We start from the raw sequence: 72,089 nt of genomic DNA on the forward strand, positions 1-72,089 counted from the left end.
TTATTAATTTATATTTTTATTTATTATATATATGTAAATTAAAAAAATTATCAAAAGAAAATAATTTTATTATTTAATTTCAGAATTTCAATATTTTGCCATGCAATAATGTAGTAGTGTCAATCACAATATTACCTTAACCTAGCCTTTTTCTTTTAAGCTCTATTAAACAATATTATCTGTTTAAATAGCTATTAGTTGTTTTTATTAGCGGTTAGTTGTTAGATATTTATTGATAGTAATTAGTTATTTATATAGTGATTTTAAAATAGAAATGTTCGATAAAAATAACTATTAAATTAGCTGTTAAACGTAAAAATAGTATATATATATATATATATATATATATATATATATATATATATATATATATATATATATATATAATGAAAATTTAAATGAATAAATGAGTTTGTTAATAAATTTAATAAAATAATAATGCATGATATTAAATAATTAATTTAATAATAAATAAATTTAATGAAAGAGAATAAGAGAAGGGAAAGATAAAGAAAGAGAAGAAAGAGAGGGAGGTGAAAACTTGCAATAGGAAGTAAGAGTTATTTTTTCTCAGATAAAATTAAATTTAAAAGATTTTATTTTATTAAATTAAAATTAAATGACTAAAATGAAAGGACAATCGATGCGGTTGACCCTTTTATACAAAATAATTTTACAATGATTTTCCTTTTATCTAAGGGAACCATGGAGATCTTTTTTTTTTTTTTAATAGAATTAATAAATTATTATATAATCATTGTGTCATGAGATTGATATTAAGGAGAAAATTTGAAGTAGAATATATATATATATATATATATCTTTTTTTTTTTCTTGGGAAAATTTACATTCAAGCTTATGAATTTTATCTATTGAATTTCTGTGCTGCATATATTGAATCCATAAACATACTTATTTAATTAGATTAAGAATTTATTTAATGTTATAAATACCAAAAAGAGAAATTCATTGATATTTATTTTAAAAAATTAAAAATAATAAAGAGTTTTTGTTCTTCCCTTGAGAAGGGATGTATTGAAGAGTTAATAGTTAGGGCCTTTTATTAAAAAAAAAAATAGTTAGGGCCTTTTTGTAAAAATAAAAGTTAGAAAGGAAAAGTGAATGGAATTATAAATAAAGTAAAAGGAAAAGTGAATGGAATTATAAATAAAGTAAAATTTTTATGTAAAGGAAAATTATTATTTTCTTCATAATTTTTTTTTATAGGAAAAGTAAAGAAAAGCAAGTGATTTGTTTATTTTTTATGTTTTGATAAAAAAAAAATGAGGAGAAAAAAATTATTATATTGCAACTGAATCAATTAAGTGAGTAATATATTTTTAATCACTCGACTAAATCAGGTTAGGCAAAACTTATAGAGTAATAATTAAGTGTGTTTGGGATGTAAGAAAGTTGAATAAGAGTATCAACAAGGAATAAATGCCAACATACCCCTTGAATTTGGCAGCAAAATTAAAACTAAACAAAAAGCAAAAGTTGTGTGCTTTTTTTTTTTAGTTTTTTTTTTTTCTCAAAGGTAGAAAAAATTCATTGAGAATATGCTTTCAATACATAAAAGGGCACCCCAAGCCTAAAAAATGGCACCTAGCAAGAACCCAACATATATGAGAACAAAGTCTATAGCTCACCGAACAACCTAGCAAGCTTACAATAGTAAAAGGCTTCAACCCCATCAGAAAAACCTAGCCAGCAAGCCAGAAAACTGACCCAGATCTACAAAAGCTCCTTCATGCAGGAGTGCAATGTCGTTCACACGATAACCATGGGTAGGCTTCAAAAGCTCCAAGAAGCTCAACTGGAACATGCATGGCAAAATAGAAGTTACAAAACTAGTCTTTCATCCCCTAGCACATTAAAAGCAAGCCAAAAACCAACAAAACCAGGAGAAGCCAGAAGCCATGGGACACACTCTATCACGACCCAACCTATGGGCTAGATCGGCACTATGACCTGGGCCGACCTAAAGTCCCCGAGGCCCGTAGTAAGCCTAACTATTCTTTAATCCAATCCTAAAGCCCATTTTAGGCCTAATTCAAGAATTCAAGTGGACAGAGTCCAGCCATAATATGGACCATACAATGGGGAGTTTTTGACTCGCACGACCTGTAAATACAATATATAACAATTTAGAGAGCTCAGCTCACCCTCCACATACTCATAATGTCATAAAAATTAAATGGGAGCTCGGCTCCCTCATCCAGTCCAATCATACATGTATTTAATAAGTTTACAGGTCCAACATATCAATTATAATATAGACCCAAATCAAATAAGTATTTCTAACACATGTGGAATTCTAGAGTTAATAAAATTATACAAAACATTACAGACATTAATAGATGACCTGCGAGGGAGAGAGGCAGGTTAGAACTCAACAAGAAATCTCCTGTATCCTGGAAAAATAAGGTGAATAGGAGTGAGCGTTTGACTCAGAGAGTAAAACACCGATTTTAACTACAATTTCTATAGCTATCTAAAGCTAATACATCCTAAAGAGTGGAATACAACATCATCAAAATTTTCATACCAAGCACATAATAACAACAAAAAGGTAATCTGGAGCACTCACACACCCATATATTATTCAAACAGTAAATATATGGGAGCTGATCCCCTATACATCCCTCTTAATTTAACATCTGCCAGCGAGTGTCTCTCAAGCCAAACTTTCGCTTAATAAACTAAATGCGGGGGCTAGCGAGATCATCTTGAGCCGTGCCTACCCCGACTTATCCATAAAAGATCGGGTCCCAGCGAGTCAAGCTCCAGCCGCGTCTACCCGTCTTATCCATACCCAATACCACACACTACACGCACGCCAACGCATGTACGCACGCTGCTTCAAATTACTATAAAACAACATCCATAGCATATCTGTCACACCCTACCCCTCTATAAGGTATGACATAATCCCGTAGTATATCTAATAAATTATCAAACTTCGTCTATTGATAATCTATTAAATATACTACGAGGGATTTTAACAAAATAAATGTATTTTCAAATTTAGTATGGTGATAAAAAATTTATCTTGAATGTTTTCATCTCAAGGATGTGTCATAAAACTTATTTAGTAATAATTTGGCATTTTTAAAATTTTTGCGAAAAATTCGCGTGGTTACGGCTAAAAATGGGTGAAAACAATTCTTTAATTTACGAGCAAAAACAATTTACAAAAATCTCCCAATCCAATCTCAACAATTAATAAATCCTTTCCAGCAATCAACTCAATTCCTTTTTAACAAAACTCATCATAAAGGAAGTAATTCATTAATTACAAAATTCAGAAAGAAATTTAAGTACTGCATTCATTGGGGTAATAAAATTTATTTTACAAAAATATACAGGTAATTAAAATTTCCAGATAATATTACAATAATCTATATTTGATTGCATACCAAAATAATATTACAAGAGTTTTTGTACAACTGCTTAAACGTACTTATATACACATAATTATATACTTACATCAAAATCTAATGTCTAATGGTATACCTACAATATACTCAAAATTAATCCCAATCTGTCTTCAAGGCATGCTTCAAGTGATCTCACTCAGTTGCTCTATCATTCTTTTCACCTGCGATAGCATACAATGCTATCACTGAGCGGTGAACTCAGTGGTGCACAATTAATAATTTCAAATGTAATACACTATACATTGACCAAATCATAGCAAAGAATTTGGAAATATTTAATTTCATCATAATTCATAAAATAAAAATCAATTCTTCCAATAATGTAAATTATTTGTTTAAATGACATTGATCAATAATTACAATTTAACAAATCATAAATTGATATTTGAAATATTCCCATCAATTTATGGAAATAAATATTCAATTTCACTAAATAGGGAAAAACATAATAAAATATAAACCAACTAAAATAACTAATCTCTTTTAAATTATTTGTGTATAAGATATCACTTGAAAAACACGATTGCTCACTTTCAAATCCATTCTTCTTCTCACTAACTTAATGCAAGACTAATCCATAAGGGCCATCTTCGAAGTTATTCTCACTCCCTATGATAGGGGAGATCGAATCGTGCACATTTCATCCTTAATACCATAACAAATTAAATTCCGAAAGGGTCATCTTCAACTTAGATCTAACCTCTTATATGAGGAAGATCAAATCATCAATGTACATGTACCATGGTAATCAAAATAAAGCTAACACCAGTGTCTCCTCAACAAATGAGGGACGGGTAATAATCATGTCGAGCATTAGTAGTGAGATATAAAATAACGTCATAAAATTTATTGCCCTTTTTGTGAGCATAAATCACAATATAAGTTCATTTCCATGCCAATATCAGTAATCAATATTTTTCATGCAAATCACAATTTAAATTACAATTTCCATTTTCCATGCAAATCCCATTTCAATCACAATTTCCCAAAATCAAAGTCATTTAACCCACAACAATATTCAATAAATGCTGGAATAAAATCATAACTTGATAAACATAAATCATGAAGAAATAAAATCATTTAATCATTCAAATTATGTAAAACATTTATAAATTAAAGACTAGTTGTGCACAAACCTCGTTTGTTGTCTTGATTTATTCCAATTTTTTCTTCTTCCTTGTATGGCTTCTTTCCAACTGAAACATATAATTTTAAAGTGTTTCAATATCCCTCCATACCATTTCTAATAATTAATCCCCTAATTAATCTTTGCATATTTAATTTTACCCATAAAATCTCCTAAGGTTGGGTTCTTTATATTTATGGCTATGATGGTTACTATTCATTTAACTAATTAGGTAAAATATTGATTTTTTCATACATAATAGGTATACTAGTTCCAATTATACCAATATACCACATTTTGGGTCTTACATTTATTGGCATTGGTTACCACTTGAAATTCAAAACTCCCTAAGAGAAATGCTAAAATTTCAGTTTTGGTCACTTAGGATTACTGTTCCATTGAACCTATCTACAGTAGAAATTTGGTCAACTTTTCTTCATCAAAGTTGTTCTTTACTATCTTAGCTTTAATTTCCTTTTTGAATCACTCCATTTGGAATTTTGTAGCTCAAGTTATGCCATTTTCATTAAGGCTGGCCGAATTGGTCATTTTCCAGAATTCTAGGCAAATTCTAGTTCTAGCAGTTTTGATGACCTAATTTGTACTAGCGATGTGGTTTGGTTAGAGTCAGATCTGGGTTATGTGTTCTTCATAAGAAATGTTCTACTATGTCTAAGCTTTCCAATGGCTTAAAAATCAAGTCATTTGGATCTCTCTACACAAAGTTATGACCATTTGAACATGTACTGTTCATATGATCAATTCTGTCCAGCAATAGGGTACCAAATCCGGATTCACCCTAATTTTAAACTAACTTATGGTCAGTTTTTGGGCAAGGTTTCTTCATAAAAAATGTAGCATTATGACCCTAATTTTATCTCCAATTAGCCTCATATCAATTGGAGACATACAATTCAACTTATAACCTCCTAAGTGGACAGAGGTCAGGCTGTCCAGAATTCAACAATTCCACATCCTCAACTCAACTCAATTCCAATCATCAATTCACAATTCAAAACACTCTAAATGATCAAAATTGGGCATCAAAACATCAATTGGTTACTAATTCTCAAAATTCCCAATTTCCAATTAAAACCCTAATTCTTGTCTTGCCAATTTCATACACCTATATAATTTCTATGCCATTTATCACCTATTTCATGTTCATAGTCTCATTTAAGCTAAATTACATGTTCAATTTCATCAAATCACCTCAAATTATACTTCCCCCATGGCTGGCTGAAATTCAACTTTAAGATTTATGCACAATTCTTCAATTTCCTGAGTTATTTTCTCATATCTAAATGCAAATTCATGCATACATATTTATTTAGGTTAGGGAGATAACATACCTTAATTTGTGAATTTCCTACTTCTTCAAATCTCCTTTCTTTCTTCTTCTTTTTGTTGCCAATAGCTCTACCAAGGTCTAAAATCAAGTTTTTGTTTTAGTAACTATGGGATTTGGGAAGAGAATTCAAGGTTTCAAATGCAACAATGGAGGGAGTGGGTTTATGGAAGTGAGCTGGCCATCTAAATGAAGAAGACAATCCTTTTTGTCTTCTTATTTTGATATTTATCTACAATTTTTGTGATTTAGAAATTAAAATTTTAATTTGATCATGATTACATCATCCTAGTGATGTCATAATCCATTATAATTTGAAATTTCCTTTCTTTCATTTTCTTTCTACTACACATCTCTACATTTTTAATCATTTTTCAATATTTTAATTTTCTACATTTTAACGGACATGTAGGTCAAAATTTACCTCTAAGAGTGAATTGACCAAAATGTCCCTTATCTGGTCTGATCAATTTTCTAATAGTACTAGATTGCTTCATGAACTCTAATTCAATTATTTGAGCTGGTTCTCTATTCTTTTCTATGGTTTTCATAATACCATTAGCTTCACAATAATACTTAGACCTGGGGTTCCATAGGGTCCCACTCCAAAATAGGGCAGCGACTGACCTCACAGTCACTTTCTGGTTCTATTACTCATCGTTGTGGCCTCGGCTCATTTAACCCATCATGCTTTATTTTTCTTATTTCCATTTCATCTTCATATAATTGCTATTAATTTTTGTTCATAGCTTTTCTAGATGACTTAAATATGGTTCTGAACATCCTGATTGTCCGGACAGACACTAGTCATTGGAATAGTGGAATGTACAGAACTAATGAATATAGGGGTGTTACAATATCATCAATTAAGAATGCAATATAAAACATGCCTAGTGTTTAACTACATAGATAAATAATTATATGTGATGCATGAGCATGCCTGAACATATAATAATATTGAAATTATAATTAAAATCAATATTTTACTCACAAACGTGAACTGAGGTCATTGTGGCGGCTGGGAGGAGAAGGAAGGCTGTCTCGGTTTACCTGATAATTTTATTACAATTATTTAATATGTTTGACTAATACAAGCTTAAAAAGAATCAAAGACACCCAAAGTCGTGCCGAAAATCCGACAGAGTCTCCCCTATACCTAAAACCTACCCAATCTGCAAAAGGGTTCAAAATGCACTTCTATATCCAAAAATCACACAATCACAACTCAATAACATTACATATCCCCTCCTGGGCCTATCCAAACAGTCAACCATCACAATTTGAAAAATTACAGTTTAGTCCCTATAACTAACCCTTTTGAAAAAACTACTCAAAGGAGCTCTAAAAATTTTAAAATTTTGTCTTGCAGTCCTTACCAATATTATTAAGCTAATGCAAAAGGAATTATAATTTTCTAACCTACCACGAATATTTTATAGATTTTTAATCGAAATCAGGCACTAGATAATTAAGAAAAATAAGGGTTCGGGTTTACCTATGTCAATTTCGACCTTGGGGACGCGTTCGAAACGTCTGAAAATGGTGGGTTTACCTATAATTTGGACCCAATTCTGAAGCTTTCCCTGTAGTCTGTCCGCCCGACTCGAAATTATAGACTGGAGCAACTATTGAATTTTGGTGAATTGATTGTACCTACGCGAAGCCCACAACACGGAGGTTAGTACATAATTTTTATGGAATTTATTAAGCTCATTTAGTACTCAGAAAAATACTGTGAAGTTTCGTAGGACCTTTCAAAAAATGGTGTCAAAAAAATTTGAAATGGGTATTGCCGCGAAGCTCTTGTCGAGGGGAGCACTCCGATACTTTCGGATTTTTCGTGGGGTTCATGGTTTGTGAGAAATTTAGCCCCAAAATCAAAATAGGCTAAAACTTCCTGAACAAAAATTGGACAAACCGCTTGATGGATTTTTGTATTCTTGGTGTCTATGGAAAGCTCTTAAGGTGTAGATGGGTTTTGTGACAAGACACGGTCCAATCGGTGGCTGGATCTACCGGATTTTGGCTGGGAAGACGAAGCAGCATGTTGCACGAACAGGAGTTTTGGGGCACGTTTTCCTGTGATTCTAGGCAGTGGCCGACAAGGGGGAGGGTACCAGGGTGGTCGTCGGTGTGAGGGAAAGGGCTGGGTGGCGGCACCCGGCAGTGGGGAGGAGAGAGGAGAGAGAAAACGGGAAGGGAAGAGAGGGAGTCGGGACGAACCAGGGAGAAGGAAAGAAAAAGAAAAGGGCTGGTTCGATTCGATCGGTCCAACCCGGTCCCGTTTGATTCAACCGGTTCGATTTAGAATACCCGAAATTGAATTTTTACTCCGTCTTGGGACTAAAAATGAGGCCCAAAAATTTCAAAAAATTTCAGAAAACTCAAAAAATTTTGTAGAGTCTAAATATATTTTTAGTTTTATCATGTGGTCTTTAAATTAATTTTTAAAAATCATCGAAGTTTTGCATTTTCGACAAATCAAATCCGATTTTTAAAATTTGGAAAATTTCAAATAATTTTTCAAATTTTAAATAAAATAAAATATTAATATTTATCTATAAAATAATTAATTTAAAAATTAGGGGTATTACACATTCGGTGCTGGTGCACCCTATCTCATCTTTTCTTATACTGTATTAATTTAAATTTCATTTATTTGTATTATCCCATGCGTTGAATTTTTTTTTTTTGTGTCACATTTCATTTTTATGGAGACCCGGACAAAGTCTACTCTGTTTTATTAGCGTATGACGGGTTTCACTATTCACCCGTTAAAACAGTTCATATCCATTTCATATTTCCATATGTCATACCATATCATCATATATCATCATAATTCTCATCACATCATTGCTCATAAAATTTTCAATAAAATATATTTCATTCATTCATGTAAAATTTATATACAATAATTTTACAAATTATTTACAATCTCAAAATGATTTACATCATTTACTTATATACAAAGAACAAAATATAAAATCTAAACAAACATGGGCCCTACCAAATATGGACTGTTGAGGTGATGTCCACACTATAGCAGATCTGATAAAAATCCTATCTAAGCCTTATTGTTGCTGCTGGTGGTCTCCTGTATCTACACGTGGTAAAACCAACGCGCTAAGCAAATTGCTTAGTAGCGCATATATTGAAGTAAAAATAACTAAATAATTAAAGTAATTATTTCATGTATAATTTTATAAATTTTTAGTCATTTACATATTTATTTAACTTTGGGAGCTAATAAATATATCGGGATCTTTTCTGCTCATTTATCTCATATTCAGTCTTATTAAATTCATATCAGTGCCCAAGTAACCTATAACAGACTGGATACATAGGAGTATACTAATTAGACATCCATATATCTATCATGTATACATCGGTCATGTCAGGCACAAGGCCAATGGGCAAGCATAAAGCCAGAAATTATAATAGGCACAAGGGCCAACGGGCAAATATAAAGCCTGTTGAGTACCCATATCAGACATATGTTGTCTGTCAATGATCATTAATGTAAGCAGTACCGCAATCTGTAGTCCCTAATTGGTATACCAATCGATCCATGCTATATACATAAGTCTAGGTATACTTTAGGCAAATTAGAAAATTTTAAGCACTTATAGTTTCATTATTTCATGTTATACACTATTTGTGTTTCATAGCATTTTCATGTTACTTGTAATTGGAACATAAGTCCCAAATACATAATGACATCACATATGTGTTCATCAACCCACGTAGGGTGAATAACATTTACAACTTAAGTTATTTTGTAAAGGATTTCATGAATCCAAAATAGGTATCTTAATTTCATCTAGCAATTTGATCAAGTTATACACTCTGTTTGGCCACACTTCCTTCATAGAAGTTGTTCCTCTATGTCTTATCTTTGTTTTCCTTTTTGAATCATGTCATTTGGAGTTTTAGAACTCAACTTATGGTAAGATTAACAAAACTGGTTCATTGCCTCTTTCTGGTTCCAGAACCATGCAGATTCTGGAGTCCACCTTTATCTAGTCATTTAGGCATGCTACAGTCAATTTTAGGCCTAATGTTCTTCATATGAATTATTACCCTATGTCTTAGGGTCACTCAAGTTCAATAATCATAATTTTTTAGGTTATGTAGAGTGAGTTATATCCAATTAATTGACCTGAACTCCTGAACCCTGTGCCTTCAGGATTTCAGGATCAGGTCAATGTTTTTTATTCCCATTTTAGGGTCCTAACATTCAAAATTTGAGGAAGGTTCCTGAATCTAAGTTAGATCCCTATTTCTTAGGTTTCCAGAACAGTTTGACTCATCCCAATTGGAGTTTCCTAATGGGAGATATGATAAAAATACTATTTTGGGGTCAAGTGGCTATTTAGTTCAATTTCAGGATTTGGCATATTGATTTGTCCTAGCCAACTGACCAAGTTCCATTAGGTTCTGGGTTTTAGTCAAAATACCAAAATTGTAGTTCTAGGTCTTATAAAATTTTTTGCTTTAGTTTCACTACATTTACAGTTTTGTGGACCAAGTTATGGCATTTTTACCAAAACTGGTCAGGCAGGTCCAAGTCTAGAATTTCAGGGCAATTTTAGTTATGGTCAGAATTGTTGACCTAATTTTTTCTAGCAATTTGGTTGGGTTAGAGGCAGAATTGGGCTCTGTGTTCTGCATGAAAAATGTGCTCCTATGTCCAACCTTTCCAATGGTTTAAGAATCAGGTCATTTTGACCTTCCTAGCATAAGTTATGGCCATTTGAATATTTACTGTTCATATGATCATTTTTCCAGGTTCAGCCTATAGTTACCCGGATTCAAGCCAACTTTAGGTCATTTTAGGTTCAATTTCTGGGCAGGGTCTCCACATGAAAAATATAGCTTTATGTCCTAGGTTTCATCTCTAATTGGACTCACACTAATTGGAGCAATGTGACTCTACTTATGGCTATACAACCTTGCTGGACTCATATGTCCAGAATCTTGCACAAGAAATCAACACTCCCAATATTAATTTCACCCAACTCCTAGACTTCATCAAATTCATTGCACTTCAAATAGTCAATAATCAACTTCAACAGCATCAATTACGCATCAATTCACAAAACCCTAATTTTTGGATCAAAACCCTTACTTCAAATTCTCAATTCATGCATAACACATGTAAATCAATTTCTACCACATGTAAACTCATCAAGGACACTACTAGACAAGTTAATTCCATAAAAAATCATAAATTCCCAAGTTTTCTCATGGCTGCCAAAAATTCAATTCCTCACATACTCATCATTTTCTTTAATTTTCATGTTATACTAACTCATTTCCTCATGCTTACAACACTTAAAGAAAGAAGATAGCTTATATAGTGCACTAACCTTACTAGGTGATTTTTGCAAGCTTTAAATTTCACTTTTCCTTCAATTTCTTGGCTGCCAAATACTTCCTCAAGGTGTAGGAGTAATTTTTAGTGAAGGGAAGTATTGATTTTGGTGTGAAAAAGGGAGGGAAATCAAGCTAGAAGAAAGAAAAATGGTGAAAGCTCTCTAAGGGAATGGTTCGGCCATGGGCTTCCAAGGGAAGAAGATGATCATTTCTTTCTTTTTTTTCCATTACTTGATTTTATCTCTATTTATATGTAGTTGTCTAAATTTAATTGGTTATAATTTTAATGATGTTATTTTGACATCATGCTTATGTCATTATTCATTTATATTTATATTTTTTTCTTTTCTCCTCTTTCCCTTTTCCATTACACAAATTCATGATTTTAATTTATTTTTAAGGTTTTATTCTCTTTCATTTTGATTGAGTTTAGGTCAAGATTCAATACTGAAGGTGAAATAACCAAAATACCCTTCGTTGTATTCATTGAGTTATAATTGTCTTTATTTCCTTGGATTCCTTTGACATTTTTATTATCATTTAAACCTCATAAATCCTTCAATTAAGACCCAAATAATTATTTCACAGGGTTTCCCCATGAGTCTGGGGTTGGCAACTGCATTTACAGTGGCTTCCCATTAAGATTACCCATCGCCGGGACTTCGGCTCCTTTAACCTATTTACACTTCATTTCTTTTATTTATCCTTAATTTTACTTGGTCTTTATTCAGTCAATTTATGTCTCCTCACCCTAGTTTAAGTATAGTTTCAAATATCCTGACTGTCAGAATAGACGTTAGTCATCGAAACAGTAGAATGTACGGATTCAAGCTAGTGTCGTTGAACCCCTCCCTTGTAAGCCTACCATAAAGGAAGAAGAATCTCGTCCTCTACCCTATCCCCTTCCTAATGAAGGACCCACAAAAATCTATCTCATTGCTAGTTAAGCCATACCACTTGACCCAATCTACTACTATGAAGCCACCTTTTTTATATTGGGACACTCCCTAGACATGTGTCCCTCCTGACCACACCTGTAGCTTTGGGAGGTTCCAAACTTGCAAACTCCTTGATGAGACTTCCCACATCTAACACAACCAGAGGTATCTGATCCCAAACCAGATTGGCTTCCCACCCCAAGGTCTGACTTGATTATACTCTAGAACTTATTCTTCTTCTACTTCTTGCCAAACTTTCTTCCTTTATCTTTCTTGGTTTCGAATGAGAAAATAGTTTTAGTTAAGTAACTGAACCTCCCTACATTAGTAGCCTTACGGATTGATTGACTTTTGTACTTTTTAATTCTAGACTCGCTTCAATGATAGCCTTAGCTTCCATCTTTCTTGCAACATCTATGATAAAATGGAAATTATGGATTTCTGCAGCCAAAATCAATAAGGAATATCTGGAGTGCAACCTCTGGGTATACCTCTTTGCTTTCTTCTTATCCATATCATAATCCTGCCCCGCATACCACAAAAGATTAATAAAGTTATCTGTATACTCATCAACACTCATATTAGTAGTTTGTCTCAACTACTCAAACTTCACCACTTTCAGTTCCCTAGAGCTTTCTAAGAAAGCCTAATTGGTAAACTTTACCATAAATTGAGACTAGGTCATATTGTCAACCCTGTCAACAACATAAGACTTGTACCATTCCTTTACCTTCTTACATCTCAAAATAAAGGTGGCCATCTGAATGGCCCTACTATCACTGGAGTCCAATTCATCGGCTATCATTTGACCCCCTTAATATACTTGAAAGGATCATTTCCTTCCTTATACTTAGGAACATCTAGCTTTAAGTAGTCTATTATCTTTGCTTTATTTTGACTACTTATCCTAGTCTCTTGTGTGGAAACTATAGGAATTGTAGGAGGTGGTGGTGGTACTTGTTCTCTTATAACTCCCTCCATGGAATTTTGAGTTCTCATGATGGTTAAAGAACTTTGGGGGTACTATTCTGGAGGGTACATGAGATATGGGTTAAATGGTGGGAAATAAAGTGGGTAGGACATTAAAGAGGGATATTGGGGATAGCCCGTAAACCCAGGGTTTCCAAAACTTCCCTACTGAGTATATTGATACCCAAACCCATACTCTGGTCCTGACTGTGGAGGAGATACAAACTCTGACTCATCTCTTCCTTCCATAAAACTATCTTCTTTCACTCTTCCCATGTCTACAGACTTCAAAGGACCTTCTAGGACCTTTTGAAGATTCTTTCCTTTCATTTATGCTTACTCTATCCCAGACAATAGGGTTAGAGGGTGAAGCGTTGGTCAACCTAGCGAACCATCTTGAAATTTCTAAAAATAAAGAAGAAGTGTTGAGCACATAAAAAGTTCATATGGAGTCACATGAACACACAACATGTCATCAATCATAGCATACATATAACATACAATATGTAATCATACAAAGACTCAACCCTAAGGGATATGTATTTCCCTAACTGTGCTAGTTAACATACTTCTTTTTACCTCTATTCTAAACTTTTACTAGCATTTAGGTCTGCTCATCTAACCTAAAGCTCTGATACCAACTTTGTAGTAAACCAGCCAGGGGCCGTTATCAGTGCTAGGGATTAGGGCAGCTTAAGGCTGCTGGAACCCGTAGCAAGCCTAAAACCTGTAAATATACTTGTACATCTGTACTATCAACATTCATACATATAATCAAACCATTACACTTCAGTCTTTTCATCCATACATAAATGTCTTTAACATAAAAGTGATTCCTAATTAGAACCTTAACATACATAGAAAATAACAAAAGCGTAATGATTTAGCATATAAACTCCCAAAAGAGTTAACATAACCATAAACATCATTATACTTAAAAATACATAACTCCATTTTTCTTTAATTACCAGTACAATACTATCCATTCACATTTTATATGTCCATCTACCCATACATCATACATAAAGGAAAAGGCTAAAGCTATCCCTGAGGCTCTCTTTTCAAAGAACTCTTATGTTCTGCAGCCCTGTATCTGGTGGTTGATCGGCTAAAAGAGGTAAGTAATTATAATCTTAATAAATGTAAACTTTTAAATTTAATTATCCTCAGATCCTTAACCCTCCAAGTCCTTCAAGCCCAATCCTACAAAATCATATCCTAGAGAGTTATATAAGGTTCTAAAAGTCTATTCACATATTAAATATATTATTTTACGCCCTTAGAAACCATGAAATTGGGTTTTGGAATGTTGAAATTAAAGGAAAAATAAAATGGGTAGAACTAAGTTTGGCTGCCGGAGTCTTGGGCTTCGGCTACTGAACTTTGGAACATCAGGTGTCCATTTTGGGCAGTAGCCATTATGGCTACCAAAGTGTTAGATTTCGGCTACCGAACCTAGAAAATTTTTAGATTTTCTAAGAAATTGCATACTTTGGCTGTCAAACTTATAATTTTGGGCAATAGAACTTAGGAATTTCCAGAATTTCTAAGTCAAAAACTTGCAAAATCCCTCTCCCAAAAACCTCAAAACTCACTCCAAAGTTCCAAAACTCAAACCAAACACATATACACATCTCTAAGGCCTAAAACAACTTGAAATCATGTTTAATACCCATATACATTAACCAAAAACTCAAATCCTAGGTTTTCCCTAAACCCAAAATAACATAAACATGGATTTTACTCAATTCATCAAGGGGAACTAGCCATTTAAGGCCCATAACATTTAAACATAGCTATTCTAACTACAAAACATGCAATTTAAATACAAAATCACAAAACCCTAACCCTAACATTCATAAACTTCCTAAAACTCAACTTAAATACAATTTTTCATTAATTGAAGTTATAGAAACCTAATCTCTCATCAATTTTCTTAGATCTATCTATTATATCAAGAAGAAAAGAAGGTTGCTTATTTTCTTAGAGCTTGGAGGTAAGAGAATCAAAACTCCAAAATTTGAATCTACTATTCCAAACTTCTAAATGGAAGAATCCACCTACAGATCTTTAAAAAACTCAAAGAAATCTCTTCATGAGCTTTTTGTATGCCCCAATAGTTAAGAGAGAGAAGAAGAAGAAAAAACTTAAGTGTTTTTTTATAGTAAAATGAGATTTTGACTCTTCTTATACCCTCACTGTTAAGAGAATTTTGGCTGCCGTGCTAGAGTCTATTCTGTCCTAAAGAGTATTTGAACAAGAAAAGGAAGTTTGGCTACTGAAAATCTATCCTTCAGCTACCGAAATTCCTTCTTCCAAAAACATTTAAAAGCTTTTAGGAAATAAAACCTTTAAAATATTTTCATTTTTAAATACATTTTGAACATCTCAAAAACACATATATACATACATAAACATATTTTCACATCTTACCGTCACCCCCTTGTTAGTGAATTTTTAATTTTTTTTTTTCACCAGAATATTTTGTCAAGGACATATATTCCGACCTCAAAAAATGGTAGGTATTACAATTAGCCTTATTTTCAAATATTAAAATGATAATAATCTCCATTAAAGTGAGTAAATTAAGCCAAAATTGAAACCTTGGGAAACCACTGAAATTTCTTGAATTTTCTTAATTTTTATTATTTTATATAAAAATATATTTTTTTCTTGATGCCCCATTGAATTTTATTTAATCTCTCCAATGAAATTTATTTTCTTAATTTATAAAAATTTTGTTACATGAGACTTACTAAGCATTAGATCTAAAATATATCAAAAATTTTATAATTATTTAATTATTTATTGAAGAAATAAATTGAAATATTCTAATTAGTAATTATTTAACTGTAACGTATGAGCTAAAGTAAAAAATGTTCATATTTAATATGAATACATTTCTTATATATTTTAATTGATCGTTAATTATTAATATTTCACTAAAAAAATTGAATTAGTAATCAACCAAATCGGTTGTTGATTCAATAAAATTTGTTGCTAATTAATTTAGCAACCAATATAGTCAGTTATAATGAAACTGGTTGCAAATATCAACCTACAATTAATTGGTTGCTAAATTAATTAAATTTACAAAAAAAAAACTTTTGATAAAAAACTATCGGTTACTACTAGTAATTGATTTAGCAACCGATCGGTTGCAAAATATTTAGTGTATTAAATTTTATAATTTTGCAACTTGTTTGTAAATCAATTGCTTTTTTTTAACTAGTTTACCCACCAAAAAGTCAGTTGGAAATAAAAAAATTAAAATTTTCAAATAACAAATAAAAAATTCAAATAAATAAATTTTTCAAAAAATTACTAAAATAATAAATTATTAATGAAAAATTAGTACTAAAAATTAATATAAAAATATTATAAAAAATGACTAATAATAACTATTAACAAAACTATATATATATATATATTATAACAAAAAAATTACTAAAAATTAATAGTACTAAAAATTTATTAACAAAAAATATATTTGTAAACAAATTTTATTTTATGCTAAAGAAAAACAAATTAAATAAAAAGATAAGAAAGGAAAAAGATGATGAAGAAGAAAAAAATATAATAAAGAAAAAGATGATGAAGAAAATAGATGAGAAAGAAAAGATAACAAAGAAGAAAATATATGAGAAAAAAAAATGATGAAGAAAATAGATTATAAAGGAAAAGATGATAAACAAAATAGATGAGAATGAAAAACATGATGAAGAAAATGAGAAAAAAGAGAAGAAAGAGAAAAAAAAAAGTATTGGGGAAAGAAAATAAGTAGTAATTTATATAAGTAAATTAGCAATCAATTTTAACAAACCAATTGTTGGTTGCTAATTTCTTTTAAAAATTAGGTAAGATTTTTTAGGGAGAAAATTTTGTAACTACTTGCGAATCGATTGTAAAGTCAGTTGTTAATAGCAACCTATTTCAATCGATTGCAAAAATCAATTACTGTTAGCAACTGATTCACAAATCAGTTATGAATAAAAAAAAATGACGAGAATTTTTTGGGGGAAAATTTTGCAACCGATTTGTAATTGGATACAAAATAAATTGTTAATAGCAATCAATTTCAATCAACTGCTAAAATCGATTGCAAATAAAGAAAATGTAAAAAAATTGGGCGAAAATTTTTGGGAGAAATTTTGATTCCTGATCGGTTGTAAAATCAGTTGTTAATAGCAACTGATTTCATTTTGTTGCAAAAATGGATTGCAAAATTTGAAGCAAATTAAAATAATTATTTAATATAGCAACAGATCCCTAAATCAGTTGTAAATAGAAATCGATTACAAATCAGTTACAAAATTTTAAAATCAATTAAAATAATTTTTTATTTAAGCAATCAATCCCTAAATCGGTTGTTAATAGCAACAAATTTCTTAATCGAATGCTAATAACAATCGATACATTTTTAAAATTAACTATTTTACCAAAAAGTTAAAATCATAAATCAGTTACTAATAACAATATATTTCAATTAATTACAAAAACTGATTACAAAACGAATTATTTTATATATATATATATATATATATATATATATATATATATATATATATATATATATATATATATATATTAATTTTTCTCGAAACTATAGTAAATAATATAATTGAATAGGGTACGTTTCATTTTAAGGCAATATAATAAATTGAAATTTTAACATAATTATCTTTTAATAAAAGGTAGTATGTTTATTTATTTATTTGTTTATTTATTAATGGGTCAATATTTTATATAAAAGAAAATATAGTTTTTGTCAAAAAATAAATGCAAGAATATAAAATTTTTGTCCCAATGATTAAAAATTTTGGCTCTAGTGAGGTTAAGGGAGAGCAGATTTCGGTTTAAATCGAAAAACTGAACCGAGTCAATTTGGTTCAATCGGTTCAGTTTTAAAATTTAATCGGTTTGGTTCGGTTTATAATTTTTAATAATTTTGGTTAATAGGTTCGGTTCGGTTATTTTCATAAAAAATAAAAAAAAATCAAACCGAACCAAAATTACATATATATATATATATATATATATATATATATATATATATATATATATATATATATATCAAGGAAATCCTAAGATTTTTGAGTTTTGATTTCTAATTTTTTTGGTTTTTATGTTTTTGTTATTGAGATTTAATGTTGAAAATAAGAAATTTTATAAAATTCAGTTTGATCGGTTTAAAATCGAACCGAACCGATATTTATCAGTTTGGTTCATTTTGATTTTCTCTTAATAATCGGTTTGGTTCGATTTTTAAATTTTTTGATTTTTGATTTTATCAATTCGGTTCGATTCGAAACCGAACCGACCGTTTGCACACCCCTAAGTGAGCTACCATATTTGGCAATGGAAAAGACGATGTGAAGGGTGGTTTTATGATTTCTATCCTTACCAAATTCATATTTATATAGAGAGGGATAACATAATATATTTTGTAAAATTTCTCCTTATAATTATATATATTCATTAATTTATGCAATTAAATTTTAACATGTATTTTTCTTAAATGTATCCTAACTACATTTATAAGAATCTATTTGCTATTAATGTTTGATTTATTTTTAAGAAAAATGTTATTTGAAAAATTTTTATTAAAAATTTTTAAATTTTAATTTAAAATTAACATATTCTAATTAAAAAAATTTTAAAATAATAAATTTTTTTTATATCATCTTAAAAGTGTAGCCCTTTCAAATAGCCGAATGCATCATTTCATACTTAAATTTTATTAAAAAAATTTCATATTACTTATAACTTTTAAAACGTCCCATAATATATCTCAACTCTTATAAAGTAGAATTAAAATATCTTTAAGACCGAACGTAAATTACAATCACACTGGCATGATGATCTACTAACTAAAATCCAAAAGATGTCTTAGTTTTACTTTTACAAGCATTGAAATGTATCATAAGACATTTATAAGAATTAAGGTGTCTTGAAATGTTTTAAAAGTTTAAGGCATCAAGAGGATTTTTCTAGTAAAGTTCAAAACTAAATTTATATATTCAGCCTTTTTAAAGAATAATTTTTAATTAATTTTTTTATTTCAAACAAAGTCTTATATCTTACATGTAAGGGAAAAAAAAAAAAAAAAAAAAAGCAAGAGGTCTCCTCTTATTGTATTGAATGCATTTTCTTTTTCCTTCTAAGAAACAATATATACACAATGAAAGGTGTGTTTCATGCCCCTACACAAAAAAGGGGAAAAGGAAGGCTTGAGGATTTCAAATTCTGAAAATTAGAATTAAAAAAAATTAAATAGACAATATTGAAGTCGAGAAAAATTGAAATTGGTTAATTAATATAATATATCTAAGAATAACTAATGCTGATAATGGTCATACTAAGTTTAACACTCAAAATCTTTGAAAATCCAAAAGGTTTGAAATTTGCAGTTATTCTAAATTACAACTCAAATGAAATTAATTAGATACATATTTATATGAACTTGTAATTGTTATTCTTTAGATGTAAATTTTGTTGCAATTGATATGAATGAACAATTTATGAAATAAATACACTAAATTTACTCTATCATATAATTCAATGAATTTTTCTTGTATAAATCTGGTCAATTATGAATCTAAAATATAAAATATAATGAGATTCATTTATTAAATATATGAATCTCATGTATTTAAACAATAATTTTCCTGATTTAATATTGTCTAATTAATTATAAAATTAAGTCTTCATTGCATAAAATTAAATAGTTTCAACAAAAAAAAATTGGGTTAAAATTACAAATGATTTTGGAAAACCAAAATTGTAAAAAAGGCACATATAAATTTGTAAACCCTATGCTTATTTTATTGGAGATTAAACAAATCTTTTTTAAAAAAGAAAAGAATATTTACAATTAAATTAAATCTGTATCCTAAACCTCCTTGCAGCCGTTTTGTTCTCCTTGATAGAACGAAGAAGAAGAAGAAGAAGAAGAAGAAGAAGAAGAAGAAGAAGAAGAAGCACTAAAAGAAGGAGCAACAACAACAGAAGAATAAACTTTAGAACTGCCAAATGATAGCCCACAAAGCTCGTTATTCCCATCCAATTGATGATGATCTGAATATGAAGAACAAACTATAGTTTCTTCCACCATCGTCTCAAAATTTTGATCTAACCATGGAATTTTATTAGATGCTGCTACTGCTACTGCTGCTGCTGCTGAAGATGATCTTGCATGGTTCTTCATAACTGCATGTTGAAGAAGTTGATATAACTTTGGATTTTTTCCTAGTAACCTGCAATTTTCTTGGTGGGAATCGATGGTGTTTCCATGGTAAGGAAAGTTGGTCTTTGCGTTTCTTCCTCTTAGAAGCCTAGCTGCACTGTCATAAGCCATGGCAGCCTCTTCTGCTGCATCGAAAGTCCCTAACCATAGCCTCAGCTTCTGCGATGAGTCTTTGATTTCGGCAACCCATCTCCCTGATGGTCTTTGCCTAACTCCAAGATACCTTCTTACTTGCTTATTGATGACCATGCCTGATCTTGTTGATCTCTCATCTCCATTTTCAAGAGGTTGTACTGATGAGGTTGTTGGATTACAAGGTTTTTCTTGATGAGATGAAGGAGTTTTTGATGAGCTCTCTTCCTTGTCCATTGTTGCTAAGATGAGCTTTCGGGTTTGATTTAGCACTTGTTGAAGGGAGAGCCTCCAATCCATAGAATATATTTATTATTAAGTAATAATGACTGCAAGAATGATGACGAGGATAATGGCAGGTTACTTGTCTTATTTGGATTAATTACTCACTGCAAATCTGTCCACGATTACCCCATTAGTCTTTCTCTACTTTAAGGTGCAGGAAAGATTTTATATTCAAGTTTTTTTATCAACTTATTCTAAAATTATACAACTGTACATAATAAGAAAGAAAAGAATTATCTGTCACTGTATAGCCTATATCAATCTATTGTGCTCTTCCATTAAATTTTAAAAAGAAAATATTTCAAATTAATATTTAAATATCTCCATATGCTTTTTGAAAAAAAAATCTGAAAATGAATAACATTTCATAGTTATATGATATTGAAAGCAAATAATCAAATGTCTTTGTAAGTGAAATATTATTATTTTATATAATTAGATATAGGGATTCATTATATGGTAAAGAACCAATTTTTTTATTATATAATTTATTATATTTGATTTGTTTAGTATTTAAAATTATATTTATTTATTTTATCTAATAATGCATTTGATAATTTATTTAGTTTCTATAATTACTATGATATAGGAACTCACTACACTAATTATAAAGGATTTTGATTTTATATATGAGCATAGAAAGAAGTAAAATTCTTGTCTAGATTCGATCTATTATAGACTTAAGATATAAACATGTGAAACTTATATATTTAATAAGTAAATATCACCATACATTTTATATATTGAATCTATAATAAATTAAATTTAGGTAAGGTGCAAAACAGATATAGCCATATGAAATACTGTAATAGCAAGCCATCAAGCACTGTTTTTAAATGTATATAATATATTACCAGATAAATTTTGATAATTGTCATTGAACTTATCTAGTTGTAACATTACAGTCCCTTAACTTAAAAATATAATATAAAACCCCCCATTAACTTTTAAATTTTGCATAGTAAAATCCCTCTAACCTCAAATTACCAATTTTTTAGTTAGACGCTGACTTGGACAATTCCAACATAGAGCTTAGTCATTATTTATCTTTCTCTCTCAAGTCATGTATAAATTGAATCATTTTTCTTTCTATAGGCAGAATAATTTTTTATGCATAAAGAGAATTATTTTGCACTTTGCATAAGAAAGGAGAGAGAAATATTGACTAAGTGTCATGTGTGAGCTATTCATATCAGTTTCTAACTGAAAAATCAATAATTGAAAGTGAGAGAGATTTTACTATGCAAAAGTTAAAAGTTTAGGGGGTTTTATGTTACATTTTAAAATTAAAGGACTATAGTGTTATAACTATATAAGTTCAGGGGTAGTTGTTGAAATTTATCTATATATTACCAATTGACTATAGTTTGAAGGGACTTGAAAGAAGGAATATTAGGCATCATCAACTCTTTTGTATTTTGGTACCCTATTGTACTTGTATGGTAGATTGAAACCAAAAAAAAAAAAAATTAAAATTTGTATTTAAGACATCAGAAACTATGTAAAGAAGAAACAAACTTAGCATTCTCATTGATAATTAATTTGGCAAAAATAATTTGATATAAAAATTTTAAACTTAAACACTCATTATTATATGCATGGCAGATTAGTATCCAATGGAAAATATATTCAAGAAAAGTGTTTTCATAACACACACATATATATATATAATCTTACCAAAAAAAATTTATTTAGTAGACTTGATGTATCATATAACTAAGACACAAATATGTAAATTTCACTTGTTTAATATGTGAGTTCCAACATTCTCTTTTGTCTATATGCGATTCATTATGAATCTGAGATAAAAGATACATAATGAGATTCATCTATATAAGTCTTATATATTTATGTCTTAATTTTACGATCTATTAAATATATAAATTTCATATATTTATGTCATAATTTTATAATGTAAGAATTTTTTTTTTCCATATTATATGTTGAATTTACAGTGAATTGAATCTGGACAAAAAAATTTCTCACTCCACCATCCCTTGATGTTATATACCAGAGGAAATAATAGCTTAGGGTTAGGTGCTCATGGAAAATGGAAAAAGACAATTGTAGGTATTACTATACTATAAGGTGATGATCTGAGGTGGAACATTAGCTTAAGTAACTGCAGAAAATGCCAAGGCAATAAGCTGAGATGAGCAGCTTTTTTTTTAATTATGAATAATAATGCAACTATATTTAAAGCTAATGAATACACTGGATAGCATAAATCCAATAGCTTCCAAACAAAACTGACACCTCAAAAGTGCCAAAACATTCAAGAACACCTCCATGTTTCTTTCCTCCTGCAATTAGAAAAATTATAAAATAATAATAATAATAATAATAATAATAATAATAATAATAATAATGTTTGGGATTTGTCACCTAATGGGTGTCTTTTAGAAAATACCTTGTTCTCTTGCTTATCACTTCAATTCCTCTTGTGTACTGCAAATCTTCAGGAGTACCTTTTAGTTTTGTTGTTGGATATATTCCTCATGTACCATTCACATAGCCTTATTATGGACTCGTTTGGTTTAAAATTATCTAATTTTCAGGAAGTATACTTTCTGTAAAATCACTTGTAAGGAATTTATTTTTTAAAAAATATGGTTTGAATGTGTTTAATTGGTATATTAAATTTTCAGAAAGTAAAGTCTATTAGTAGGAAATGATAACGAAAATGACATAGATATCGTTACTCCAAATAAAAATATAATATTTGAGAAAGGATAAAGTAGGAAGTATTGCAATTTATGTTAAGAAACTTGGAATTACTTAGGTAGAGTTACTTTCTGGTAACTCTAAGTTCCCTAGCCAAATTACCCCAAGCAAACAAATATTTTCAAGTATTCGGTGATCAACTAGTTTCGACTATTTTCAGAGTCGAGCTACTGTTTTACCCATTAGGGGAAAGCTTTCTCAACGTGGATTGTTCTATTCACAAGGCTTGAAATCAAGTCCCTTCTACTCGACCCAATCTCCATTGACTACGCCTTAGCGCTTTTGCACTCATTCAACTGTAGATGCTTTTAATTATGTGTTAATCGATGTTTCAACCTAGTAATAAAATGAAAATTTTAGAAAATAATATCTAGATTTAAATTTCCTTAATAGAAAAATTCTTTTATTAAATAAATAAATAATTTCATTAAAAAAAAAACCTATAATTATGGCCCATGCAGGTCTCGAACCTGCGACCTTCGCGTTATTAGCACGACGCTCTAACCAACTGAGCTAATAGGCCTTTGCTTTTCAGTTTCAAAATTTTTATTAATAAATAATACAGAAAAAGGAAAAACAAAAAATAAATACGTTCAAAGAATTTATCTGATAACTTCCTATTTATATTTTTTTAAAGATTTTTGCATTTGATTATTAGTTTTTTTTTTAAATATAAATTCATTAATAAAATTAAAAACTTCAAAGCATTATAAATAATCATAAATCAGACAAAACCTCACCCTTATAGATCATATATAAATTTATGATATTAAATCTTTCTATTTGAAAATGATATTAACAATAGATATAAATCTTCTAAATAGCTATTAGTCATTTATTTGATTTAGCCATTAAAATAATCTCCTTAAAAAAATCCTAGATTGATTTTACAAGAATTTGCTGCATATGACGTATGCATATGAGTTCAAGCTATTATGCATCAGTGGAAGAATAAAACTGCACGACTAGACTCTATCAGTAGAAGACCCATCTCTGCAAACAAGATTTAAAATCTAATATTTATGAACCCCAGGGGTGTGGTTGAGTGGTTGGGGCTCATCCTCCCTTAAGCAACGTCCCGGGTTCGATCCGGGCGTTGTGTATGGAGCGCTTTAAAACACGAGGCATCCACGGATTAAAATGTAAAGGCCTGGGATACCTCCTTGGGAATGCACCAAAAAAAAAATCTAATATTTATGTCTTTTTATTTAAAATAAAACAAAAGATAATACTTTTATTAATTAACTAAAAAAAAACTTATATCGAGTCCTTACAAAAAGTAGGGATCACTGTAAAAATTGAGACAGAATATAATAATTTCGTTAAAGAAGAGACAAATAAACTCAAGATCTATTAATAAAAATATATCTGAGAATAAATTCTTAGAATCTATTTTAAAATGGTATAAATCTAAGAGTTATTGAAAGAAAATATAGAAAAATAAAAAATACAAAAATTAAAAAAAAAACATTGAGAAAAAAAAGCAGAAAAAATTATGAAAATAAAAAAACAAAGAGGAAGAAAATATTTAGAGGAAGGAAGAGTTGTCATAAATAAAAATTATCTTCTCCCTCAAATCAGATTGGAAGTTGAGTTTTTATAAAGTGAAAAATTTTAGAGAAAAGAATATTGGTTAATTTTTTTTTTTAAAAAAAAACTATTGGTTAATTATTTTAATTAAAATAAAGTTGTATTAAATTGTCAATTTGCTATTTCTACAAAAATAAATGATAATTTACAATAAGAAACTATTGTTTTTATATTAAGGAAAATAAAAAGAAGCTTAAAAAAATAGAAAATAAAACATGTAAATCATAAAGAAAGTAGGGAAGGTATTAAAATACCCACAAGAATGGCAATATATATATATATATATATATATATATATATATATATAGAGAGAGAGAGAGAGAGAGAGAGAGAGAGAGAGAGAGAGAGAGAGAGATAAGTGTGGGCGGCTTCAGTGAACCCTTCAGCTAGAAAAAGGAAAAAATTTAAATTTTTCCCTCAATTTTTTGAAATGTTCAAATAAGTCAAGTTTTTTTTTTTTTTTATCTAAATTAACTCACAACTTTTTAACTATATTCAAATAGGCATAATTTTTGGTAAAAAAATATATAAAAAATATTATTATCTCACATTTTTAAATAATTAAATATGAAATTTCATATTTTAAAATACTTGATATTATTTATCATTTCTAGAAAAATAATTAAATTTATTTTTTATCTTCATATGATAAATAATTTTAAGTATTTTAAAAAATGAAAATTCATATTTATTGCTAAAAATTATAAAAATAATATTTTAATCGGTAAAAAAATTAAAAATTTAACTAATAAATATTACTGAGGAGGATTTTAATTTGTAATTATATTTACTGACCAAAATAGATAATTTACTAATTAGATTGTAGGTATTTTTTTTAGCATTTAAAAATTTTAATTTTTTTATTTTTGGTTTAATTTACCTATTAAATTCATCTAGTCGATAACAATAACCATTCCTAGTGGCTGGTATATTTTTTATTTTTTATTTTTTGTTTAATTTTACTTACTAAACATATTATGATCGGTAATTACTAACAATTTCTAGTGGTTCGGTATAATTTTTTGGTATTCTAAAATTTTTTTTATTTTCTGTTTAATTTTACCTATTAAGTACATTATAATCAATTATTATTGACACAATATTTAATCGATATATTTTATCATTCATCGCTACATTTATGCCCAATTTTTGACCTACTAAATAATTTAGCTTATAAATTTTTTTCTTGGTGTTCAGTCAGTGTCTTAGTTGGTAAAAATTAATTTATATTTTAATTATCTTGATACCCTTTTTTATAAGTAAAGAGTCAGTAACTTTTATAATTTTTTTTTAATTTCCTGTAATAAATTTTTTGAAATTGAATCCGTTTGAATATAATCAAAAGAATACTTAGAAGTGCTTTTTAGCTTTTTAGTTGGATATTCTTCAAACCTTATTATTTTTATATTTTCAAGTTCAAATAATTGTTTAGTTGTGCCCTTACTAGCTATTGCTTTTCTCAATATAGAGAGAGTGTTTGTCTTAAGATTCCTTTGGCTCTCTTCTTCTAGCTTGGATAGGCTCTTTGATATATTTTATTCCTTCCTAGCTTTTTGGAATTTAGTCCTGTTTTATGCATAAGTAGAGCAATATTTATTTATAAACATTGAATTTGAAAGGCGTATTTCTTACTGATCGAGCTGGCACCAGGACTTGAACTAATATAAAACTTTCGAAATTTGTAGTAAGTCTTATTGCTTTTAGACTTATGATCACACTAAATTCAAGGCAAAAAAAGAATATAATAAAATAAAATAAAATAAAATATTATAAATTTATTTGAGCCAATTTAAATCGATATCTATCTAAAATTCACAGCTAAAGGAGTACAATTTAACCATGATACTCAACATGTACAGACTATATAATACTATTAATTAATACAATGTATTTATAAAATAGTATCACAATAGAGTTCTAAAAATAAAATAAATATTTAAATAAACTAATAAATAAATAAAAATTTCTAATTAATAATATTATACCCTACGAGAAAAAAATATAACTTAGACTCTGAAGAAAAATTGCTACTCTTGCAACCTGGAAAAAATTATTGAATAAGAATGAATGTTTAACTCAATGAGTTTAGATATTGATCATAAATGGAATTTCTACAACTATCTAAAACAAATACAATTTTATCATAAAATTTACATCCAACACATATAACAAACAATTCGCTCAATACTCGTAGGAGAAGATAATTTAGAACTACTCACGCACCTAGTGTATCATATCAATATATAAATATGGGAGTTGATCCCCTATACAGCTCTTTCAATCCAAATTTCGCCAGTGAGCTCAACTCAAGCAAGGCTTTTATTTAAATCCAAGTGCGGAGACTAGCGAGATCAACTCAAAGCAATGCCTTACCTCAATTTTTCATATCCATAAAGATCAAGTTTTAGCGAGACTAGTTCAAGCGGTGACTACTCGTCCAATTCATATTCATCATATACCATATATAATACACACAGCTCCATATTATCATCAGGATGGCAAACACAAGTAATTATCAATAAATAAATATGCAACAATAAAAATACTCTTAATTTATTTAACCACATGCCAAAACTATAAATAATATTAAAATTACAAAAATAATCAATATCTAACTCACAGACTAATCAACTCAATTGCAGCCGGTCTAACTAGAGAGAAGAAATGTTAGCCAAGAAAGGGTAGCCGACACTGATCATTTATACAGATACGTTGACTTCTATCGATTTACTAATAGAATTAACCAATTAATTTAATTAAAGAAGCAAGAATATACACACAGAACTCCATATCAGTTTACCCATCCAATTTATATATATTATATACAATATATAAAATATACATAGCCCCATATTATCCTCAAGGCGTTAAATACAAGTAATTATCAATAAAAAAATATGCAACAATAAAAATGCTCTAATTTATTTAACCAAATATGTAATTATATTTATAAAATATATGAACATGCCAAAACTATAAATAATATTAAAATTACAAAAATAATCAATATCCAACTCACAGAGTAGTTAACTCAATTGCAGCTGGTCTGGCTAGAGATAAGAAAGGTTAGTTGGCACTGGTCATTTATGCAGACACACTGACCTCTATCGGTTTCTAACAGAATTAATTAATTAATTTAATTAAAGAAGTAAGAATAATTCCTAAGGTCATATCAAAATTTAAATTAATTTCTCTATCGGTTTACTAACAGAATTAATCAATTAATTTAATTAAAGAAGTAAGAATAATTCCTAAGGTCTTATCAAAATTTTAGCAGAGTTTTTCCTATAATTGGACCTAAACCCCCTGCAAGAAAATATAATAACAGCAACATATCAAGCCTCAGGCCCACAATAACAATTATAATGTTCATCCGGGGCTCACAAAAAATCTAATCTAAGTTCAATCATGCAAACTATAGCTCAGGTCCCTCACTCCTCTATAATCCAAAATAATTATTTTCAGCACTTCAGAAATTATGAAAATATTCCTGAAAATCCTTTATATTATCTTTTTATTAATTAAACTCATTTTACTTAATTTAATAAGCCAATAATATTTTATAGATTTAACTAGCTAGCTTAATTAAGACACAAATGACACAACTTGAGTTAGGGACTACCTTTATAAATTTTGCTACCTGAAATACGTCCAGAATGTTTGAAAACACTGGGAATGACTACAAACACGATCACCTTCCAGGACACTCAGCCAAGCGTTGGACTGACCTGAAAACTCAGTCCTAAGTGTCAGTGAGCTATTGTCAATCCAATCGCACCTAAATAGAAACCCATAAATTATTAATAATTATCATACAATTATATTTAATGTATGGTCATTGACAAACTCAAAATCTCGCCGAGCGATCTGGACCACCTGATGATCATATTTTCTAAACTTTGTCTGATAAGAGCAAGGTTGGTCCCATTCCTAAGGTTTCATCGTGCTGAGTTCAAAGGCGGTCTTGGATCGCCAAGAAAGAGCCCCAAGACGCCACTACCCATCCATTTCTTTTCCTCTATGTTTCTCACTGGTTCCTTAATGGAATCAACCATTGGTGGTTGTTTTTGGTAGTCTGAATTGTCTAGAGTCCCCCCCATAAATTCGACGGTGGTTGGAAGTGAAGAACACCGACAAGTAGCTTGGAAGAGGGACGTTATTCTTTCCTTTCCTCTCCTCGCAACCAGCCTCGATGGCCATTGATTCACACTGCTGGTGGTGCTACCAGACTCATCGGACATTATCTGGGCTATAGTAAGCGTTGCCGGCATTAATGGAGGTTGACCGGAGAAGGGATGGATGAGGGGAGGAGGCTGGTTGTCGAGGCTTACGTGGTTCTCTTCCCTTGAGCGATCCTAGCTTCACCTCTCACTACTTGACGGCCTTATGTCCTCTACTGAACCTCTGGCATCGCAAGGTGACTAGCAACTGGTTATTGGTGGTGTTAGCTTGCCGAAGAAAGGGACAAAACATGGGAAAGGAGAATCAAGGAGAGAGAGGACGTGTGTAAGGGGTGGTAGGTGGAGAAAGCTTTCGATTGGTGGGTTAAATTGGTTCTTCCATTTGATTAGCTGCTGAATTTTGATTTAAATCCATGTTATTATTATTATTATATTTCCATTACTTTTCTTTTTTTTTCTCCTGTATTATATGTGTATAAAATAATTTAACTATAATGACTCTTACCTACCAATATACTCTATTTTTTTAGTCACTAATTTAGATAAATAAAATAAGCTTAATATTAGTAATAACATGCTCTAACAAAAATTTAATCAATTAGATAGAATAATAATTAATTTAAAATAATTTCTTAAATATAAATAATATAATATCATATAATAAAACAATTAAAAATTATGATATTTATTATTAAAAAAAACAAGTTGTCATTATCGAACAAAAAATATTTAATAAAACTCGAATTTAAGATATAAATATATAAAAGTTATATATTCAATAGTGTGTCTTACCATTAATCTTGTAGTTTAGACAAGAATTGATAATCATATTTGAATGTTAGTCAAATCTCAAAATCAATTTAAAAAATTTTGAATTTAATTAAAAAAAAAAACCAAATGAGAAAGTCATTTTGAAAACTATAAGATCATTACCAATGATTATGGCTCATGAGATCGGATAAAATTCACATAAGTCCATTAAAAAAAAAAGGTTTTATGCCAACCCAAAACATATCACTAAGAACAAGAAGATTATCATTCCCTTTTAATTATACGTTAATATGTGTTTTAACGTAAGTAATATGATGGAATTCTTAGAAATTAATATGAAAAATAAATAAATAAATAAATCGTTTCATTAGAAAAAAAAATTGTGAATTTTAATTTAATTATAAGATGAAATTCTTAGACATGAATATCTAGATTTATATCTCCATAACATAAATTTATTTTTTATTAAATAAATAAGCAATTTCTTTAGAAAATAAAAGAAAAAAAAATGAAATGGCATTATCATGGACCATGCAGGTCTCAAACCTGTTACCTTCGCGTTATTAATGCGTCACTCTAACCAACTGAGCTAATAAGCCGAGACTTAATTTCAAAATTAATTTTAATATAATTTATGTTATTTTCAATGGAATTTATCATATAACTTTCTATTTGTACTTTTTTAAAGACTTTTATTTTTTATTACTAGCTTATTTTTTAAGCATAAAACTTATAATATAAATTAAGCATAAAAGTTATAATATTGGTCTTTCTGTTTGAAAATGATTTTAACAGTAAATATAAATATTTGGAGTAGTAATTGATCTTTTCCTTGATTTTAAAGCTAAAATAATCTCTCTGAATTTTTTATATCTGGTTTAATTTCAAAAACTTATTGTGCATGACGTACACAAATAAATTAAAGCTACCATGCATTAGTGGAGAATATGATGCACTAGTAGACTCCATTGATAGAATCCACGTCTACAAATTAAGATATAAAATATTCAATTAATAAAAAAAACAAATTATGATTCTTTTATTTAGAAAAAGTAATTAGAAATCCTCATAAAAAGGACAGATCACCATAAAAATGAAGATAATAAAACAACTCCCTATAACACCCTTAATTTTTAAATTTATTATTTTGTGAGTAATATTAATATTTTATTTTATTTAAATTTTAGGAAATTATTTGAAATTTTTTGGATTTTAAAAATCGGGTTCGATTTTCTGAAAATATAAAACTTTGATGATTTTTAAAAATCTATTTAAAGAACACGTGACAAAACTAAAAATATATTTGGACTCTACAAAATTTTTCTAAGTTTTCTAGAATTTTTTCGAAATTTTTAGGCATCGTTTTCGGTCCCAATGCAAAGTAAAAATTTAAAATTTTGTATCCTGAATCGAACCGGCAGAATCGAACAGGTTGAATCGGACCGGCCTCTTTCTTCCTTTTCTTTCTTCCCCGCGCGCGTCCCGTCTTTCTTCCTCTCTCTCCCATTTTCTCTCTCCTCCCTCCTCCCCACGCCGGCCAGCCACCGCCTCAGCCTCCCCACCTCGCCGGCTCGCCGCCCCAGTGCTTCCCCATCGCCGATCGCCGCCTAGAACGCCGGGAAAACGTTCGCGAAGTCACGCGATGCGCAGCTTGACGCCTTGCCTTCCCGGCCGATCCGACCATCGATTGGGCCAGGTCTTGTGTCAAATACCATCTACACCTCGAGAATTTTCCATAGACACCAAGAACACCAAAATCCATTGAGTGGTTTGCCTAATTTTTATCCGAGAAGTTTTAGCTAATTTCGACTTTTGGGCTAGATTTCTCTCAAACCATGAACCCCACGAGAAAACCGAGAGTACTAGAGCTCTCCACTCGTCGAGAGCTTCGCGGCAATATAAATTTCAAAATTTTCCGACACCGTTTTTCGGTGAGTCCCACAAAACTTCGTAGTATTTTTCCGAGCATTAAATGAGCTTAGAAAATTCCGTAAAAATTATGTACTAACCCTCGTATTGTGGGCTTCGTGTAGGTACCTTCAATTCACGAAAATTAGACGGTTGCCCTGGTCTATGAATTTCTGGCCAAACAAACAAGCTACCAAAAAAGTATTGGAATTGGGTCGAAATTTTAGCTACCCTACCGTTATCTGACGTCCCGAGCGCGTCCCCAGAGTCGGAATTGACAGAGGTAAACTCGAACCTTACTTTTTCGTAATTTTCTAGTGCTTGAATTAGATTAAAAATTCATAAAATATTCGTGGTAGCTCAGAAAATTATAATTTCTTTTGCATTAGCTTAGTAATGATGCTAAGGACCGCAGGGCAAAGTTTTAGAATTTTTAGAACTCATTTGGGTAGTTTTTGGAAGAGGGGTAAATTATGAGGACTAAACTAAAATTTTACATGTTGTGATTGATGACTGTTTGAATGGGCTCAGAAGGGGTTGTATGATGTGATTGAGTTGTGGGTGTATGGGTTGTGGATATATTAGTGCGTTTTAAACCCATTTACAGGGTGGGTAGGTCCTAGGTATAGGGGAGACTCTGCCGGATTTTCGGCACGACTTAGGACATCTTTGGTCTTTTTCTTAGTTTGTATTGAGTCAAATGTACTAAATAATTGTAATAAAATTGTCAGGTGAGTCGGGACAGCCTTCCTCCTCCGCTCAGCCTCCATAGTGACTGCGGTTAAATCTGTGAGTAAAATATTAATTTTAATTATAATTTCGATATTATTATATGTTCAAGCATGCCCATGCATCACTTATAAATATGTATTTATGTAGTTAAACACTAGGCACGTTTTATGTTGCATTCATAATTGTTAAAGTACCATGAATGTTGTTGTGGTAATTTGGAGCAGTGTGCATAAGTTGGCGTGCGTGTGGTATGGTGTTGGCTATGGACAGGACGGGTAGACACGGCTTGAGATCTTCGTTGGGACCCGGTCCTTCGGGGTAGACACGACTTGAGTTTTTCGCTGGGACTCCGATTTGGTTTATTAAGCGAAAGTCCGGCTTGAGTTCTTCGCTGGCACAGGTTAGATTAAGAGGGCTGTATAGGGGATTAGCTCCCATATATGTATTGTTTGACGTTATCGGGTGTGTGAGTGCTCCAGATTATCTTTTTGCTGTTATGATGTGAAAATATTAACGTTGTTGCATTTCATTCCACAGGGTGCATTAGCTTTAGATAGCTATAGAGATTATTGTTAAAATTGATATTATACTCTCTGAGTCGAACGCTCACTCCTGTTTATTATTTTTCTAGGCTATAGGAGGATTATCGTTGTGGTTAACTTATTTTTCTTCTTCGCAGGTTGTTTATTAATGTTTGTGTAATTTTATTAACTCCTAGAATTTCCGCATGTATTAGAAATATTTATTTGATTTGGGTCTGTAATATAATTTGCCAGGTTGGACCTGTAAACTTATTATATGTATGTATGTTGGATTGGATGAGGGAGCTGAGCTCCCATTTGACTTTATGTTATTATGAGTATGTGGAGGGTGAACTGAGCTCCCCAATTAATTATATGTTGTGTTTACAGGTCGGGTGAGTCAAAAACTCCCCGTTAAAAGGTTCATTTTATGGCTGGACTCTGTCCGATTGAATTCTTGAAATTGGGTCCAAATGGGCCTTAGAGTTGGATTGATGAATAGTTAGGCTTACTACGGGCCTCGGAGGCTTTAGGTTGGCCCAGGTCCTAGTGCCGGTCCGACCCATAGGTTGGGTCTTGACACTCCCACTAAAGAGGAAATACATAAATTCAACATCTATCAATAAAAATGGATATAAGAACAAGTTCTTATAATTTATCTCAAAATAGCACAAATATGAGCCATTGACAAAAACACAAAAACCAAGAAAACACAAATAAAAAAAATAAAAAAAATCGTGAGAACAAAAAAAATAATAATAATAAAAAAAGAAGAACCAAATTGGTTGATAAAAGTTGATAGAACACTTAGCTACCTTTTTTATTAGCTCTATACAAGGTACTCTATCTTATATTCTCCCTCATGAACATGTTCATGCACTGCAAGCAGCGCGTTTGTTTTAATCTCTCTTAAATAAAAAAAATAAATAGAATTACGTTCTTTTATTTTTCTTATTTTTGCAAATTTTTTTATAACAGGAAAAGATAAAAGATTTATTTGATATTACTAAAATTCATTTTTCTTACTTTCAATTTACCACTCCAATTTCACTTTCCCAGTAATTTTTAATTTCTTTTTTTTAGATTATTTATTTTTTTTATTAGTTTCAATAATAAAATAAATGATACGATATGATAAATTAATAATTATATATTTATTTCAATAATAAATAAATTATATGATATGAAGCGGTCGTGAGCTTATAAAGACCATATCAGATGCCACATAAACCTACAAAAGAGAAAAAAAAGTGAGGTTTTTGACCAGGTACTCCAACGCTCAAGTTAAAAATTATTGATTGTGAGTGAGTGGATAACAATTGAGAGGTTCTATAGAAATTTATGCAGAATAAGTATGCATATTTAATGATTGTCTCTAATATTTATAAACAAAAGGCCAAATAGCCATTGTAACTATCTGCATGAGTTGTATGAATCTCGGATATCAGATGGATATTTCGATATTCTCTCTTAAAAATCCAGCCTTTTGATTAACTAGAGCTTTTATTGCTCAAGAGTGGTAATGCTCGGTTGGCTGGGCAAGCAATTTCCATTGCTCATCTTCCTTTAACTCTTCTTCTGCTTGGTCTGGGTTATCCGAGCGAGCTTCTGCTCAGTGATGAAAGCCTACCCGAATTGCTAAGGAAGGATATGTTAGGTTCGGCCAAGCATGAAGGATTTAATCCAGTAACCAAGATTAACTCCAGTAACTCAAACACACTTAAACATTACCAAACAAATCACAACATTAATTTAGAGAAGAGAAACCTAAAATATATTAACTAACAAAAATAGATTGCAAAGAGTCAAAACACTTGAAATAAAATATCAACTTGTGCCAAGTAATCTCAAGTATATGCTTAAGACAATACAAGTGACAAAACTTGTATTGAATCTAAGTTCTAGGTGGAACTTAGCAAAGAATATAACCTCACTTATGAGTATTTGAGCTTAAGCTCTTAGAAACTCTCTCTAATAGAGTTCTAAAAACATAAAACCTGATCTGAAAAATTTATAAAATAAATAACCAGGAGTTTATATGGCTGTTTGGCTAAGCATGGCAAATGCCTAATGGTCCATGCTTGGTTGGTTATTACACAATACCTTTTCTTAAATGTTTGAATGACTTAACTACAAAAAAAAGGCCTCCAAAGTTAGATTTTTTCCTCTAAAGTCTGTCATTATCTTGCAACCAGATTTGGAACATTAGCTTTTACTAAAAATGCAAAAAGGTTGGATAATGACATTTTTCACTCATCACTTGTACAATGGATAATGACTTGAACCAAAGTGATAGGTAAGTATGCCAACACATCATCCACATGTTCTGCCACCTAATCCAAGCTATCACGTTACCATCCATATGGCATGCCAGTAATCCTTCAAATAGCATCCTCCTAATTCGGCCAAGCTAGGATCACCTTGAATATGTAGTTGTAATATTATAAAGCACTCCAATTGACTCTCCATAGTGTTGGCCGAATGTGTTAGGGCTTCTTGCTCCATGATTAGTGCTTGCAAAGCTTTGGCTCTTGACCTTTTTATGGCTCCTTTGAATTGTGGTGCTTCAAGGTCCACCATGATGTCCTCATCATCCCCTCCTTCTCGAAAAGAATTTGACCTCGAATTTGGATCTACATCATGATAAGGAGACAAATCAGAAATATTGAAAGTATCACTAATAGCACCATACTTACCTTGGAGGTCAATTTTATAAGCATTATCATTAATCTTCTCCTCCAGTCTAAATGGTCCATCACACCTTGTCTATAATTTAGATTTCCTTTGGTTAGGAAACCTCTCTTTCCTTAAGTGTACCCATACAAGGTTACCCTTCTCAAAAGTGAGTGATTTCCAGCCCTTGTTTGCCCTACCAGCATATTTGGCATTTTGAGCCTCAATTTGGCTCCTAGCTTGTTCATGCATCCTCTTGACCATTTTGGCCTTCTTTATGTCATCTACACTATCAATCTCATCAATTGGTAAAAGCAACAAATCCAAAAGGGTTAGTGGGTTAAAGCCATACACTAATTCAAATAGTGAGAAACCACTAGATGAATGCACCATCCTATTATATACAAACTGAATGAATGGTATGCAATCCTCCCAGGATTTCAAATTTTACTTAATCATAGCTCTTTATAGTGAAGACAAAGTTCTGTTCACTGCCTCAGTTTGCCCATCCGTTTGAGGATGACAAGTAGCGGAGAACAAAAGCTTAGTTTCTAACTTTCCCCAAAGCACCTTCCAAAAATGACTTAAAAATTTTACATCCCTATCACTTACAATAGTTCTAGGAATGCCATGCAAGCACACTACCTCTCTAAAGAATAGGTTAGCTACATAAGATGCATCATCACATTTTCTACATAGTATAAAGTGTGCCATCTTAGAGAACCTATCCACTATCACAAAAATAGAGTCATGACCCCTCTGTGACCTAGGCAATCCTAATACAAAATCCAGAGAAATGTCAACCCACGGTGCCTTAGGCACGGGTAGGGGTATGTATAAGCCATTCGGCATCACCCTAGACTTGGCCTTCTTACACACCTCACACCTTGTACACACTATAACGCCCTCATTTTAGGTAGTCCGTACATTCTACTGTTCCAGTGACTAATGTCTGTCCGGACAGCTAGAATGTCTGAACCAGACTTAAAGTAAAGTGAGGAGCCATAAATAACCTAAATAAGGACTAAGAAAAATTGAGGAGGAATTAAAGAAATGAAATGCAAAGAGGTTAAATGAGCCAAGGCTTCGGCGATGGGTAACCTTAATAGGAAGCGACTGTGAATACAGTTGTTGACCCCAGACCCGTGGGAAAACCCTGTAAGATAAATATTTGGGGAATTAATTGAAGGATTAATGAGGTTTAGATGATAATAAAATGTCAAGAAATGCAAGAAATTTTAATGTCAATCGGTAAAGGTAATTAGGATATAATGAGCACTAAGAAGGGCATTTGGGTCATTTCACCCTTAGAGTTGATTTTTGACCAAATGTCAATTTAATTAAGTGAGATTTATATAATAAAATATGAAAAAATATTGATAAAAATTTAAATGGAAATGAGTATAAAAAAAAAAGAAGAGAAGAAAGGAAATAAAATGAAATGAAAATAAAACCTCATTAATGACATATGCATGATGTCATGATGATGCAATTAAAATCCTTAGCCAATCAAAATTAGACAAATACAATTAATGGATATAAAAGAAATTAAAAGAGACAAAAATTGATTCATCTTCTGTGACACCCCTTACCCGTCTACAGTATATCCGAGTAAGATATGTCACACGGTGTACCGGAATACTCTATTTTATCTTAATTAATTTTGATCATAGTTTTGAATATAACTTGTGAAATATAATTCATTTAAGTCTTTTATTGACATTATAATTTATTTGAGGTTCCGAAAATTTTATAGAAAATCCGGCAGAGTACCGGCTAAAAATGGAGAAAACAATTCTTCGGAACCTGTGAAAAACACTTCCAAAATCATTTCCAAACAATCCCAACTCCATTTTATCAACAAAGTCTTAATATGATTTTCAACAACCTTTCCATTACTCAAGCATTCATTTCTCATGATACTTATATACAAGCAATAAATAAATACTCAAATTTTACATTCATAACCACAATTTTCATTTTTTTTACATGGACATCAAAATACATTACATAAGGTCAATTACATATGAGAAAATAAAAAAATTAGTTACAAAATACCAAAATGAAACCTAGTGTCCTACCAATGCACTGAAGATGGTGAGGTGACACGGACACTATGCAGAGCTGCAGGATGGTCTCACCCAGTCTGCGGTCTACTGGGCTCTCGATCAGTATCTCCAGAACCTACACGTGGCAAAAGCAACGCGCTAAGCAAATATGCTTAGTGGTGCCAATAATAAAATAAAAAGAAATAACAGTAATAAATATGCATTGAATGTATCGATGTTTTACTTGTTTTGTACTCGTTATAATCATTTATTTCGTTAACTTTATCCACTTTCATTCTTTTGGTTGCCCAAGTAACCTATCTTTGAACGATCGACTGGATAAACGGGTAAACTGGCACTGGGTATCAAGTACCTCGGGCCGTCACACCATCGGTCACATATGTATCTCCCGGTGTGCAACAGAACAGCTAACAAGCTGTAAATAATATGAGGCACGAGGCTAAGTCTCAACACAATGTTAAAATGGCTAAAAGCCATAAAATCACAGAATGGCATAATGCCATGTGCAGTACTGCTAACTGAACCCTATTGGCATGCCAAACTATCCAAACCAATCTTGTTAGGTATACTAGGGCATTTGATACTTTAGAATTCTTTAATTTTTGAATTTCAAGTTTTGATGTTACTATTCACTTCATTAGTCAACAAAAATGTTGACTTTTTCATAGAAAATAGGTACATTAGTTTTGACACTCCCAACATACCACATTTTGCATTCAAAACTTGTTGGCATTAATCACCAATACCATTTCTAAGCTTAAACTAAGGGAGCAGAATTTTTCAGTTTTCATACCTAAACTTTACTATTCCATTAGTTGCTGTTACAGTGAGAATTTGAGAAAATGATAAACATGAAAGTTGTTCCTTATTTTGTCTAGTTGAATTTATTTTTTTGAATCACTCCATTTGGAGTTTTTTAGCTCCAGTTATGGTCCAAAAACCACAGCTGGCCGGATTGAAAAATTGCAGAACTGACCATATCTACAGTGCAGTGAACAGTGACTGCAACTGCCTTGTTGGATAGGTTCTGGTCATAATTTGGGGTAGGTTTCTTCATGAAAGTTGTTTGTCTATATCTTAACTTGTTTCTGTAAAAATTTCAGGTCAATTGGGCCATTCTACAATGAGTTATGGCCAAATGAACAATTACTGTTCATTTGGTCATTCTGCAGAATCTGGTTGCAGGACATCCGGATTGGGGCCAGTTTTTGGTCCACTTGCTTTGGTCTTTTGGGCATGGTTTCTTCACCAAAATTGTGCCATTATATGTCTAGTTTCATGTCCAATTGGCCAAACACCAATTGAACCTACACAGCCAGAGTTATGGCAGTCCAAACAGGCTGGACTCACAGCCTCACCTGCTGCCCTCACTAGGCAGCATACCAATTCAGTTTGTAATACTCTAATTCACTTCAAATTATGGTCAACTTACTTCAAATGGTCACTAAATGACTATTAGAATGTTCACTCACCATTTCATGAACAAAGTCCAAGTTTCACTCCCAAAACCCTAATTCCCATTATGAATTTACACAAGATACCTTATTTAACTCACTAATTCATTATCCACATATATATATATTCTTTAAACATGATCTCTAGTCTACTCTAAGTCCATCAAAAACAATCAATCTTATCCCTTCCTTAGGGCTGCCGAAATTCATGGTGTACATACACATAAATTTTATTCATTTAATTCACAAATCCTTACTCATTTTAAGTCTCTAACATAGAATAAGAGAGATTTATGTGTAAATAGGCACTAACCTCTTGTAGGGCAGAATTTTCTCAAGCTTAAACTTCACTTTCTTTCCTTTTCTAGGCTGCCAAACACTTCCCCAAGAGGTATAGACAAGTTTTAATGAAAGATGTCTAGGGTTTTGTAGTGAAAATTCATGGGAAAATGGAAGTGATGAAAGAAATTTTAATGGAGGGAGATGGAAGAGAGGGTCACGGCTTGAAGAGGAAGAAGAAACCAGAAATTGGTTTCTTAATTTATCATTTTTCCGTTTTTAAAGAATTTTTGCCGTGTTGTTGAATGTTGATTAGTGGAGGGCATTTAAATGACATCATAGTGATGTCATAATTAAGGATTTAAGTCATTTTCTTTTTCTTTCTTTTTTATTTTTTTTAATTTAATTTTTAGTAATATTTATTCATATTTTAGATCATAATAATTATTTACTTAACTGGACAAGTCGGCCAAAAATCGTCTCTGAAGGCGAAATGACCAAAATGCCCTCCGTTTGGCTTAACGGGTCAAAATTGTCTGTACCGATTGAAAAATTTTTCTAAATATTTTCTTGGCATTATAATGCCATAGGAACCTCAATGACCCTTTTCTGGAGTCCCAAAATTATTTTATGAATTTTTCCTGGTCTAGGGCTCCTAGTTGCGAACCGCAACTTCCTCCAGGTTACCCATCGCTTGGGCACCTACTCATTTGACTTAGTTGTATTTTATTTCTAAAATTTTTAATAAATTTTTCTTATTAATATTTGAGTTAATTATGGTCCTCACTTTAGTTTAAATATTTTTCCGATCGTTTTAGTGTCCTGACTAACACCGTCACCGAATAAAGAGAATGTACGGAGTTGCTACAGGGAGGGTGTTACAACTCTTCCCCTCTAATTTAAATTTCGTCCTCGAAATTTACCTGATGCAAACAGTTGAGGGAACTGTTGCCTCATCGTTTCTTCACTTTCCCAAGTTGCCTCCTCGGTGTTATGGTGCCTCCAAAGCACTTTCACCAGTGGAATCTGCTTATTTCTCAACTCTTTCACTTCCCGAGCCAGGATCCGTAGAGGTTCTTCTTCATATGTCAAATCCAGTTGTATTTCAATTTCTTCCCTGGAGATGACATGTGAAGGATCTGAGCGGTATCTTCTGAGCATAGACACGTGGAACACATTGTGGATCTTGTCTAGCTTTGGTGGTAAAGCTAGCCTATAGGCCACTGGACCCACACGTTCAATGACTTCATATGGGCCAAAGAACCTAGGGCTTAACTTACCTTTTCTTCCAAACCTCAATACCTTCTTCCACGGTGACACCTTGTGTAACACCCCAAAATTTTAAATTTTATGAGCATTTTTGGTATTTTAATTTTATTTAAATTTTAGGAATTTTTTTGAGATTTTTCGGATTTTAAAAATCGGGTTCGATTTTCCGAAAATATAAACTTTGATGAATTTTAAAAATTAATTTAAAGACCACGTGGCAAAACTAAAAATATATTTGGAGTCTACGTATTTTTTTGAGTTTTCTGGAATTTTTTCAGAATTTTTGGACCTCGTTTTCGGTCCCAAGGCAGAGTAAAAATTCAAAATTTTGTATTTCGAATCGAACTGGCCGAATCGAACCGGACCGGATCGGACTGGTCGAATCGGACCGGCTCCCTTTCCTTTTTTCTTCCCCGCGCGCGTCGTTCCCTCTCCCCTTCTCTCTCTCTTTTCTCTCTCCTCCCTCCCACGGCCACCACCTCCTCTGCCACCCCAACCGGCGCCACCCGACCTCCCACCGGCCGCCAGAATCTGCTGGAAGCGGCGCGAATTCCCTCCCTTGCGCGCGCGGCGTTTCAGCTTCTCCGGCCAAAATTCGGTCGATCCGGCCATCAATTGGACCGGGTCTTGTGTCTAAAATCATCTACTCGGCAAGAGCTTTCCATAGACACCAAGAACGCCGAAATCCATCGAGCGGTTTGTCCGATTTTTGCTCGGGAAGATTTTAGCCCATTTTGATTTTTGGGCTAGATTTCTCGAAAACCGTGAATCCCACGAGAAAACCGAGGGTACCAGCACGCTCCACTCATCGAGAGCTTCGCGGCGACATAAATTTCAAATTTTTTCGACATCGTTTTTCGATGGGTCCCACGGAACTTCGCAGTGTTTTTCCGAGCCTTTAATGAGTTTAGAAAATTCTGAAAAATTTATATACTAACCCCCGTGTTATGGGCTTCGTGTAGGTATCCTCGATTCGCGGAAATTCGACAGTTGACCGGGTCTACGAAATTCGGCATGCACTGCACGGAAAAGTCTCCGAATTGGACCGAGGTTATGGCTAGCCCCCCATTGTCAGACGTCCCGAGCGCGTCCCCGAAGTCGGAATCGGCAAAGGTAAACCCGAACCTTACTTTTTCGTAATTTTCTAGTGCTTAAATAGGATTAAAAATCCATAAAATATTCGTGGTAGCTTAGAAAATTATGATTCTTTTTGCAATAGCTTAGTAATGTTGCTAAGGACCCCGGGGCAAAGTTTTAGAATTTTTAGAACTTATTTGGGCAGTTTTTGCAAAAATGGTCAATTATAAGGACTAAATTGAAATTTTACATATTGTGACGGATGATTGATTTGATGGGCCCAGGAGGGGCTGTGTGATGTGATTGAGTTGTGGATATATGGATTGTGAGTATAGAAGTGTGTTTTGAGCCCTTTTGCAGGTTGGGTAGGTCCTAGGTATAGGGAGACTCACTGGATTTTCGGCACGACTTAGGACGTATTGGTCTTTTTCTTTGTTTGTATTGAGTCAGATTTATTAAATAATTGTAATAAAATTGTCAGGTGAGCCGGGACAACCTTCTTCCTCCGTCCAGCCGTCACAATGACCGTTGTCAAGTCTGTGAGTAAAATATTAATTTTAATTGTAATTTTGATATTATTATATGTTCAGCATGCCCATGCATCACTTATATGCATATATTTATGTAGTTAAACTCTAGGCACAATTTATGATGCATTGATAACTGTTAAAGTGCCATGATGTTGTTGTGGTAATTTAGAGCAGTGTGCGTGCGTTGGCGTGCGTGTGATGTGGTGTGGACTATGGATAGGACGGGTAGTCACGGCTTGAGTTCTTCACTGGGACCCGATCCTTCGAGGGATAGTCACGGCTTGAGTTCTTCGCTGGGACCCTCGATTTGGTTTATTAAGCGAAAGTCCGGCTTGAGTTCATCATTGCACCAAAGTTGGATTTAAGAGAGCTGTATAGGGGATCAGCTCCCATATGTTATGATTGATGCTACAGGGTGCGTAAGTGCTCCAAATTACCTTTTTGATGTTATGATGTGAAAATGATGTTGATGTTGCATTTCACTCTACAGGGTGCATTAGTTTTAGATAGTTATAGAGATTATGGTTAAAATTGATATTTTACTCTCTGAGTCGAACGCTCACTCCTGTTCAATATTTTTTTCAGGCTACAGGAGGATTTTATTTTGGTTAACCTGCTTTTCTCCTTCGCAGGTTATTTATCAATATTTGTGTAATTTTATTTACTCCTAGAATTTCCGCATGTGTTAGAATTATTTATTTGGTTATGGTCTGTAATATTATTATCATGTTGGACCTGTAAAAGTATAATGATATGCATGTTTGCTGGATTGGATGAGGGAGCTGAGCTCCCATTTATTTTTATGAGGATATGAGTATGTGGAGGGTGAGCTGAGCTCCCCAATTGAGTATTTATTGTGTTTACAGGTCGGGTGAGTCGAAAACTCCCCGTTGGAAAGTCCATTTTATGGCCGGACTCTGTCCGTTTGTTTTCTTGAATTTGGGCCCAAATGGGCCTTAGAGTTGGGTCAATGAACTGAGCTCCCATTTATTTTTATGAGGATATGAGTATGTGGAGGGTGAGCTGAGCTCCCTAATTGAGTATTTATTGTGTTTACAGGTCGGGTGAGTCGAAAACTCCCCGTTGGAAAGTCCATTTTATGGCCAGACTCTGTCCGTTTGTTTTCTTGAATTTGGGCCCAAATGGGCCTTAGAGTTGGGTCAATGAACAGTTAGGCTTACTACGGGCCTCGGGGGCTTTAGGCTGGCCCAGGACCTAGTGCCGGTCCGGCCCATAGGTTGGGTCGTGATAGATGTGGTATCAGAGCTTAGCCTCCAGATTCTTAGGGAAAAATTGTCTAAGTGTTGGGAAGAGTCTACTAGGAGTCACATGCGGAAAAATAGGGTCCATATTCGTCTTGCATTGTCGTCTTTGCTTCTAGTTTCTGCTTCATATATATTGTGTGTAAATATGAGTCTATAGAGCTGTGCAATGTGCAATTTTGAATTTTGTGGGCTAATGCTGCTGAATTTCAGGAAAATGCGTAGAAGGTGAGAGCCGCCATCGCACTGTAACTGGATGTGCCTGACGAGGTGTCGACACAGGATGAGGCGCCTGCCCCGAGGAGGCAGGGTAGGAGGCCTAGAGCTGCTCAAGTAGAGGAGCAGCCACCCCCAGTACAGGATCAGTCCTTTATGGCACAGGGTCCCATGGACCCCATGGCAGCTACTCTAGCTGGTTTGCAGAGGACCATTGATATGATGGCGCAGTATATGGTCCACCCTCCACAAAGCAGTTAGCATCCACCGCAGAAGAGAGGAATCTTACAAACAGATCATAAATTTCAAGAAGTTGGTGCACAGTACTTATGATGTGTCGACGATGCATATCGGTTTTTGGATTCTCGCATGTGCAGAATGTAATTACAGTTGACTGATAGAAGATTGATAGAGTGTATGCAGCATGTCATGGGGCCTATGCCTAGACAATGGATGAATAACTACGTGTTACCCCGGATGGAGGGTTTGACATGGGCTCAGTTTGTGGAACTTTTTATCAATCGGTTTGTGCCAGAAAGCTTCAGAGATCAGAAGCAGTGGGCCTTTGAGGCCTGAAGACAGAATGGCAGGTCTGTAGATGAATATGCTACAGAATTTTTAGAATTGAGTAGATATGCCCCTGCAGCAGTAGCTACAGAAACTATGAAGGTGAAGAGATTCCTAAAGGGGCTTGACAGGAGGTATGCGAACCTGGCCATGATGTCTGATCAGTCTTTTGACGTGGTAGTTGATCGAGCCAGACAGATTGAGATTAGCTATGCTGTGGATGACAGCAGAAGGGCAAAGAAAAACAGAGCAGAGGGTTCCTCAGGTGTCCCTTCCATGGGTACTCCGGACAGTGGTGGCCAGAGTAATTACAGAGGAAAAAGCAGGAACAAGAAGAGTGGTTTTAGACACAAACCTCGAGGATTCAGACCTGGATACGGATCCAGCAGTGGTCACAGTTCAGGGTACAGTAGTTCTGGGTCTGGTTCAGGATCCTCCTTGGCACCTTGTGCACAGTGTGGAAGAGGACATTCAGGACCTTGTTTGATGGGTTCAGGAGTATGTTTCAGGTGTGGCCAACCAGGTCACTTTGCTAGGGAATGCCCCGTGTTCAGTGAGCCACAGATGGGGTCACAGGGTTCTGTTGCAAATGTTCCTCGCCAGTTGTATCCGGGTGCTTCCAACATGGCAGGCAGTCAGTTCAGTGGCCAACAGGGCCGAGGACAAGGGGGACGTGGATTTGGAGGCAGATCAGGAGGTAGAAGTCAGTATCAGGGTTCTGCCACTCAGGGTAGGGGTCAAGCTCGGGTTTTCACCCTGACCCACCAGGATGCTCAGGCTTCCAATGCAGTTGTGGCAGGTATTCTTCTGGTCTGTTCTTATGAGGCTCGTGTTTTGATAGATCCGGGTGCTACGCACTCATTTGTCTCCCCTGTGTTTGCCATGAGGTTGGGTAGAAACCCTACAACCTTAGGATGTCCTTTGTCGGTAGCTACCCCACTTAGTGACAACATAGATGTAGACATGGTTTTTCTGGGTAGCCCAGTGGTAGTGGATGGAAAGATCCTCCCAACAGACTTGGTTCCTCTACCAGTAATGGATTTTGATGTAATTTTGGGGATGGATTGGTTGGCAACTCATTATGCTACTTTAGACTGCAGGAACAAAAATGTGTATTTCCACATACCTGGTGTGGAAGAGTTTAGCTTTGATGGTGACAGGAGCGTGGCTCCATATAATTTGGTGTCAGCAATTAGTGCTAGAAAAATGTTGAGGCGTGGATGCCAAGAGTATTTGGCATTGGTGAGAAATACATCTATAGAAGGTGTCAGCATGGAAAATGTTCCTGTTATCAGAGAATTTATGGATGTTTTCCCAGAGGAGCTTCCAGGGTTGCCACCAGAAAGGGGAATAGAGTTCTGCATTGATGTTGTTCCGGGTACAAATCCCATATCCATGCCACCTTACAGGATGGCACCAGCAGAATTGAAAGAGCTAAAGGAGCAACTACAGGAGCTTTTGGACAAGGGTTTTATACGTCCAACCACTTCACCTTGGGGCGCTCCTGTTCTATTTATGAGAAAGAAGGATGGGTCATTGAGGTTGTGTATCGACTACGCATACCGAACAAGGTGATCAGAAGAACAAGTATCCACTTCTTCGGATCGATGATTTGTTTGATCAGCTCCAAGGAGCTAGATTCTTTTCCAAGATAGACCTGCGATCAGGCTACCATCAGTTGAGAATCAGGAATGAGGACGTGTCCAAAACGGCTTTCAAGACAAGATATGGTCATTATGAGTTCTTGGTGATGTCTTTTGGACTCACTAATGCACCAGCAGCCTTCATGGACTTGATGAACAGGGTGTTCAAGCCATTTTTGGACCGTTTTGTCATCGTATTCATAGATGACATTTTGGTGTACTCTTGGACCGAGGAAGAACACGTGTGGCACTTGAGGATGGTGTTGCAGACGTTGAGGGAGCACCAGCTATATGCCAAATTTTCAAAATGTGAATTTTGGCTAGAAAGCATCTCATTCTTGGGACACGTGGTTTCTAGTGAAGGTATTCAAGTGGATCCCAAGAAAATTGAAGCTGTAACTGATTGGCTTAGGCCTACAACAGTCACTGAGGTGCGAAGTTTTCTGGGTTTAGCTGGCTACTATAGGCGTTTTGTACAAGATTTCTCCAGGATAGCGGCTCCCCTAACTAAGTTGACCAGGAAGAATGTTCCATTCATTTGGACAGATGACTGTTATGTGATTTTTCATAAGCTTAAGGAGTGTCTAACCACTGCCCCTGTGTTGACACTACCTGTGAGTGGTGAAGGATACACCGTGTATTGTGACGCCTCCAAAGTTGGCCTAGGGTGTGTTTTGATGCAGAATGGAAAGGTAGTGGCTTATGCTTCAAGGCAGCTGAAGAGGCATGAGCAGAACTACCCCACCCATGATTTGGAAATGGCGGCTGTAGTCTTTGCACTTAAAATCTGGAGACACTACCTGTATGGTGAAGTGTGCGAGATATACACCGACCACAAGAGTTTAAAGTACATCTTCCAACAGAGAGATTTAAACTTGAGACAGAGGAGATGGATGGAGCTTCTGAAAGACTATGATTGCACCATCCAGTACCACCCTGGGAAGGCCAATGTTGTAGCAGATGCTTTGAGCAGAAGATCTTCTGGTAGTTTGGCGCACATTTCATTAGAGAAGAGACCGTTGATTCGGGAGGTACATGAGTTGATGGATCAAGGTTTAATCCTAGATCTTTCAGATGAGGGGGTGTTGTTGGCTCATTTTTCAGTGAGGCCAGACTTGAGGGACAGAGTTAGAGTTTCCCAACACAGAGACCAACAATTGATGAAGATTATAGAAAGAGTATAGCAAGGTGAAGGTAGTGAGTTTGGATTTGCCAATGATGGTGCCCTAGTGCAAGGTTCTAGGATATGTGTGCCCAATGTGGACAACCTCAGCAATGAAATCATGCGAGAGGCACACTACACACTGTACAATGTCCACCCAGGTTCCACCAAGATGTACCATGATGTGAAAGATAGCTATTGGTGGAATGGCATGAAGAGTGGAATAGCATGAAGAGAGACATAGCAGACTTTGTGTCCAAGTGCTTGACTTGTCAGAAGGTGAAGTTTGAACACCAGAGACCGTCAGGGAAGCTACAAGAGCTCTCTATCCCAGAATGGAAGTGGGAAATGATTACTATGGATTTTGTGATTGGGTTGCCTCGTACCACGCGAGAATATGATTCGATATGGGTAATTGTAGACCGCTTGACCAAATCAGCTCACTTCTTGCCTGTAAAGACTACATACTCTGTGGCACAGTATGCCCTGCTCTACATTCGAGAAATAGTCAGATTGCATGGAGTTCCAGCTTCCATAATATCTGACAGAGGGCCCCAGTTCACTTCTCGGTTTTGGAGAAAGTTGCAGGAGGCACTTGGCACACAGTTGAACTTCAAGATGACTTTCCACCTCGCATGCATCGGACAAATCAAAGGACAATCCAAACACTGGAAGACATGCTTCGCATGAGTGTCTTGGATTTTAGAGGTCAATGGGATGAGCAGCTAGCTTTGGTGGAGTTTGCCTACAACAACAGTTATCACTCCAGCATAGGGATGGCACCCTATGAGGCATTATATGGGAGAAAGTGTAGGTCTCCTCTGTGTTGGACAGAAATGGGGGAAGCGAAGGTGCATGATGTAGACCTAGTGCAGTACACTTCAGAGGTAGTTCCTTTAATCAGGGAACGATCAAAACAAATTTTCGAGGCGTAAGAGTTATGCAGACCCCAGACGGAGGGATGTGGAGTTTGCAGTGGGCGACTATGTATTCCTGAAGGTTTCTCCAATGAAGGGAGTCATGAGATTTGGAAAGAAGGGCAAGTTGGCACCTCGGTATATCGGACCTTTTGAGGTTACTGATAGAGTTGGAGCAGTTGCCTACCGGTTGGAGCTACCACCCAACCTCTCTCACGTTCATCCCGTGTTTCACATCTCCATGCTCAGGAAATACATTCCCGATCCTTCTCATGTACTGCAGCCGGATGTGATAGAGCTAAAGGAGAACTTGACATTTGAGGAGCAGCCTGTAGCCATAGTGGACTACCAAGTGAGACAGCTGAGATCCAAACAGATCCCTATGGTTAAGGTTTTGTGGAGGAGTCAGTCAGTGGAAGAGTGCACCTGGGAGTCAGAACGGGACATGCGTAGCAAGTACCCTTATCTGTTCAATGTATAATCATGTGCTTTATTCTGCCTTGTGTAAAAATTTGAGGACGAATTTTCTGTAAGGGGGGAAGAATGTAACACCCCAAAATTTTAAATTTTATGAGCATTTTTGGTATTTTAATTTTATTTAAATTTTAGGAATTTTTTTGAGATTTTTCGGATTTTAAAAATCGGGTTCGATTTTCCGAAAATATAAACTTTGATGAATTTTAAAAATTAATTTAAAGACCACGTGGCAAAACTAAAAATATATTTGGAGTCTACGTATTTTTCTGAGTTTTCTGAAATTTTTTCAGAATTTTTGGACCTCGTTTTTGGTCCCGAGGCAGAGTAAAAATCAAAATTTTGTATTTCGAATCGAACCGGCCGAATCGAACAGGACCGGATCGGACTGGTCGAATCGGACCGGCTCCCTTTTCTTTTTTCTTCCCCGCGCGCGTGTTCCCTCTCCCCTTCTCTCTCTCTTTTCTCTCTCCTCCATCCCCTGCCGCCGGCCAGCCACCTCCCCCTGCCACCCTAGCCGACCGGCGCCGCCACCCAGCCTCCCCAGCCAGCCGGCCGCCTCCCAGAAAGGCGGGAAACCGCGCGCGAATTCCCTCCCTTGCCCGCGCGGCGTTTCGGCTTCTCCGGCCAAAATCCGGCCAATCCGGCCACCAATTGGACCGGGTCTTGTGTCTAAAATCATCTACTTGGCGAGAGCTTTCCATAGACACCAAGAACGCCGAAATCCATCGAGCGGTTTGTCCGATTTTTGCTCGGGAAGATTTTAGCCCATTTCGACTTTTGGGCTAGATTTCTCGAAAACCGTGAATCCCACGAGAAAACCGAGGGTACCAGCACGCTCCACTCATCGAGAGCTTCGCGGCGACATAAATTTCAAATTTTTCCGATATCGTTTTTCGATGGGTCCCACGGAACTTCGCAGTGTTTTTCCGAGCCTTTAATGAGTTTAGAAAATTCTGAAAAATTTATATACTAACCCCCGTGTTATGGGCTTCGTGTAGGTATCCTCGATTCGCGGAAATTCGGCGATTGACCGGTTCATAAATTCCGCCGCATGCACTACATCGAAAAGTCTCCGAATTGGACCGAGGTTTTGGCTAGCCCCCCATTGTCAGACGTCCCGAGCGCGTCCCCAAAGTCGGAATCGGCAAAGGTAAACCCGAACCTTACTTTTTCGTAATTTTCTAGTGCTTAAATAGGATTAAAAATCCATAAAATATTCGTGGTAGCTTAGAAAATTATGATTCTTTTTGCAATAGCTTAGTAATGTTGCTAAGGACCCCGGGGCAAAGTTTTAGAATTTTTAGAACTTATTTGGGCAGTTTTTGCAAAAATGGTCAATTATAAGGACTAAATTGAAATTTTACATATTGTGACGGTTGATTGATTTGATGGGCCCAGGAGGGGCTGTGTGATGTGATTGAGTTGTGGATATATGGATTGTGAGTATAGAAGTGTGTTTTGAGCCCTTTTGCAGGTTGGGTAGGTCCTAGGTATAGGGGAGACTCTGCCGGATTTTCGGCACGACTTAGGACGTATTGGTCTTTTTCTTTGTTTGTATTGAGTCAGATTTATTAAATAATTGTAATAAAATTGTCAGGTGAGCCGGGATAACCTTCTTCCTCCGTCCAGCCGCCACAGTGACCGTTGTCAAGTCTGAGTAAAATATTAATTTTAATTGTAATTTCGATATTATTATATGTTCAGCATGCCCATGCATCATTTATATGCATATATTTATGTAGTTAAACTCTAGGCACGATTTATGATGCATTGATAACTGTTAAAGTGCCATGATGTTGTTGTGGTAATTTGGAGCAGTGTGCATGCGTTGGCGTGCGTGTGATGTGGTGTGGACTATGGATAGGACGGGTAGTCACGGCTTGAGTTCTTCGCTGGGACCCGATCCTTCGAGGGGTAGTCACGGCTTGAGTTCTTCGCTGGGAACCTCGATTTGGTTTATTAAGCGAAAGTCCGGCTTGAGTTCTTCGCTGGCACCAGGTTGGATTTAAGAGAGTCAGATAGGGATCGGCCCCATATGTTATGATTGATGCTACAGGGTGCGTGAGTGCTCCAAATTACCTTTTTGATGTTATGATGTGAAAATGATATTGATGTTGCATTTCACTCTACAGGGTGCATTAGTTTTAGATAGTTATAGAGATTATGGTTAAAATTGATATTTTACTCTCTGAGTCGAACGCTCACTCCTGTTCAATATTTTTTTCAGGCTACAGGAGGATTTTATTTTGGTTAACCTACTTTTCTCCTTCGCAGGTTATTTATCAATATTTGTGTAATTTTATTTACTCCTAGAATTTCCGCATGTGTTAGAATTATTTATTTGGTTATGGTCTGTAATATTATTATCATGTTGGACCTGTAAACGTATAATGATATGCATGTTTGCTGGATTGGATGAGGGAGCTGAGCTCCCATTTATTTTTATGAGGATATGAGTATGTGGAGGGTGAGCTGAGCTCCCCAATTGAGTATTTATTGTGTTTACAGGTCGGGTGAGTCGAAAACTCCCCGTTGGAAAGTCCATTTTATGGCCGGACTCTGTCCGTTTGTTTTCTTGAATTTGGGCCCAAATGGGCCTTAGAGTTGGGTCAATGAACAGTTAGGCTTACTACGGGCCTCGGGGGCTTTAGGCTGGCCCAAGTCCTAGTGCCGGTCCGGCCCATAGGTTGGGTCGTGACACCTTGAGGAACACTTTGTCGCCAACCGTATATTCTATTTCTTTTCTCTTCAAGTCGGCATAAGATTTCTGTCTGTCTGAGGCAACCTTCAGATTGGCTTTGATTAGTTTCACTTTCTCCTCAGTCTGTTTCACCAGATCCGCCCCACCGCTTGTCTTCACCCAATTCAGTCCAAAGACACCGAGTTCTACATTTCCTCCCATACAAGGCTTCATACGGCCATTTGGATACTAGCTTGGTAGCTATTGTTGTATGCAAATTCGCGCTGGGAGGTATCTATCCCAACTTCCCTCAAATTCAATGACACAACCCCTCAGCATATCCTCAAGGACCTGACATATATTTCATGTTATTATTATCATTTTAATTCAATAGTTGTATTAATTCAATTGGTTTAATTGTTTACCTGGATTACTCTTTCGGATTGCCCATCCGTCTGAGGATGGAATGCTGTGCTAAAGTGGAGTTGTGTACCCAAGGATTCATGTAACTTCTTCCAAAATCTCGATGTAAACCTTGGGTCTCGATCAGATATGATGGAAAGTGGAATTCCATGCAGTCTAACTATCTCACTGATATACAATTCTGCTAACTTCTCCAGTGAGTAGTCAGTCCTAACTGGCAGAAAGTGTGCTGACTTTGTCAATCTATCAACTATCACCCATACTGCATCATGTTTCTTCTGGGTGAGAGGTAGACCACTTACAAAATCCATGGTGACCCGATCCCATTTCCATTCAGGTATGCGTATAGGCTGTAGCAAACCTGATGGAACTTGATGTTCTGCCTTGACTTGTTGACATGTCAAGCATTTAGTCACATAGTCAGCTATGTCCTTCTTCATACCAGGCCACCAATACTGAAGCTTCAAATCATGATACATCTTTGTACTTCCTGGGTGCATAGCATATACACTGATGTGCGCCTCTTTTAGAATACTGGCCTTCAATTCCCCATCATCTGGTACACACAGTCTTCCTTTGTAGTACAGACACCCATCTGCTTTCACCTCATAGTCATTTGCTTTTCCCTCTGAGATTTTGCTCATAATAGCCATTAACTTTTCATCTGCCTTTTGCCCATCTAAAATCTGTTCTAGTAGGTTTGGCCTCACTTGCAACTCAGCCAAAATAGCTCCATCTTGAACCAAAGATAGACGGGCATTCAATGATCTCAAAGCTGTCATGGATTTTCTGCTCAAAGCATCAGCAACTACATTTGCCTTCCCAGGATGGTAGTCAATTACACAATCATAGTCCTTCAGGAACTCAATCCATCGTCTCTGTCTAAGGTTGAGCTCCTTCTGGGTTGGCAAGTATTTTAGACTTTTGTGGTCTGTGTAAATGTAGCACTTTTCACCATACAAGTAATGCCTCCATATCTTCAGTGCGAAGATAATTGCTGCAAGCTCTAGATCATGGGTAGGGTAATTCTGTTCATGTGGCCTTAGCTGCCTGGAAGCATAAGCGACCACTTTTCCCTCTTGCATCAATACACACCCTAACCCATTATGAGAGGCATCACTATAGACCACAAAGTCCTTTCCTGACACCGGCCGTGTTAACACCGTGCCTCTGTCAACATAGCCTTCAACTTTTCAAACTGGTCTCGACACTTGTCATTCCAAATCTGACGTTCTTGTGTAACAACTTGGTCATTGGAGCAGCTATTAAGGAAAATCCCTTCACAAATCTCCTGTAATACCCAGCTAGCCCCAAGAAGCTTCTGACCTCAGTTGTATTCCTGGGAGGCTTCCATTCCATCACTGCTTCTATTTTCTTGGGATCCACCTAATCCCATCACCGACACTATGTGTCCAAGGAATGCAATTTCATTTAACCAGAAGTCACACTTGGACAACTTAGCATACAGCTTCTTTTCTCTCAGGGTTTGCAGAACAATCCTCAAATGCTCATCATGTTCTTCCCTGGTCTTGGAATACACCAAAATATCATCAATAAAGACCACTATGAACCGATCTAGGTATGGATGGAAGATATGGTTCATAAGGTCCATAAATGCAGCTGGTGCATTTATTAGGCCAAAGGGCATCACCAGAAACTTATAATGCCCATACCGGGTCCTGAATGCAGTCTTTGGCACATCTGCATCCTTCACCTCAATCGATGATACTCGATCCGAGATCAATTTTGGAAAATACTCGCTTCCTTTAACCGATCAAACAGATCATCAATTCTAGGCAACGGATATTTGTTCATCACACCACTTTATTCAATCACGGTAATCAATGCAAAGCCTCAAAGTCCCATCCTTCTTCTTCACAAACAGCACTGGAGCTCCCCATGGTGACACACTGGGGCGTATGAACCCCTTATCAAGCAACTCTTGCAACTGAGTTTTCAACTCCCTCAATTCAGTGGGTGCCATCCTATAAGGAGCAACGGAAATGGGTGCTGTACCCGGCAGTGTCTCAATAGCAAATTCAACTTCTCTTTCAGGTGCAAACCAGGCAATTCTTCAGGAAATACTTCTGGGAAGTCTCTTACTGTGGGTATATCACTCAGGTTTGGCTTAGCCTGCCTAGTATCCACCACATGTGCTAGGTAGGCTTCACAGCCTTTTCTCATCATTCTTCTTGCAACTGTGGCTGAGATAACATTGGACAGGAAATCTGTCCTTTCACCCACAACAGTGATCTCATTACCCTCATAAGTTTTCAGGGAAATTCTCTTCAATTTGCAATCAACTATTGCCTGATGACGTGACAACCAGTCCATTCCCAAAATCACGTCAAAGGCAACTCATTCAGGTCTGCCAAGAATTCATACCCCTGAATCCTTAATGGGCAACCCTTGTATACTTTGTTCACCACTACACTGTGGCCCAATGGATTAGTGACCAGAATGTCTTGGTCACTCTCCCCTACTAGTATCCCCCTTTCTATGGGTAGGTTGATGCAGATGTATGAATGAGTGGATCCTGGATCCACCAATGCATGCACAGATGTATTGTAGAGGGAGAACGTACCCCTGATGACGTCTGGGGCATCTTGCTCCTCTTGAGCTCTCATGGCATAAGCTCTGGCAGGTGGTCTGTTATCAGGCCTCTCTGCTGGCTCAGATGTAGGCCTCTGAGATGATCCCACTGCCTCAGATTTGCCAGATTTCCTACCCCTTTGTGGTGCAGGAGCAGGTCTGTCTGCTTGCGTTGGAGCAGCTGTAGTGGTTCTGCATGGACAGTTCCTCAACTGATGCTCTGTTGACCCACACCTTAAACAGGCACCAGTCACTCTCCAACACTCCCCCTTGTGCCACTTCAGGCAATGTAGACATGCAGAAGATGCTGGGGCTAGTCCCCTGAACCCCATCCCTGGAGAGCTGCCCACTGATGGTGTGGACTGACCTCTCCTAGGGGTAAACTGTGGCCTAGCTGCCCACTGATGGTGTGGACTGACCTCTCCTAGGGGTAAACTGTGGCCTAGGCCCCTGAGATTGACCCTGACCTTGTGGTTGACCTGAACTCTGTGCAGATGGACCCTTGAACTTCTTCCCAAATGCAGGAGATGAACTAGACTGACCTGGGCCCCTCTTCTGCTGTCTTTCCCTTCTAGTCTGCTCACTGATTCTTACTTTTTCAACCTTTATTGCAGCTTCCACTAACTTAGTGAAGTCGGTAATTCCCAAGGTAGTGATCATGATCTTTATGTTGTCATTTAGTCCCTCTTCAAATCTCTTACACCTTTCAGCCTCATTAGGGACTATCTCCCTTCTGTAGCGGCTCAATCTAACAAATTCCTTTTCATACTCGGAATCGACACCGTCTCGCCTCGAGTTAATGAACTCTCTTCTTCTCTCTTCCAGGTATACACTACCCACATATTTCTTCTTAAATTCAGAGAGGAAGAAGTCCCAAGTTATAACTTCTGGCTGCACTTCACTGGATACCGTGTCCCACCATTCATATGCATCATCTTGCAACAGAGATACAGCAGCCTCTAAATTTTGCTCTGGGGTGCAGTGGAGTTGTTTTAAAACTCTGCCTGTTCTGTTCAACCAATTCTACCGCAATGTAATCATCTTCTCTTGCCAAAGAAGTCCACTACTCCAAACTTTCTCAAATTTTCCAGGTGTGATTTTGGTTGTCGAGGTGGTGGTGGTGGTGGCATTACCCCAACCATTTGTTTGAAAAATTCGGCCATTTGCTGGAACATGGCCTGTGGAGGCCGAAAGGTGCTCGCTTGAGTGGCGGAGCGGTTCTCCCATACCCCAGCCTCACCGCTACAGTGGAGCATGACTCTCCACTTCCTCCTCAACTGCCCTCGGAGATGTAGGGTCCATATCCAATTCAAAATAAGAAAGACAAACAGATCTGCATTAGTGTCACCTCGACTCTTACACATGCAATGCATGGTATGGACTCAATCTAGACCCAGAAATGCTTAAACACAGCTCGATACCACTAAATGTGACACCCCTTACCCGCCTACAAGATATCCGAGTAAGATATGTCACACTGTATCTTGGAACACTCAATTTTATCTTAATTAATTTTGATCATAGTTTTGAATATAACTTGTGAAATATAATTCATTTAAGTCATTTATTGACATTATAATTTATTTGAGGTTCCGAAAATTTTATAGAAAATCCGACAGAGTACTGGCTAAAAATGGAGAAAACAGTTCTTCGGAACCTGTGAAAAACACTTCCAAAATCATTTCCAAACAATCCCAACTCCATTGTATCAACAAAGTCTTAATATGATTTTCAACAACCTTTCCATTACTCAAACATTCATTTCTCATGATACTCATATACAAGCAATAAATAAATACTCAAATTTTACATTCATAACCACAATTTTCATTTTTTTTACATGGACATCAAAATACATTACATAAGGTCAATTACATATGAGAAAATAAAAAAAATTAGTTACAAAATACCAAAATGAAACCTAGTGTCCTACCAATGCACTGAAGATGGTGAGGTGACACGGACACTATGCAGAGCTGCAGGATGGTCTCACCCAGTCTGCAGTCTACTGGGCTCTCGATCAGTATCTCCAGAACCTACGTGTGGCAAAAGCAACGCGCTAAGCAAATATGCTTAGTGGTGCTAATAATAAAATAAAAAGAAATAACAGTAATAAATATGCATTGAATGTATCGATGTTTTACTTGTTTTTTACTCGTTATAATCATTTATTTCGTTAACTTTATCCACTTTCATTCTTTTGGTTGCCCAAGTAACCTATACTGAACGACTAGACTGGATAAACGGGTAAACTGGCACTGGGTATCAAGTGCCTCGGGCCGTCACACCATCGGTCACATATGTATCTCCTGTGTAACAGCTAACAAGTCAGAATAATATGAGGCACGAGGCCAAGTCTCAACACAATGTCAAAATGGCTAAAAGCCATAAAATCACAGAATGGCATAATGCCATGTGCGATCGCTAATCGAACCCTATTGGCATGCCAAACTATCCAAACCAATCTTGTTAGGTATACTAGGGCATTTGATACTTTAGAATTCTTCAATTTTTGAATTTCAAGTTTTGATGTTACTATTCACTTCATTAGTCAACAAAAATGTTGACCTTTGCATAGAAAATAGGTACATTGGTTTTGACACTCCCAACATACCACATTTTGCATTCAAAACTTGTTGGCATTAATCACTAATACCATTTCTAAGCTTAAACTAAGGGAGCAGAATTTTTCAGTTTTCATACCTAAATTTACTGTTCCATTAGTTGCTGTTACAGTGAGAATTTGAGAAAATGATAAACATGAAAGTTGTTCCTTATTTTGTCTAGTTGAATTTCTTTTTTTGAATCACTCCATTTGGAGTTTTTTAGCTCCATTTATGGTCCAAAAACCACAGCTGGCCGGATTGAAAAACTGCAGAACTGACCATATCTATAGTGCAGTGAACAGTGACTACAACTGTCTTGTTGGATAGGTTCTGGTCATAATTTGGGGTAGGTTTCTTCATGAAAGTTGTTTTTCTATATCTTAACTTGTTGCTGCAAAAATTTCAGGTCAATTGGGCCATTCTACAATGAGTTATAGCCAAATGAACAATTACTGTTCATTTGGTCATTCTGTAGAATCTAATTGCAGGACATCCGGATTGGGGCCAGTTTTTGGTCCACTTGCTTTGGTCTTTTGGGCATGGTTTCTTCACCAAAATTGTGCCATTATATGTCTAGTTTCATGTCCAATTGGCCAAACACCAATTGAACCTACACAGCCAGAGTTATGGCAGTCCAAACAGGCTGGACTCACAGCCTCACCTATTGCCCTCACTAGGCAGCATACCAATTCATTTTGTAATACTCTAATTCACTTCAAATTATGGTCAACTTACTTCAAATGGTCACTAAATGACTATTAGAATGTTCACTCACCATTTCATGAACAAAGTCCAAGCTTCACTCCCAAAACCCTAATTCCAATTATGAATTTACACAAGATACCTTAATTAACTCACTAATTCATTATCCACATATATATATTCTTTAAACATGATCTCTAGTCCACTCTAAGTCCATCAAAAACAATCAATCTTATCCCTTCCTTAGGGCTGCCGAAATTCATGGAGTACATACACATAAATTTTATTCATTTAATTCACAAATCCTTACTCATTTTAAGTCTCTAACATAGAATAAGAGAGATTTATGTGTAAATAGGCACTAACCTCTTGTAGGGCAGAATTTTCTCAAGCTTAAACTTCATTTTCTTTCCTTTTCTAGGCTGCCAAACACTTTCCCAAGAGGTGTAGACAAGTTTTAATGAAAGATGTCTAGGGTTTTGTAGTGAAAATTCATGGGAAAATGGAAGTGATGAAAGAAATTTTAATGGAGGGAGATGGAAGAGAGGGTCACGGCTTGAAGAGGAAGAATAAACCAGAAATTGGTTTCTTAATTTGTCATTTTTCCCTTTTTAAAGAATTTTTGTTGTGTTGTTGAATGTTGATTAGTGGAGGGCATTTAAATGACATCATAGTGATGTCATAATTAAGGATTTAAGTCATTTTCTTTTTCTTTCTTTTTTATTCATTTTTAATTTAATTTTTAGCAATATTTATTCATATTTTAGATCATAATAATTATTTACTTAACTGGACAAGTCGGCCAAAAATCGTCTCTAAAGGCAAAATGACCGAAATGACCAAAATGCCCTCCGTTTGGCTTAACGGGTCAAAATTGTCTGTACCGATTGAAAAATTTTTCTAAATATTTTCTTGGCATTATAATGCCATAGGAACCTCAATGACCCTTTTCTGGAATCCCAAAAATTATTTTATAAATTTTTCCCCGGGTCTAGGGCTCCTAGTTGCGAGAACCGTAACTTCCCTCTGGGTTACCCATCGCTTGGGCACCGGCTCATTTGACTTAGTTGTATTTTATTTCTAAAATTTTTACTAAATTTTTCTTATTAATATTTGAGTTAATTATGGTCCCTCACTTTAGTTTAAATATTTTTCCGATCGTTCTAGCTGTCCGGACCAACACTGGTCACCGGAACAGTAGAATGTACAGAGTTGCTACAAGGAGGCTGTTACATCTTCTTCCTTTTACCTTATGTTGGCCGAACCTCCATGGAAGTGAAGCTCTCCCAATTTTTTTCACTTCTACAGAGGCAGCTGGGAGTTCATAGAGGCCTACATCAGAATCAGTTGAGAGGTCAGAGGTAAGGGCACTAGCCAGGGCATATGTTATTAGGGCACAGGAGGAGCAGGATGCTCTGGATGTCATCAGGGGTACGTTTCTACTTTATGATATGCCTGTGCATGCATTGATGGATCTAGGATCCACTCATTCTTACATTTGCATTAAGTTTCCCGTGGAAAGGGAAATTCAAGTAGAGGAAAGTGACCAAGATATCCTAGTTACTAACCCACTAGGCCACAGTGTAGTGGTAAATAAAGTGTACAGACATTACCCATTAAGGATTCAAGGGTATGAGTTCTCGGCAGACCTAATTGAATTACCCTTTCACGAGTTTGATGTCATTCTTGGGATGGATTGGCTATCACATCATCAGGCAATAGTTGATTGTAAATTAAAGAGAATCACTTAAAAAACTCCTGAGAGTGAAGAGATCACAGTTGTGGGTAAAAGGACAGATTTCTTGTCCAATATTATTTCGGCTACGGCTGTAAGGAGATTAATCAAAAAGGGCTGTGAAGCCTATCTAGCGCATGTTGTTGATACCAGAAAGGCTGGGTCTAGTCTCCGTGACATTCCCACTGTATGTGACTTCACCGATGTCTTCCCTGAGGAGTTGTCTAGTTTGCCACTAGAAAGGGAAGTGGAGTTTTGCCATAGAGATGATACCGAGCACAACACCAATCTCAATTGCTCCTTATAGGATGGCACCTACTGAATTGAAGGAGTTAAAAATCCAGTTACAGGAGTTACTAGATAAGGGGTTTATACACCCCAGTGTGTTACCATGGGGAGCTTCGATACTGTTTGTGAAAAAGAAGGATGGGACATTGAGATTGTGCATAGATTACAGGCAGTTGAATAAAGTGACTGTGGAGAATAAGTACCCATTACCCAGAATTGATGATCTATTTGATTAATTGAAGGGAGCAGGTGTATTTTCTAAGATTGATCTCAGATCAGGATATCATCAGCTGAGGGTAAAGGATGCATATGTGCCTAAGACTACATTCAGGACTCGGTATGGGCACTATGAATTTTTGGTGATGCCGTTTGGGTTGACAAATGCATCAGCAGCTTTCATGGACCTTATGAACCATATCTTCCATCCATACTTAGATCGGTTTATAGTGGCCTTTATTTACGACATTCTAGTGTATTCCAAGAATAGAGAAGAATACGATAAGCATTTAAGGATTGTTCTGCAGACCCTTAGGGAGAAGAAGCTGTATGGTTGAATCAGATTGCTTTCCTTGGACACATAGTATCAGCTGATGGGATTAGAGTGGATCCTAAGAAGATTGAAGCTATAATAGAATGGAAGCCTCCCAAGAATGCAACTAAATTCAGAAGTTTCTTGGGGCTAGCTGGGTATTACATAAGGTTTGTGAAGGGATTTTCTCTAATAGCTGCTCCACTGACCAAGTTGCTGCATAAGAATGCAAAATTTAACTTGAATGACAAGTGTCAAGCCAATTTTGAAAAGTTAAAGGCTATGTTGACAGAGGCTCCAGTGTTAACACAACCAGTATCCGAGAAGAACTTTGTGGTTTACAGTGATGCCTCTCACAATGGGCTAGGGTGTGTTCTGATACAAGAAGAGAGAGTGGTCACCTATGCTTCCAAACAGTTAAGGCCACATGAAAAGAACTACCCTACTCATGATTTGGAGTTAGCAGTAATTATCTTTGCATTGAAAATATGGAGGCATTACTTGTATGGTGAAAAATGCTACATATACACAGACCACAAAAGTCTGAAATACTTGCCAACCCAGAAGGAGCTCAACCTTAGATGGAGGCAATGGATTGAGTTCCTGAAAGATTATGACTATGTGATAGACCATCATCCTGAGAAGGCAAATGTAGTTGCTAATGCTTTGAGTAGGAAGTCTATTGCAGCTTTGAGATCCTTGAATGCCCGCTTATCATTAGCTCAGGGTGGAGCTATTTTGGCTGAGTTACAAGTAAAGCAAAACTTGCTACAGCAGATATAGGAGGCACAGAAACAAGATGAAAAATTGGTTAACATCATGGATAGAATCAAAGAGGGGAAGGAGGCTGAATATTAGCTAAAAGAAGATGAGAGTTTGTACTACAAAGGAAGGATGTGTGTACCAGATGATGAAACATTGAAGAAGAACATTCTGAAAGAGGCACACAACATTGTTTATGCTATGCACCCAGGAAGTACTAAAATACACCATGATTTGAAGCCTCATTACTAGTGGCCTGGTATGAAGAAGGATATAGCTGACTATGTGACTAAATGCTTGACATGTCAGCAGGTCAAGGTTGAGTACTAAGTTCCATCAGGTTTATTACAGGCTATCACTATACCTGAATGGAAATGGGATCGGGTCACCATGGATTTTATTAGTGGTCTACCTCTCACCCAGAAAAAACATGATGCAGTATGGGTGATAGTAGATAAACTGACCAAATTAACACATTTTCTGCCAGTCAGAACTGATTATTCACTGGAGAAGCTAGCAGAGTTATATATCAGTGAGATAGTTAGACTATATGAGATCCCAATTTCCATTATATCTGATAGATACCCGAGGTTCACATCTAGATTTTGGAAGAAGTTGCAAGAAGCCTTGGGTACACAACTCCACTATAGCACGACTTTTCATCCTTAAACGGATGGATAGTCAGAACGAGTGATTCAGGTAAACCTTAAAACTCATTGAATTATGATAAATATTAAACTGAAATGATAGTAATAACACGAAGTATGTGATAGGTGCTTGAGGATATGCTAAAGAGTTATGTTATAGAGTTTGAGGGAAGTTAGGATAGATACCTCTCATTGGCAGAATTTGTTTACAACAATAGTTATTAAGCTAGTATTCAGATGGCTCCTTATGAAGCCTTATATGGGAGGAGTGCAGAACATCGCTGTGTTGGACAGAACTTGGTGAGGACAAGGTTGTGAGACTAGACCTGGTGAAACAGACTGAGGAAAAGGTGAAATTGATTAAAGCCAATTTGAAAGCTGTCTCAGATAGACAGAAGTCCTATGCTGACCTAAAGAGAAAAGACATAGAATATGAAGTTGATGACAAGGGGTTTCTCAAAGTATCACCATGGAAGAAAGTATTGAGGTTTAGGAGAAAGTGTAAGTTAAGCCCTAGGTTTATTGGCCCATATGAAGTCATTGAATGTGTGGGACTAGTAGCCTACAAGCTAGCCTTGCCACCAGAGCTGGACAAGATCCATAATGTGTTTCACGTCTCAATGCTGAAGAAATATCAATCATACCCTTCACATGTCATATCAATGGAAGAAATTGAAATATAACTAGATTTGACATATGAAGAGGAACCAATAAGGATTCTTGGTCGGGAAGTGAAAGAACTGCGAAGCAAACAGATTCCACTGGTAAAAGTGCTTTGGAGGCACCACAATACTAAAGAGGCCACTTAGGAAAGTGAAGACGATGAGGCAAAAGTTCTTTCAACTATTTGTATTAGGTAAATTTAAAGGCCGAAATTTTTATTAGAGGGGAAGAACTGCAATGCCCTCACTTTAGGCAGTCTGTACATTCTACTATTCCAGTGACTAATGTCTGTCCGGATAGCTAGAATGTCTGGAACCAGACTTAAACTAAAGTGAAGAGCCATAAATAACCTAAATAATGACTAAGAAAAATTAAGGAGGAATTAAAGAAATGAAATGCAAAGAGGTTAAATGGGCCAAGGCTCCGGCGATGGGTAACCCTAACGGGAAGCGACTGTGAATACAGTTGTCGACCCCAGACCCGTGAGGAAACCCTGTGCGATAAATATTTGGGGACTTAATTGAAGGATTAATGAGGTTTAGATGATAATAAAATGTCAAGAAATGCAAGAAATTTTAATGCCAATCGGTAGAGGTAATTAGGATATAATGAGCACTAAGAAGGCCATTTTGGTCATTTCACCATCAGAGTTGATTTTTGACCAATATATCAATTTAATTAAGTGAGATTTATGTAATAAAATATGAAGAAATATTGATAAAAATTTAAATGGAAATGAGTAGAAAAAAAAAAAGAAGAGAAGAAAGGAAATAAAATGAAATGAAAATAAAACCTCATTAATGACATATGCATGATGTCATGATGATGCAATTAAAATCCTTAGCCAATTAAAATTAGACAAACACAATTAATGGATATAAAAGAAATTAAAAGAGATAAAAATTGATTCATCTTCTTCCTTTTACCTTATGTTGACCGAACCTCCATGGGAGTGAAGCTCTCCCAATTTTCTTCACTTCTAAGCTCGATTCTCTAGCATATATCACCACAAAACCCCTAAACCCCAACACAAAATTTGTCATTTAGTCTTAGAGAAGTGTTTGGCAGCCAAGAATTGAAAAGAAAGTGAAGTTGGGAAAGTCTTGGAAGAGTGACAACAAAGGTTAGTGCAAATACTCACTCTCTTCTCTCTTTACTCTTTGTTAGGAAGTTGAATTGAGTTAGAATTTGTTGAAAAATGAAATAAAACATGTATGTAGGATCATGCATGAATTTTGGAAGCCTTGAGAAAGGGGAGTGTTTGATGATTTTATTTGAATTAAAATAGCCTAGTGATGGTCTTTGATAAGTATATATGGATTAGAACTTAAATTTCCATGTTTGGTATGAAATTGAGAAATTGGAAGTTAGGGTTTTGAATCAAAATTGAGGGTTTGTTAAATTGTTGTTGAATTGATGTTGTTAAGGTCAATTAATGACTATTTGATGTGGTTTGACCTTAAAATGAAGTTGGTTTTGGAGTTGTAATGCTAAAAGGAGAAGTGCTCCTTTGTGCTAGAATTTTGGACTTTGAATCTAGTAGGTTTGGGTAGCTATAAGTAGAGTTGTATATCTTTAATTGGTGTAAGGCCAATTGGAGGTAAAACTAGGGATATAATGTCACATTTCTTATAGAGAGACCCTGCCTAAAAACCCAACAAAAGTGACTTAATATTGGCTTGAATCCGAGTAATCATATGCTAAACTTAGAAAAATAACTATATAAATAGTGATTGTTTAAATGGGTATAACCCATTATAAAGAGGTCCAAATGACCTGATTTTTGAATCCATGGAAAGCTTAGACATATTAGAACATTTTTTATGGAGATCATGAACTCTAATTCTGATCTTAACCTAGTAAAATTGCTGACCAAAATTAGCCCAACAAAACTGCTAGAACCAAAACTGACCAGAAAATCTTGGACATTGACCAATCTGATCAGTTATGGTAAAATTACCATAACTTGGACTATAAAACTCCAAATATAGTGATTCAAAAGGGGAATTAAAGACATTAAGGAATAATTTTGATGAGGAAAGGTTGGCTAAAGTTCTACTGTAAATTGGACTAATGTAACAGTGAACTTAGGTTACAAAATCTGAAATTTTTGAAATACTCTTAGAAGAATTTGAATTGTGATTGGCAATTAATGCTAACAACTTTGTAAATCAAAATGTGGTATGAACATGAATTTGGGACTTGAGTTCCCATTATATATGACATAACTAAAAATTTGGCATGAATAGTATTATGAATAGTAACCATAATGACACAATGTGAAGAACCAATGCCAAAAATGTTAATGTGCCCATATATGCCTAGTTTTATGATTGGTTTAGATAGGTTGGCATGCTAATAGGGTTTTGACTTACAGTACTGCTTATGGCTCTGTGTCATTCTGTGATTTATGGCTTTTATTGTCATTTTGTGATTTATGGCTTCTGGCCATTCTGTTATTCTTTGATACATGTGGCTTTATGCCCGATTAATGTCATGGCTCTTTAGCCATTCTGTTGCACACCTGGTAGACACTATTTAACCGATTGTGTGACGGCCCGTGGTGCTTGATATCCAGTGCCAGTTTACCCATTTATCCAGCCCACTCAACTTGTATAGGTTACTTGGGTATTAAAATAAATCTTAACACTTTATTAATAAATAATAAATAGAAAAACCATTAAATTAAATATCTTATAAGTAGTTATTAAAAATACATTATGTCTGGCATATTAGTATAATTTCTTTATTTTATTTATTTAGTTTATTTTTATATTATTATTGCACCACTAAGCATTATACTTAGCGCATCACTTTTTTCCACGCGTAGGTACTGAAGACCAGGAGAGAGAGCCCAGTAGACCTTAGACTGGGATTTTGGGAGTCCAGATCTGCTTTTGAGTTCAACGTCACCATCCTCTACAGTACATTTTAGTAGGACCCATTAGGCTTTTTTAGTGATTTTGTATTTTGTATCCAGACATTAATTTTGTCATGTAAATTATGAATTCATGTAATTATTTGTAAATTATGTAAATTAACAAAATTTGAGTATTTCATTTATGGAATTGAGCATGAATGTATGAAAGTTTCCTTCAATTTGATGATTTGAAATTTAGAAATTGAATTAGATGAAGTTTGAGATTGTGAAAATTTTATATTATTCAATTTATTGTGGGGATTTTAAACAGGTGGAAAATCGTCAAAATATTAATAAATTATGAGAAACTCCATCAGTTTCTTCAATTGAATAAGTGAACTTAAATTAACAATATTATGTTTAATTACTAGAAAATATAATAAGATAAGATAAGATACTCAGGCATAGAATATAGCACGCCTTGCTTGGCTACGCTGTAGACGGGTAAGGGGTGTTGCACACACTCTCTCAACATCTCTCCTCATGTGTGGCCAAAAAAAGTGTTCCCTAAGGATGTTTAGTGTTTTTGCAATGCCGAAATGCCCCATCAATCCACCTCTATGTGATTCAATCACAAGCAAGTCTCTAATTGAGCTCTTAGGCACAAATAATTTGTTTTCCCTAAACAAGTACCCATCATGCCTAAAGAACTTGTTAAATGTACCATGCTCACATGCAGCATACACTTGTGCAAAATCCTCATCATTTACATACAATTCCTTAACATATTCAAAACTAAGCAATTTAGAATCAAGCGTGTTCAAAAGTGTATGTCTCCTAGAAAGTGCATCAGATACTACATTCTCTTTTCCTTGCTTTTATTTAATCACATATGGGAATTACTCAACAAATTCAATCCATTTTGCATGCCTTTTACTCAACTTATGTTGGCTCTTAATATGCTTCAAGGATTCATAATCAGAATGCATGACAAATTCTTTAGGCCACAAATAATGTTGCCAAGTTTCCAAAGCCCTAATTAATGCATACATCTCATTGTCATAAGTAGAGTAATTCAAGGCAGCACTATGCAATTTCTTAACTAAAGTATGCAATTGGTCATTTCTCTTGCATGAGAACCACTCCAATTCCTACACCACATGCATCACATTCAATCCTAAATGTTTTTTTAAAATTAGGTAAACTCAACAATAGTGCAGAACATAATTTATCTTTAAGTTCAAAAAATGCATATTATGTTTCTTTTTCTACTCAAATGCAATATTCTTTTTGACAAGTTCATTTATAGGAGTAGCAATTGAACTAAAATTAGGCACAAATCTCCTATAAAAACTAGCCAATCCATGAAAACTTCTAACTTCATATGCATTTTTAGAAGTTGGCCAATCTTTAATAGCCTGGATTTTCTCATCATCAACCTGGACTCTTTTACTACTCACAATGAAATAAAGAAAGATAACCTTGTCCAGTCAAGAAAGATAACCTTGTCCAAACAAAAAGAACAGTTTTTTTCACATTTGCATACAATTTTTCTTTTCTCAACACATCAAAGACAAGTCTCAAGTGATGCAAATATTCATCCATGTTGCTGCTATAAATCAATATATCATCAAAATACACAACAATAAATTTTTCAATGAAAGATCTCAACACATGATTCATTAAGCGCATGAAAGTACTTGGTGCATTTGTGAACCCAAATGACATCACTATTCATTCATACAATCCATATTTAGCTTTGAAAGCAGTTTTCCACTAATCTCTAATTTTCATCTAATTTGACAGTAACTGTAACACCCTCCCGGTAACTACTCCGTACATCCTACTGTTCCGGTGACCGGTGTCGGTCCGGACAGCTAGAATGTCCGGAAAAATATTTAAATTAAAGTCAGGAACCATAATTAACTCAAATATTAATAAGAAAAATTTAGTAAAAATTTTAGGAATAAAATACAACCGAGTTAAACGAGCCGGTGCCCAAGCGATGGGTAACCAGAGGGAAGTTGCGGTTCTCGCAACGAGGAGCCCTAGACCCGGGAGAAAAATTATAAAATAATTTTTGGGACTCCAGAGAAGGGTTATTGAGGTTCCCATGGCATTAGAATGCCAAGAAAATACCTAGAAAAATTTTTCAATCGGTACAGACAATTTTGACCCGTTAAGCCAAACGGAGGGCATTTTGGTCATTTCGCCTTCAGAGGTGATTTTTGGCCGACTTGTCCAGTTGAGTAAATAATTAATATGACATAAAATATGAATAAACATTACTAGAAATTAAATTGAAATTGAGTAGTGGAGGAAAGAAAAGAAATTGAGGAAAAAGGGCTATTTATGACATCATGGTGATGTCATTTATAATTACCAACCAATCACAATTAAGCCCTTATTTGACTAACTAATAAAGAGACAAATTGAAGACTAAATTCATCAAAGATCCAGCAGCCATCTCCTTCCCCAAAACCAGCCAAAAACGTAGAGAGAAAAAGAGAGGGTTTCCACCATAGTTCAAGCTTCCAAGCTTTGAAACCTTGCTTATCTTGCACCAAAAACCCTAGATCCCTTCAATAAAAATTACCCCCACACCTTGTTGGAGTGTTTGGCAGCCAAGAAAAGCCAAGAAAGTGAAGGAATTGCTTGGGAAAAATCTGCCCTAATCAAGGTTAGTGCATTAGACACTTAAAACTTCTTATTTTCATGAATTGTAACTTCTATTGAGTGAGAATTGCAACTAAAATGAACAAGAATTATGTGTATATATACTATGAATTTTTGGCAGCCTTTGTGAAGGAATTATTTTGATTGTTTTGATGGACTTAAGGTGGGCTATAGACCAAGCTTAAACCATGTGTGCATGTGATTGTTGAAGGAGCTAGTATTTAAGGTGTTGTGAAAACCTATAATGGAACTAGGGTTTTGAAGAGTGAAAAATTGACTTGGCTTAGGAAATTGTTAGAGCACATTTTAATGGTCAATTAGTGACCATTTTAGGTATGTTGACCATAAAATGGACTGAAAAATAGGATTGCAAAGAGAAGGAGTAAGCTGCCCTAGGACAGCAGCAGAGGGACTGAAAATTCAGTCTACTTACACAGCCATAACTTTGGCTGTGTTAGTCCAATTGGTGTTTGGCCAATTGGACATGAAACTAAGCTTATAATGGCACATTTTTGCTGAAGAAACCATGCCCAAAAGACCAAAGCAAGAGGACCAAAACTTGGCCCCAATCCGGACACCCTGCAACTGCCTCTGCAGAATTGACCAAATGAACAGTAACTGTTCATTTGGCCATAACTCACTGTAGATTTGGTCAATTGACCTGAAATTTTTACAGCAACAAGTTAAGACATAGACAAACAACTTTCATGAAGGAACCTACCCCAAATTATGGCCAGAACCCAACCCAAATGGCAGTGGCAGTCACTGTTCATGTTACTGTAGATATGGTAATTTCTGCAGAATGCACATCCGGCCAGCTGTGGTTTTTGGACCATATCTGGAGCTACAAAACTCCAAATGGAGTGATTCAAAAAAGGAAATTCAACTAGACAAAATAAGGAACAACTTTCATGTTTTACATTTCTTCAAATTCCCACAGCAACAGTGTCCAATGGAACAGTGAAGTTGACTCACAAAAACTGAAAATTCTGCTTGTGTTGGTTTAAACTTTGAAATGGTATAAATGCTTAATGCCAACAAGTTTGGAATGCCAAATGTGGTATGTAGGGAGTGCCAAAGTCAATGTACATATTTTTATTCTAAAAGTCAACATTTTTGTTGACCAATAAGATGAATAGTGACACTAAAAATTTGAAATTCACAAATTGAAGAATTTAAAAGTTTCAAATGCCCTAGTATACCTAACATGATTGGTTTGGATAGTTTGGCATGCCAATAGGGTTCTGTTAGCGATCGCACATGGCAATATGCCATTACGTGATTTTATGGCTTTTAGTCATTCGACTTTGTATTGAGCTTTGGCCTTGTGCACGATATATTCTGACTTGTTAGCTATTACATTGCTGCACGGAGATGCATATGTGACCGATTGTGTGTCGGCAGTACTTGATACCCGGTGCGGTTACCCGTTATTCATCCGATGCGTCTAGTGTAGGTTACTTGGGAAACCAAATGAATGAAAGTGAACAAAGTTACTGAATTAATGTATATATAACCATACTAAACAAATGAATCATACACATTCACTATATATTCGTTTTCTTGCTATTTTCTTTTATTATATTATTGCACCACTAAGCATTATTGCTTAGCGTGTTGCTTTTGCCACGCGTAGGTACTGGAGATCCCGATCGTGAGCCCAGTAAACCGCAGACTGGGTGAGTCCATCCTGCAGCTTTGCACAGTGTCCGTGTCACCTCAACTTCTGCAGTGCATTGGTAGAACATTAGGTGTCATTTTGACATTTTGTAACTTAACTTTGTTTTTCTCCTATGTAATTAAACTTGTGTAATGTATATTGATGTTTATGTAAATTATGAAAATTGTACTTGTGAATGGAAAAGTAAATGTTTACTTGTGATTTATATGTGATCATCACATGTGATGGATGATTGAGAACTGGAATTGAAATGTTGTTGAGATCTTAATATTGAGATTTTGCTGATAAATTGAAGTTGGGATTATTTGGTAATTATTTGGAAGTGTTTTTAACAGTTCAAGAAGCTATTTTCTCCATTTTTAGCGGTACTCATGGATTTTCTTTAAAATTTTGAACCTCAAATAAATAATAATTTCGATAAATGGCTTAAATAAATCATATTTCATAAATTAGATTCAAAAGCATGAAACAAATTAAGTAATGTATATTACAGAGACCAAGTACACAAAGTGGCATTACTTACTCGGGTATACTGTACACGGGTAAGAGGTGTCACATTTAGTGGTATCAGAGCACGGTTTAGGCGTTTCTGGTCCTAGATTGAGTCCATACCATGCATTGCATTTGTAAGAGTCGAGGTGACACTAACGCAGATCTGTTTATCTTTCTTATTTTGAATAGGATATGGATCCTTCATCTCAGAGAGCCGTTGAGGAGGAAGTGGAGAGTCATGATCCACTGCGGCAATGAGACTGGGGCATGAGAGAATCTGCTCGCCACTCAAGCGAGCTGCTCAGCCTCCACAGGCCATGTTCCAACAAATGGCCAACTTTTTTAGACAAATGGCCGGGGTAATGCCAGCACCACCACCACCACCACCAGCTCCACAGCAGAAATCACACCTGGAAAGACTAAGGAAGTTTGGAGCTGTGGACTTCTATGGTAAGAGAGAAGATGACTCTGTTGCAGCCGAGAATTGGTTGAACAGAACGGGCAGAGTATTGAAACAACTCCACTGCACCCCTGAGCAAAATCTAGAAGCTGCTATCTCTTTACTGCAAGACGATGCATATGAGTGGTGGGACACTGTGTCCAGTGAAGTGCAGAAATCAGAATTTGGGACTTCTTTCTTTCAGAATTTAAGAAGAAATATGTGGGTACTGTATATCTGGAAGAGAGAAGAAGAGAGTTTATTAACCTGAGGCAGAGACAGCTGTCAGTGGCCGAATATGAGAAGGAGTTTGTTCGATTGAGCCGCTATGGAAGGGAGATAGTCCCTAATGAAGCTGAAAGGTGCAAGAGATTTGAAGAGGGACTAAATGACAACATCAAGATCCAGCTCACTACCTTGGGAATCACAGAATTTAGCAAGCTAGTGGAAGCTGCAATAAAGGTGGAAAAAGTAAGAATCAGTGAGCAAACCAGAAGGGATAGACAGCAGAAGAGGGGCCCGGGTCAGTCTAGTTCAGCTCCTGCATTTGGGAAGAAGTTCAAGGGTCCTCCTGCACAGAGTTCAGCTCAGCCACGTGGTCGTGGTCGGTCTCGGGGCCGGGCCACGATTCACCCCTAGGAGAGGTCACCCACACCATCGGTGGCGCCTCTCGAGGATGGGGTTCAGGGGACCAGCCCCAGCATCTTCTGCGTGTCTGCATTGCCTGAAATGGCACAAGGGGGAATGTTGGAGAGTAACTGGTGCTTGCTTGAGGTGTGGGTCAACAGAGCATCAGTTGAAGAACTGTCCATGCAGAACTACTACTGCTGCTCCAACACAAGCAGACAGATCTGCTCCTGCACCACCAAGGGGTAGAAGGTCTGGTAAATCCGAAGCTGTGGGACCATCTCAGAGGCCTACATCTGAGCCAGCAGAGAGGCCAGATAACAGACCACCTGCCAGAAATTATGCCCTGAGAGCTCAGGAGGAGCAAGATGCCCCGGACGTCATCAGTGGTACGTTCTCCCTCTACAATACTCCTGTGCATGCATTGGTGGATCCAGGATCCACACATTCCTACATTTGCATCAACTTACCCGTAGAAAGGGGGATACTAGTAGGGGAGAGTGACCAAGACATTCTGGTCACTAATCCATTGGGCCACAGTGTAGTGGTGAATAAGGTATACAAAGGTTGCCCGTTAAGGATTCAAGGGTATGAATTCTTGGCAGACTTGATTGAGTTGCCTTTCCATGAGTTTGACGTGATTTTGGGAATGGACTGGTTGTCACGTCATCAGGCAATAGTTGATTGCAAATTGAAGAGAATTTCTTTGAAAACCCCTGAGGGTAATGAGATCACAGTTGTGGGGGAAAGGACAGATTTCTTGTCCAATGTCATCTCAGCCACAGTTGCAAGAAGAATGATGAGA

The 72,089-nt window shown here is 35.3% G+C and overlaps 1 protein-coding gene and 1 non-coding gene across 2 annotated transcripts; both read right to left on the bottom strand.

Annotated features, from left to right (window-relative positions):
- Window positions 1-1,693: 1,693 nt before the first annotated feature.
- Window positions 1,694-20,833, bottom strand: LOC110652817 (ethylene-responsive transcription factor RAP2-6-like). The gene is made up of 2 exons (XM_058152500.1): window positions 20,180-20,833; window positions 1,694-1,816 (listed from the first exon to the last, which is right to left on the bottom strand). Exons 1-2 carry the CDS (start codon window positions 20,810-20,812, stop codon window positions 1,694-1,696), a joined length of 756 nt encoding a protein of 251 aa, XP_058008483.1. The 5' UTR covers window positions 20,813-20,833.
- A 3,200-nt stretch (window positions 20,834-24,033) lies between these two features.
- Window positions 24,034-24,107, bottom strand: TRNAI-AAU (transfer RNA isoleucine (anticodon AAU)). The gene has a single exon. It is a non-coding gene; the product is annotated as a tRNA-Ile (tRNA).
- Window positions 24,108-72,089: the final 47,982 nt, after the last annotated feature.

The sequence above is a fragment of the Hevea brasiliensis genome, chromosome 9 (genome assembly GCF_030052815.1).
Source record: "Hevea brasiliensis isolate MT/VB/25A 57/8 chromosome 9, ASM3005281v1, whole genome shotgun sequence".
Classification (NCBI taxonomy): domain Eukaryota; kingdom Viridiplantae; phylum Streptophyta; class Magnoliopsida; order Malpighiales; family Euphorbiaceae; genus Hevea; species Hevea brasiliensis.

Excerpts from the sequence above, each read along its gene's own strand:
- LOC110652817 (XM_058152500.1), bottom strand. The coding sequence starts at position 20,812 with ATGGACAAGGAAGAGAGCTCATCAAAAACTCCTTCATCTCATCAAGAA. Across the intron at positions 1,817-20,179 it reads TTGTTGCTCCTTCTTTTAGT|TTGAGCTTCTTGGAGCTTTT; the intron begins GCTTCTTCTTCT and ends TGCATGTTCCAG.